We start from the raw sequence: 72,089 nt of genomic DNA, 5'->3' as shown, positions 1-72,089 counted from the left end.
AAAACTCAACCTCATCACAACTATTGCAACAGCGGTAGAGGTGACCAGATCGACTTGAAGTCGCCTATGAGAGCATCCACAATAGGAATAGCCCAGCAATAGCCCAGCCATAGCCTAGCCACAAACTCCTCCTGCCACATCATCAGCCCTAAAAATCCTCTTGTCACATCATCAAGACAAGCAAATAGCCCAGCCATAGCCTAGCAACATCACTCAAAATTATATAAAACAAATAATTAACAATCACACAACATACAGAATTAAATTTACGACACAGATACAAGAAAATTTAATAATACTATTAAAATTAAAAAAAGTACATTAATTAAAAAAAAGTGGTGTGAATGAAAATGACGTGCAATTTTCTTTTCGCTGGGCGATGCGCTCGGCGATCTGGACCCTGCAATGGCGCCGAGCGGATCGGCCAGCGCATCGCCGAGCGCCCGTATATCGCCTAGCGCTAGGCGATTTTCTTTTAGAAAAACCGCTAGGCGGTTGCAATGGTTCGCCGAGCGCACCGCCTAGCGCCGGGGCTTGGCTAGGCGGTGCGCTAGGCGCCATTGTGGATGCTCTGAAGGAGAGTTTTGACACATAAGAGCCAACACAGAGTTGTCCAAGTGGCGTTAAAGCAGCTAAGATGAAGGGGACGGAAAGGCAATTGGGTCTCGACCTTGGCAAGGGTGTCGAGCATAGAACTATGTTGGACACCGTCAAATCCATCTCCGTGTGCGAGGACGAGGCAACGAAAGCCGATCCGCAAAATCTCCTCAACGAATGATTGGGGTTAGGTTGATGGTCTTGAACCACACAACTCTCCAACAATTAGTTTTTTTTTCTTAGTTTTGTTTATATGTTTTTTTTGTGTTATAACTTTTCTAAATTAAGTACTCCCTCTGTCCCATTAGAAATGAAACGTTTTCCTTTTTGGTCATTTCCCATTAAAAATGAAACGTTTCTAAAAATGAAAACACTACTCTCTCCACTTTTTCTCCTCTGTTACTTTACTCTCTCTTCATTAACTCACAAAACAACACTACATAAAATCTCGTACCGAAAAGCAAATGTTGCATATTTAATGGGACGGAGGGAGTATGTTTTTGGAAAAAAATTCAATAATAAAAATAGTGCTGACTAGAAAAATAGGGACACGCGGATTTATGCGGCATAATTGTATGGATTTATTGCAGGTGTTGAGCTGATAAAATGACGTGGCGATAGAAAATGGAGATGGATGAATTTATAGGACGGATTTCTAATAGATAAGGTTTTCAATATTTAAGTATCTACACTATTCTTCAAAAATAACAAAATGAATTATACTCCTTTTTCTTTGTATATAAATTCAAGTAACAAATTTAAAATAAAAGTTAAAAAAATTCAGATCATCGAAAGCAAACCACATTGATGAAAACAAACTATCATCACACATACATATAGATCAGATTTTGATTTTCCCCGTGTGTGTGTAGCAAGTGGGATCTCATTTATCAGATCTACAATCATACAATCCTAGTACAACAGAACATTGTGAATATAAATTTGAGGAATCTGAAACCCTATTGGCGCGGAACCTGGAGGGGATGCTGAGAGAGCCCATTTCCAGCCACGGCTCCTCCTTCACCGCCGGTTTGCTCGCTTGGTACGGCGCGGCTGCGGTGATCCTATCCTTCCTCTTCTCCAGAAACCGAGCTAGCGAATTCTTCCTCGCAATCGGTAAATCTGCAGAAACGAAGCCAAGTAAGTACTCTCACTAATAAAAAATAAATAAATCCATACTTAATTCGGTGAGAGTGTTCACCGGAGCCAAGAGGCGGGAGCTGTGGTTTCTGAATCGGCGAAACGGCGGCGGCTAAATTGATGATCTCCTTGGCCTTCCCCGCCGGAATATCGTTGAGCACAATCACCTGACCGGCGTAAAATATCGTCATCTGTTCTACTTCCTTTTCCGGTTGCGATTGATTGACAGATCCTATTTGAATCAAACAATAAATGATTTTATTGTTACAATATAGGCTAGAGAGAGATAGAAAGGGGGTAAATCTAGCGAAATTGGAAAGAGAATTTACCTTTGGGGGTGAAATTGAGGTCTAGATCGCCGAATCGGCCATTCTCCTTCAAATACTGGCTGAGGAGGTTGCAGGTCTGCGACAAGTTGGACCTGCGGCCGTGAAACTTGGCGGAATCGAGTTTTCCCGACGAAGCCATCTCTGCTACGATCTGAGGAAAATAAAGGTGAGGTGAATGAACGGTGTTGATGTGGTTTGAGATTTGAAGAATGGAAAGTAATTGGGGGAGATGATGGAGGGGGTGACGATGTATATATAGAGAATGGAAAAAAGCATGAGGAAATTGTGAGGTTTATTGGGAATAATTTAATTGAGACAGACGACAGGTAGCAGCACCGCCACAACTAGACCTGTCCACGGTTCATGAACCAGCGGTTTCGGTTCGGAACCGCCGGTTCCGATTTTAGGAAATATGAAACCGGAACCGAACCGTGAGCTGTTTCACAGTTTCGGTTCGAAAACCGTCGGTTTCGGTTCCGAACCGCCGGTTTTCGGACGGTTCGTAGCGGTTTATGTTCGGTTTCGTGGTTTTTTCCTTAATTTTTTTGCCATGTAGTTTGAAATTATAAAATAAATTGGAACAAAGAAATGATAGTTTAAATTGAATTAAGACGAGTAAGGTGAAAATGATATCAAATTTACAATTTACCTAAACAAATTACAATGTGATATAATTTATAAACAAATTACAATGTGATATAATTTACAAACAAATTACAATGTGATATAAATAGGGAGAAATGAGATCCAATTTGAATTTAAAATTATATGTAAATAAATAAATAAATATAAATAAAAGAAATGGTGTTTTGTGCAATCAATTTTGAATAGTTCAGCCATCACCCACCGCCAACCAATCAATTTTGAAGACTCTAACTTATCAATTTTGAAGACTACAAATTCATTAACCAATGTTAATTAGAGTATTATGCTTTATTTAAAGTAATCAATTCTTATAAGTTTTATTAAACAATGTTCAATAAACATTTATTAATAATGATCCATACTCCATGGACACCGTACGTAAAAAACTGTGTTAATTAATAAAATCGGAAATAGTATTATAAAGTTATTACCATAATCAATGGTCCATACTCCATAGACTCCATCTTGTAATCTAGTATATTTTTTTTATTATCTTTTCTCTTATGTTTACCAAATTACCATCCAATTTTACCAAATAGTATTATAAAGTTATTTTTGCTACAAAATTTTGTCTCACATTATTGTTTCCACAGATATTACCAAATCCAAAATGAAAGTTACTTATAAAAGTATAAAACTCAAAAACCGGATCATTCAACAATGTTTTATTTAATGGAGTATAGTTTTAATATAAGGATTAACTATGTTTAAATTAATCATTGCATTGGCGGTTCGAAACTGTGAAACCGCCGGTTAGGTCGCGGTTTCGGTTCAAAAAATTTGGAACCTGAACCGAACCACGGTTCTAAAATTCAAGGTTTCGGTTCGGGATATTTCTCGCAGTTTCAGTTCTGAACCGTAACCGCCGGTTTGGTAAACCTTGGACAGCTCTAACCACAACCTAATCATGATTCCAGCATTATTACGTTTTTGGTGGGTGAAGTCTTCTTTTATTAATTACTAACAAATAAAACGTGCTTAATTAGGTCTTTGACTCTTGGCAATTGGCATTGTGATCGGTAAGGTACAACATGTCTTATCCATTTCTCAAGTTGCCAAAGAAAGAGTGAAATGAAAATAGCTATTCTATCCGATAACTTATGTTTCCATTTTCGTCGATTTGACGGGCCAGTATGTTTTCTTCCGTTACCTCCCTCAGTCGGTCCATCATTTAAAAAACAATTGTGACTCGACGCAGATTTTAAGAAATTGCTTGATTTTGTGATGAAAAAAGTAAAGCGAAAAAGAAAGTGGAATGTGAGATTCAATTTTTATATTAGTTTTTTAAAGAAATGTGTGGGTAAATAGTTAGTGGAATTTGGAGTCCGTATATCAAAAGTAGAAAAAAGTAAATGATTTTTTAACGTGAATAACCTAAAATGATAAAATGATTCTTTAAATCGTGGACAGAAGGAGTATTTAATATTCTCTCTATTCCATTCCAATTTCTTTTGAACATAAAGATTAAACAATAATTGTTAAAATAAGGTATACAATATATATATATAATATATATATATATATATATATATATATATATATATAGGATTGTGATCAATTGAGATTTTTTAGCCTAATTGAGAATTGAGATGCATTATTAGCCACTCATTTTTATTAAATGAGTGGTCCAGAATTTACCACATGGAAAATATTTTTACATTAATTAATTGTGAAAGGGCAGAATGGTAATTTCATCATACATTTTATTTAATAAATATTTTTTTATTTTTTAAAAAAATTAAATTTTTTTTCGATTTTTTATTTTTTTATTATTTTTATTTTTTTGTCAACTACATATACAATTCATGTCAACTACACACATATAATGTCAACTACATATACAATTCATGTCAACTGCACATATATAATGTCAACTACATATATGATTCATATCACCTATACACATATAATGTCAACTATAAGCTGTTGACATTTGATGTGCAGGCTATTGACATTTGATGTGCAGGGCTATTGACATTTGATGTGCAGGCTACACATCGTAGTTGACATCGCGTGAAAATTAAAAAAATTAAAAAAAAAATTTAAAAAATTTTTTAAAAAATTTTAAAAAAATAAAAAATATTTTTTTTAGTTGTTGACATTTTAATACGAGTTGTTGACATTTGATATTCTGGCTATTGAAATGAAATGACGATAATACCCTTAGTTGATATAATCTACTTGTAGTTGACATTTCAAAATGAGTGGCTGAAAATGCATCTCAATTCTCAATTACGCTAAAAAATCTCAACCTAACAAGACCCTATATATATATATATATATATATATAGGGGTGCATTATAATGATAACCCCAATTTCCGTAATAACCCTATAACTAAATCTGGACCACACATTTTTAAAATCACGTGGTCTAGATTCAAAAACTTAGAGTTACTTCATAAAAAAAAGGGCGGATCATTTCGCTCATGATAAAATTTACGTATCCAAATTTCGCTCATTTAATTTCTGAATTTCGCTCATTTTATCATTTTATCAGTCAGTCAAAAGTATCATTTTATCAACTCAGAGTATCATTCTATCCGGCAAAACTATCATTCTATGCAATAAACCTATCATTTTATCATTTTATCAGTCAGTCAAAAGTATCATTTTTATCAACTCAGAGTATCATTCTATCCGGTAAAACTATCATTCTATGCAATAAACCTAACATATATCATTTTATCAGTCAGTCAAAAGTATCATTTTATCAACTCATAGTATCATTCAATCCGGCAAAACTATCATTCTATGCAATAAACCTAATATAATCGGCACAATACATAATATACAAACCTACAAAGCAGTAAACGTATCATTTTATCAACTCAGAGTATCATTTTTATAAGGTTACTGTCATTTTATCCGCTTAGATTATCATTTTATCAGGTAAAAGTATCATTTTATTAAACAAAAATGTCATTTTATACACCAAAAATACCTATCATTCTATCGGCTGAAAGTATCATTCTACCCGGCAAAACTATCATTCTATCGGCTAAAAGTATCATTCTATCAGGCAAAACTATCATTTTATGCAGTAAACCTAACATTTATAAGCTAAAAGTATCATTTTATCAACTCAGAGTATCATTCTATTCGGAAAAACTATCATTTTTATAAGGAATCTGTAATTTTATTCGCTTAGATTATCATTTTATCAGGTAAAAGTATCATTTTATTAAACAAAAATGTCATTTTATACACCAAAAATACCAATCATTCTATCGGCTGAAAGTATCATTCTACCCGGCAAAATTATCATTCTATCGGCTGAAAGTATCATTCTATCCGACAAAACTATCATTTTATGCAGTAAACCTAACATTTATAAGCTAAAAGTATCATTTTATGAACTCAGAGTATCATTCTATCCGGCAAAACTATCATTCTATGCAATAAACCTATCATTTATCAGTCAGTCAAAAGTATCATTTTATCAACTGAGAGTATCATTCTATTCTGCAAAACTATCATTCTATGCAATAAACCTATCATTTTATCAGTCAATCAAAAGTATCATTTTATCAACTCAGAGTATCATTCTATCCGGCAAAACTATCATTCTATGAAATAAACCTATCATTTTATCATTTTATCAATCAGTCAAAAGTATCATTTTACCAACTCAGAGTATCATTCTATCCGGCAAAACTATCATTCTATGCAATAAACCTCTCATTTTATCATTTTATCATTTTACGTGATATTTGGCGAAATTCAGAAATTAAATGAGGGAAATGACAGTTTTACCCCCGCGATTTTTTTATGAAGTAAATCTAAGTTTGAATCTCAAAACTATCATTCTATGCAATAAACCTATCATTTTATCATTTTATCATTTTACGTGATATTTGGCAAAATTCAGAAATTAAATGAGAGAAATGACAGTTTTACCCCGCGTTTTTTTATGAAGTAAATCTAAGTTTGAATCTCAACCGTATGATTAGAAATATGTGTGGTCTAGATTTGGTTATAGGGTTATTACGATATTTAGGGGTTATCATATGATCACGACTCTATATATATATATATATGGTTGCGATCAATTGAGATTTTTTAGCCTAATTGAGAATTGAAATGCATTATCAGCCACTCATTTTTATTAAATGAGTGGTTCAGAATTTGGCACATGGAAAATAGTTTTAGATTAATTAATTATGAAAGGGCATAATGGTAATTTTATGGTACATTTTATTCAATAAATATTTTTTTAATTTTAATTTTTTTCTAAAATTTTAATTTTTAAAATTTTTTTTTGTCATCTACATATGCAATTCATGTCAACTACACACATATAATGTCAACTACACACATATAATGTCAACTAGATATACAATTCATGTCAACTACACACATATAATGTCAACTACATATACAATTCATGTCAACTATACACATATAATGTCAACTATAAGTTGTTGACATTTGATGTGCAGGCTATTCACGATAATACCCCCGAGTTGACATAATCTACCTGCAGTTGACATTTTGAAAATGTTGTGGATGAGTGGCTAAAATGCATCTCAATTCTCAATTAAGCAAAAAAAATCTCAACCTAACAGAACCCTATATATATAGGGGTATATTATTATGAGTTCCGAATTACATTAGATTTAAGTTCCAAGTGACCCTTAAGTGTTAAGTTCAAATGTATTTCCATCCTTAGGATTAACTTGATGGAAGGTTTAGATTTATAATGTACATCCTTCTTCGTGTTACATTATTATGAGTTCCGAATGACATCATAGGGGTATATTTGGAACATCTACTAAATCAGACGGTTTTCAAAATGAAAGCTCTGAATTAAGCGCTAATTAATTTCAACCAACCTGCCACATTCCACTCACTCTCGATTTTTCACTCCAAAGCAGCCCAATCTACACAAAACCTAGTTCCCTGAAAATCACTACACATTCAACCCTAGTCTTCTTGTTATCACTATATTCCTCACTCTTAAATTATCAACGCTGACTCCAGGCGATTCCTTCTCCACTTTTCAATCGACCCTAGCCTTTACAATCGAAGGGGCCACGGCGGCGGCTGTACAATCGACCCAAAACCCTTTAGAGACTTGGCGTAGTCAGAAATTGGACGATTACAGTTTTGAGGTGATAGAGGTGGATTTTTTTTTGCACTGTATTGCATTGATTCGACTAATTTAATACAAAGTTCGAATTTTTGGTTTACATTATTGAGATTAATTGTAGTATTGTGGTGTAAATTATGAATTCCATTGGTAAAGCTTATATTTACTATTTGTATAAGCAAACGTTTGTCTATGAAGATTGATTACATTATTCAGTATAACTGTGGATTGATTGCTTGTTTGTTTGTTTGATTTGTTTTTTTTTTGAATTCTACTGATCTCGGTTATAATGTTGTATTCATTCAGCTCTAACCGATGCAAAAAGGAAAGAACGTGGTCAAAAGAGGGCTACTGTAACATCCCAAAATTTTGTGACTTTTATTAATAAGTTGATTTGGAATTTCAATTATGAAACTTTCTTTTCTATGTGATTAAGTGTTTTGCGTGAAATAAATTTTCATGGTTAATGTGGAATGATGAGCTTGATGTTTTATATTTTCCAATGTGGGGAAATAATTAATAGGATCATGCATTTATATTTTTTTCGAGCCAATTCATTGGAATTTTCGGCCCCTCCACTAAATTTTGGAGGATATTTTATTTGTTTCCTAATTTGCGGAATCCCTTTCTATTCAAATAAATTCCTATGTCTAATTAATTGGGGATGTGAATATTTTTCTCCTACTTTTCTTCCATATCACACCCCCTATGCAATATTTTCCTTGTGAGAATTTAATTAATTTTTGCCTATTTTATGGGAGCCTTTTTCCTATAAATAAATTGCCTAATTTAAATCCTATTCTTTTAATTGGGGATTTAAATAATTTCCTTGTGCAATTCCTTATGGAAATTTTCGGCCCCCACCATTATTTTCATACTTGGAGATTTAATTTATTTTGTTCCCTTGTTTATGAAATATTCACTTTTATTTCCTAAGTTGTGAATATATTCTCTCCAAGTAAATACCAAATAAATTCCTTGCTATTCCTATATGGAATTTTCGAAAATTTCCTCCCCTTCCCACATGCTTATTTTATTCTTTTAATTGTGGGATTTATTTAATTGTATTTTTCCCCACAATTAATTAATTAATTGATTTTAAACCTAACCCTAATCCTATAAAAACACCTAAACTAAACCCTAGCCCCCATTCTCCCTCAATTTTCGTGCCTCCCTCCTCCCTCTCCACATTCTCTCCAAAAAACTTCTTCCACCATTGTTTCTTGCATCCATTGAAGTTTATTTTCAAGAATCTCCGACGAATCACCTCGTTTCTTGGTTCTACCGATTCGTTTTGTCAAAGAAGGTATATTGGCTTCACTTTTCTTCATTCTTTTCATTTGAACCATGTTCTTGAATCCTACATGCATGTAGTGGGTGTAGGAATCGTAGATCGCAAGTTTAATCGGGGGGAAAAGTGAGTTTGCTTGAAAACCTTGATAAATATGCGTTTCAATTGAATTATGTGAAGTTTGATTGGAATCTTTGGTGAATGATGTAAGTTTATGTGCAAACATATTTAAGAGAGTCTTATCAAGCATGATTGTGTGTTATAAGCATGAGAATTGGTGTTTGGATGATTGAGAAGGAAATCATAATTTAGAAATTGTGTATCTCTATTTTTGATGTTCGACCAGTAGCTTCTAATGAGTAATTGACCTATCAAACGGCCGAATTTTGATATGAAAATTTTACTGAGTAAACTTCAAGGTGTTACCTGTGTCTCGTGTTAATTTCAGCCCTTTTTATCGAAAAATGAATTTTTAATAAATATTTGAAGTTGACTGCGCAAATCTACCAGAAACTCGTGTTCTCACCAAGAATGTTTCGTTTTCTGTTTGACTGACCAAATGACCTCCGATTGATGTGATTCTTAAACTATATAAAAATTTGAAGTGTCTTCTGAGTCGTGTTAAATTTTCAGCCTTTTTGGCCATTGGATGAATTTATGGTAAATTTTTCAAATGAACTGCGCAGTGCTGTCAGAAATGGTATGTTCCGACCAGAGAGTTTAATATGTAATATGACTGACTAAATGACGTGATTTCGGTGTGAAATTTTTCATGGATGAACTTGAATGTGTCCTCTGTATTGTGACCATAATTTAGCTTCATATGAGGTCGGGTGAATTTATAGTGATTTTTACAAAACGGTTGCGCAGTTCTGCCAGTTTTCTGCCTTGTTAAAATGACACCTAGTTTCAAGTTTAAAAGTATTATATGATGCATGTATGTCCAAGGAACGTGTTTAAATGTTGAAACACTTGTGATAAGTTGGAATGTGTTACGTGTGTCTTTACACCTTTGTGACGTATGTTGGGTTGGGGAATTTGAGAAAAACGATGAGAGAGAAAACGATAGGACATGCATAGTAAAATGTTGTTGTGGAAGGCTGACTTGTGTTGTCATTGACAAGGGTGTTGTGAACTCGTGAACTCGAGGATCGAGAGTTGGTATAAGTTGGGTTGTGAATTTGCTAAGCGATCGAGGTGGGCTTTCTTTTCAAACCTCTTTATTTTTCCGAAAATATGATGTGGTGTTATAAGGGTGGTTTAAAGTGTTATGTCATGCCGTGATTGTTTTGATGTTGAGATTTTTGCCTGATGCCTAGTTCGTTTGAGCTTGCTCCGTTAGGCTATAGGGCTATGTTGAGATTGTGCTTGATGCCTAGTTTGTGAGTTCGCTCCATTAGGCTATAGGGCTATGATAAACGAATTCGGGTCTGAGTAGGGCCGCAAACCCTATCAGGCTGTGTACACAGAGTGGATCGTGAGCCGTCCTTGCTAGTCGGCCGGTCTCGTGGGCGAATAGTGTGGCCACACTTTCGTCGCACTATGGTAAGATGATGTGATTGATTGATTGATGTGGAAAATGAGGAGATAAATTGTCTGGCCAGACTTGGATTTTTGTGTTCTCGTGATATTTCTTACTATATAAAACTCGAGATCACTGGTATGGATGACATAACTTATTAAAATGTTTTCGGCATGAGCCCATTGAGTACATCAAGTACTCAGCCCTGCATATTATTTTCTTATGTGCAGGTTGAGCAGGATGTTGAGCTAGCCTTATGATGCGTCGTGTCTTCATACATAGGCGTGATCCTTGACTCTCCCTTTGAACCTTATTTCCGCTGCTAGGTTTTTGAATCATGTTTCAATACTTAAATCTTTTCGTACTATGTTGAGCATGTTTTGGTCACGTTAGGTTTTAAACGTTTATTTACATTATTGTCTGAAAATGATGTCTTTCACGTGAGTTAGACTACATGTTTTTCTTAGAAGTTGATTGGGTCTTAAATAACTATTTTTCTCCGCTGCTTCTTTAAAAAAAAATTAAAAAAAATGTTTATCATATGTTGTTTTATTTAATAGCACAGTTATAATTTAAGTTTCTTTAAAACAAAAAGAAAATTTTTCTTCATCATTTAAGTTAATTAAGTTTTCAATAGAAAGCTACCCTTTACATGTTGTATCACGATCGCCGCGTTTGTTGTAACCCTAGTATGGGCGGTCGTGACAGCTACCCTTCAAGACCAATTCAAACATCGGAGATGGTAAGCTTTTTCTCTCTGTTTTTATATTTTTGATAAATTAATCTAATTGAAGTAGATTACTATAATGTAATCTTGAACTTTGAATAATGTAACATATTAAGGCTTATGTTGTCATTTTTTGCATGCTCTATGTTTCATTGTTTACAACTGACTGATACATTATGCAATAGGCAATCGAGAATAATGTATAGCATGTTTGTTAACATTGTTGTCATTCGTACGAGGTCTGGTATGCAAAGTGTTTGTGCTATACGTTACATTATTAAGCCCAATCAGTACATTAAAATAATTCTTAGAGAGTAATGTATGCTAATAAAAGCAATAATGTAAACAAGATGCGTCTTCAGGTTGTTATGTATATACATTATGTAGTTGGTGCTGCAACATTATGCGTTTTTAGCATAATTATATATTAACTACATGTGTGAAATACTGAACTCCGTAGTTGATTTTTAATCATACATATTTTACGTACTTATATATAGGGTCCAAGAGGGAAAGAGTAGGTGATGGTACTGATGATTCCTGGGAAGATTTTATTCATATAGCAACAACTAGACATTAGTTGATAATGTGTTTTATATTATTTTACAGAGACATAACTTCTCTGAAATGCCATTGACATGCAGACAACCAAAACTAGGAGCCATTATCAAACGGGGTGCAACGAATGTCGTGGAAATGCCTTGGAGAAACAATGATAACCAATTACATGACGACTTTTTCTTGATCAGGCACATAGAGACATTCTTTGGATCCAAGGAGAAGGAATGGATCTGTGGCCTGACAGCAAAGGGCACTAAAAGTCTAGAGACAATGAGAAATTGAGAATGAAGGTGAATAGCTCCTTGATTCTGTCTCAGGACAACGTCTTGGCGAAGGTTATCCAAAATTTAGCAACAACATACTAGAAGTGAAGAAGATCAAAGGCAATTTCGAAAACTGGCTCTAGAGTTATGGATTGTAATATGTCTTATGGCTAGAGTTTTGGATTGTAAATCCCTATTTTATTTTTAATGTATGTTTTTGTTACTAAGGTTAAGGACTTGGATTTAGCTAATATAAATTTTGTTTTATCATATTCAGAGTTTATGCGAAACCCTTTATGAATCCACTAATTCTTATTTCAGCCTAGTGATTCAGCTTATAATAATGTAAGGATGCAACTCTAATAATGTAATGATGCAGCTCTAATAATGAAATGATGAAGCACGTATAATGTAATGATACAACACGTATAATGTAACGTATCCGTACTTGTTAAATAATGTAAAGGGTATACACAAAAATTTGCGACTCTTATCTTCATTAATTTTGCAACTCTTTATCTTCAATAATGAAAACTCGTTTTGCCAAATAATCAACAACGTATGTTCATTACACTCCATCTAGAAAAACATAATACGTACTTATTGCAATATGTCTAAAGCAAAAATGATGCTCAATTTAAATAATGAAAATAGTCACAACCCATAATGTACGTTAACTGTGAAGGTAATGTAAAATTAAAAAAAAACAAACAGAATCAACATTTCCTTTTGCCCTTATGCTTCTCTTTTCCTTTCTCCTTGCCTATATCCGGGTCTTTTTCTGGGCATGTTCTTGAATCATGATGAACTATGTAACCACATGTCCTACACTTTCGAAGGGGTCTACTCTCTTACTTTATAGCCTTTTCCCTTTGGGAAATCAAACGACAGTTATGGTCACTAATGTATGCTAATAAAAACACTAATATATGCTAATAAAAACACTAATGTAAACAAGATACGTCTTCATTGTTGTTGTTATATACATTATTCAGTTGGTGCTGCAACATTATGCGCTTTTAGCATAATTATATTTCAATATGTTTGTGAAATACAATACTTTGAAGAAACATTATGCGCTCTCTCTCTCTCTTCCACTAAATTTATCTCACGTTCCATCTCTTTCTCCCCCTATTTTACTTATTTTGCCCCGGTCTCTGTAAAAATGGTAAAAATCTAGCTTGCATCGACCTCATCAATAATAATTTCTACACGTATAAGCTCATTTCTATTAGCCGAATTTCACTCGAAAGAAACAATTTAACCATCGACTTCTTCTTCTTAGGGGCGGCGCCGGCGCGACGGAGGGGGTGACCATGGTGGATTTCTGTCGGAGGCGAAGGGAAATCGGCATGCGGAGAGGGCGACCACCACCTCCTGCCTCCCCTTCATCCGCCACTGCTTGAGATGTTGAAAGACGGCGCAAGAGTTCTTACTGTGATTGTTTCATTTACGGATGGGAGACTAAATCTTGCTAAAAAAAAGAAGCGTGAATCATGGAAACTTACTAACTATCAAATATATCAACACCATCCATACCCTTTTATGATTATTATAATTATTAAATAAAAGACAAATGGCAGCCACACAAACTGTTAGATTAAGAAATTGAATGGATGAGATTTATTTGGATATTTGACATAAAATCAATTATGGACCTGAACACTCCTATATATATATATATATATATATATATATATATAGAAGTGTTGTGCTGAGCGACACTTGTGAGCACATCGTAGGCGACATATGACGTCGCAATATTATCGTTATTTTTTAATTATTTCTCTTAGTAATTACCCTCGTTATTCTCGTTCATCCAACCACGTCTATAACCAATTCTCTCACTCTTCAAGAAACCATTGTAATTGAAGCTTTTGCACCCAACCTTCATTCTTATGTGACTCTTGCCTTTAATTGTCATCACCCTCATCAAATTTCTTCATCCTCAGTCAAATTCCTTCAACCACTCAATGAGATTTTAAACATAGACTAATACTTTCCATAATTTAATGAATTGCAAATCATTCGTGTAACTCCTACGGAATTCCAAATTGGCTTCGCAGTCGAACACTTTAAATGGCTTTATTCAAGTGCAGTTAATGATTCTTGCCAAATGAGTTTCTACGAATCCTACCTAGAATATCATTAAACTAAATAGCTTTTGTAGATCTATATTCAAGAGGGATTTTAATTTTGACAAGAAGTTCTTGCAAAGAAACATGGAATAATAGTTGACACATTTGAACTTGTTTTGAAATCATTTTCTCTTCGAAACCAATATTAGATTTTGCAATTATATCCATGATAGTAGCAACCCCTAATTCAAACTAACCAATATAAATGATGGAGAAAATGTTTATTAGAGTTCTCTAGAAAAAGAAAGTTACAGATAAGAAGAGGATACTGGTAAAGTGGTAGGAATGGATAGTGAAGAAGACAATGAAATTTTATAGGGAGGTTAACCATATCAAAAGGAACAAATATATTAAATTGCTTTAAATTTTATAAAATTGGACGTAAGACGAAAATTGGTGGTAGGATATGACGATAGAAAGATCGAATATTAAGAGAGAGAAAGCTTAATTAAGTGAGAGAAAATTGATGACTAGATTCCACATCACTAGTCGGCTATAGAGCGCTCACACAATGGTTTGCAGCAGATCAGGTCTATATATATATATATATATATATATATATATATATATCGTATCCATCCCTTAGATTTAAGTTTCTTCTTAATCTGGATCGTTAGATTCGATGAATCAAGGGACCAGATGGACTCATGTTTTTTGATCCCGTGTCGCATTATAGGGAGGATTCTGTGCATTATAAGGGTAAACTAGTAAAAATACCAAAATTAAAACCACCAGAAACGGAAGGTGCGAAATTTAAGCGGGTATCGATACACCCTTCCATCTACTCATTCTCTCTCATTCCAAACGTCAAACTTCCTCTCCACTCTTCTGCATTCCGTCTCCCCATCTTCCACAAATCTTCAAACCCTAGCCGCCACTACCGTTGTCGTCGTTTTCACAGCGACAACAAGGTACGGCTGAAAAAAGTGTTCTTGTTGATTAAGTGCACCCGGTAAACGACGGTAGACCCCGACTAGTAGTCGATTTCATTATTCTAAACACGAAAATCAATGTATTTAACATCGACTTGGTTGCGACTTTTCGAAATCAGAAATTGATTGTCGTTTTGGTTAGGGTTTTCTCTTACTCCGAAAAATTGTAAAATTTTTCTGGTTTAAAATGGAGGATTCGGCATTTTGATTTGTTGTTTTTATGACAAATTTAAAATGACAAAAAGACGTCGTCCGTCGCGATCTCAACCAACACAGGCTGCAGGTAACCAATCAATTTGATTGAGTGTATAATTAATTCAGTAGTTCAACATCAATTAGGGATCCATTGCGCATTCATCGACAGATCTGGTAAATGGCTGGATGGGTAATTGTAAAACTGGTTTGTGCATTATTCGATTGCTTTGATACATGATTAAATCTGGGCGTACACATTATCTGTAGTGTGGTTTTACCTTTTTAAGTGCTTGTATACATGGGAGATTAGCTCAGTGAAGTATCAATGTGCGAATTAGTTGATTAAAAATTTACATTATTTATTTTCTAGGATGCATTATTTGTCAAGTATTTGTCATTATTTGTCTGCTTACTGGCCGGTGTGGGAAAATTGGTGAATGGAATATAAATATGTGCATTATGTATCAAATAGTTGTCATTATTTGCAATGTAGTAGGCATTATGAGAATTATTGTGTACATGGGTGAATTGCTGCTCACCACAACTCAAAAGTTTGCTTGTACATTATTTGTTTGAAACTGTACACTATTTATTTGGTACCGTACATTAGTTGTCATTTATTAAGCATTGTTGGGCTCCTTACTGATTGTTGTGGGTGCAATGGTTACAGCAAAATAAATATGTGCATTATTCGATTGACTCTGTACATTTTGTCTGTAGTAGTATATATTATTTACCTGGTATTATGCATTATAAGACTTCATGTGTACATGGTTGAAAGGTTAGTAACCAGAGTTCAAAAATCTGCGTTAGTATTATTCATTTGTGCATTATTGTAATGAATCTGTGCATTCTTTAACCAGCACATATTATGCAGTATTCTGTTTGTAATACTAAAGGTCTGATGTTGTATGTTGACGATTCCACAGCAGAAAAGCAGTTGCGATTGGATATAGACGAAGCTATAGACGACATCATACCCGTGGCACTGGCCTAGAGATTGAGGGAAAGATTGGCCGAGGCTGGGCCAAGTACAACTCCCGAAGAGGGTGATCAGAAGAAACAACGAGGGAGAAAAGTTGGCCATCTGTATTGTCGACGAACCCCGTTGGAGTTTCTCAACTGCCTCAAATCGCTTACCCCAAGGCAGAATGAGGCAGTAAAAGAAATCGGCTTCACATCTATTTTGCATTTTGACATCAAGGAGATCCCAGGTTACCTGGCCTACTGGGTGCTGAACGACCTCAATCTAGCACGATGCCAGATACAGATGACGGGGGGTGAGAGCCTGACGCTCGACGAGGAAGACGTCCATTTGATGTTGGGGTTTCCAAGATGGCCGACACCCATCTCAAGGCCGGTCGACAAACAGAGCAACTTCGCCTTCAATGACATGGTTGCTGACGGGGGGTGAGAGCCTGATAGCACATCATGAGATGTGCTATCAGCAAACAGAGCAAACATAGCACATCTCATGATGGCGGACGTGAACGGTGGGGAAGAGTTCAAGAAGCTCTTTATGTTCCTCCTCGAGAATGCTATAATTGAGACTCCCGCCAACGGCAACTGCAAGCCAAGATTCTTCACTTCATCGACGATGTTGATGAGATAAGGAACATGAATTGGTGCGGTTACATCCTCTCTGTGCTTAAGGCCACTTACCCCAGCTGGAAAAATGGCCAAAGTGTGTCGTTCACTGGGTCAATACATTTCCTGGTGGTAAGTGAATAAAAAACTAAAGTACACGAGTATTTGCATGCATTGCTTAGATTATACAAAATGAAATCATGAGTCCGAAACTTAAAAATTTATTATACATATAGTTGGTTACATTATTGACCCTTTACTGTTGAAGTTAGGTAGATATGCCAATTGTAGAATCTGTTTGGTTATTGTGCCATTTACATTATTGTGGTTAATATCTTGCATTATACCACTATAAATCATGCATTGTGTTTATATTAGTTTACATTACTGACCGGTTACATTTCTGGGTTAATATATTATTAGTGTGCTTATGTGGACCGCGTGGTTCACATCCGGAGGCGAGTCATCCGTGCCTGGCCGACAATAAAGGGTTGGACAGCAGAGACCCTTAGGCAACGGGAGGACGCTGAGCGCGACCAGTTCGGAACCGGGAGGTTAGAGGCCCGGCTAGAGAAGGAGAGGTTTCTGGAGGAAGAGGAGAGAAGAGGGCTCGCATCGGTGACTGGAGGAGAAGCAGCATCTACAAGCACGCATAGAGCGAAGCGGATAAGGGACAAGTTCATTGCTTCAAGCTCGCTGATGGCCCACACAATTTCGACGTGGGTCGATGATTTCATGAGTATACCTGTGGAGCTGCTGGACGATGACTGCTTCCGAGTGGGGAGTCAGATTGGTAAAAAATTGTTGGGAATGAGAGACAGTGATGTGGTGGAAGATAAGGAGATTGTGACCACACTTACATAGGCAAGGGACGACGAAGAGGAATACAGTCAGGATTGGATTGACGAGATGGAGAAGATGATGGCCGCGTATGACAAGAAGAAGACCATCAACACCAGCTTTTCTAGGTCGTCCTTTGTTTTGGACGGATTCGATTGTCCTGACCCGTTTGCTACACAGCAAACACAGCAAACAGAAGAGGCAGGGGTTAGCGGTGGCGGAGGCCTAGCTCCCCAAGTTGATGACAGAGCAAATGTTGCCCCGATTGTTGATCAGGCGGGAGATGAAGAGCATCAAGGAGACATGGCCATGCCCGATCCATTAGGTGATGATATCCATGATATCATCTATACTGATGCTGGTGTTGCCGGACTTGAAGTCTCAACTGAAGTGCAGACTTCAGCCTTTGCAACTGCTACAACATCACACATGACGGCTATCGGTGGAGAGCGGAGCAAAGCTGGTGTATCAGTTAAAACCCTAAACACTTTGGCAGTCACACTTTTGTACATTATAGATTTGTGTTAATTGTTGGTTATATTTTTCAGGAGACTTGAGTCAGTAGTTGAAGCTGGTGATGGTGCTAGTGGGGTAGTTGAAGCTGGTGATGGTGCTAGTGGGATTAGGAAAGCTGGAGGTGGTAAGGGGGCAAGCAGAAAAACCAGGACCGTGAAAGCCACAAAAGAGACAGTAGGGACAGAGGAGAGAGCCAAGGTGTGTACATACTAAATATTCCTTGCATTATAAACTGTTTTTGTTTCATTATTGCAACTACCGTTATCATTACATCACATGTGTGACTGACTTGACTATATAGGGTCAGGCTGAGAAAACAGCATAGCCCATTAAGGAAGGGGTTGCTAAGGGTGGGCAGGGGAAACCGCCTGCCATGGCAAAGGTGGCTGCTTATCTGCAGTATATGTATTTAACTGTACATTTATGTGTGCATTATTTAAGTGAAAGTGTACATTATTTGTTTACTTGTATACATTATTTGTGAAGAATTTTGCATTATATATCTACCTCCTGAGTGATGTTGGTGAAATGGTGAATGGAATTTACCTAAGTGGATTATTTGATTGAATGCGTGCATTATGTAGCTATTTGTTTACATTATTTATAAGGTATTAGGAATAATGTGAAGCCTTATGTGGATGGGTTAAATGGTGAAATCCACAACTCCGAAGTAGCATATTTCATTATGTGACTAAATATATTCATTATTACTCCGGTAGTATACATTTCTTGTAAATAATTAGGCATTATTAGACAAATTGCTGTGTGATGTGGGTTAGATGGTGAATGCAAGATACATATGTGCATTATTTTATGAAATCTGTAAATTATATAACTAGTAGTGTGCATTATTTGTTATGTAATAGTCATTAAAGGACTGCATTTGTACACTGTACTGTTGTAACTGTACATTATTTTTGTGGTCGCATGCATAATGTGGCTTGTGTTTTGTACAAACAGAAAGCTCCACAGGCTAAGGAGAAGGACATTGTGATTGGTGGAGCTGGAAAGGGGGTGAGTGGTAAAGAGATGCCCTTACCTACTGTGGCTGAGCAAAGCAAAGGGAAAGAGAAGGAGATCCAGCTAGAGGAGGCTGGAAATGTGGTATGGGACTGCTAAATTCCTGCAAACATTAAAGTTTTACCATGTACTGATGATGCTTGGTTGTGTTAATAATATCTTCCTTTATTGCAACAGGCCGCAAACCTGGTAACAACCCGAGTGAAGAAAGCCAGTCTGGCTGCAAGGTCTCCTTTCAACGAGAAGGTTGTTAAACTAACAGCCAAGGCCAACAATGTTGACAAGGAGCTGTATTACTGGGTCCTTAGCACAACCGAGAAATATAAGTTAGTCTGGTTAATTTTGCCTTTGTTTTTTGTTGGCACATAGAGTATTTTTGCTTAAATGTTTCATGCTATGCAGGGATTCCGTGGTCTATCAAGACAGCTTCAAGCAAACCGTGCAGGGCGAGTTCCAGACGTTAGCGCCTTTCAAGGCTGTGAGCCCAGCTATCATAGATACATGGAGCTCTTACCTTAACAACATGGAGAAGCTGAAGGCACTGGAGACGGTTTCCAGGCTCTTTTTCTCCACAAGGCCATGTGTGAGTAACCAATGTTACACTCTAATTTTCAAATTGATGTTATAGGTACAAAAACTGAAATGCTTTGCCCGACAAAATTGCAGCAACACACAGTTGTAGACACTCCTGCAGAATGGGATGAACGAAGACAGTTCGATTCTTTTTGGACAATAATGTTCGAGGAAGCGCTTGGCGCGGGATGCTACCAATGGGAGAAATATGATATGGTGAGGGATATTATACTAATGTTTCTGAGATTCAATACTATTGTACACATTATAAGTTAATGTAATATACCCTTCGTTGTGCAGTTCTTCTTCCCAATTTGGGGTGATAGCCATCAATACGTGGTGTGTTTCGATGATGGCTAAATGAATATCATAGACCACAGTTTGGCTGAACCTCACGGATCCTTCAGCGCCAAATATGGCAAGACACCCTCTCTCCTAGTATGTAGTATGTTTACTCAGTTCAGTAGCATTATATTAAACAACATGTACATTGTAAAGAGTTCTTACACACTTTTCATATTTGATGTAGAAAAAATTCATGGCAGATGCACTTACCAAGTGCAAAGTACCCAAAATGACAGGGCAGGTACGAAAATGTAGTACCCATGTGGTGAAAATGCCCTGGAGGAACAACTTTGTAACAATGTAGACGGGGATGTACGTCATGCGCCATATGGAGACGTACTTCGGGGAGAAGGAGAAGGATTGGGAGTGCGGATTGAACGCAAAAGGCACAAAGAGGTTAGAGATGTTCAGAATCAAGTATGCAAAGACACTCCTAACTTGTGCACACAACTCCAGGGGTGGCATCAACCAGTCTCAAGCCACGATGTATTGGAGAGAGAGACCGGCCAAGTTCAACATCGAACAATGGGTCGAACATTATGGGCTGGAGTGATTGCGCGTTTGGGCTGAGGTGAGTGAGGTTAGGGATGTTGATGGGACAATTATTAGCTGGAGTGAGTATTAAAACTATCAGGTTTTTTTATAAGTCATGTTGGAAAGTGGACACAACCAACTTGTGGCTTGGTGTCATGTGAACAGCTTGTTATGTGTGTTTTGCCAACAAAAACATTTTTTGGGTATTACTGTGAGTTGGCGCATCTAATTGTTCTATTTTTAAGAATAATGAAACGTTACACAATAGTAATGTAAAATAGGTATAAAATAATGTAGACAAAGTTAACTTTATTAATCTAATAATGTACAATATACTGTCGGTAATGGACATAAATAAACGAAGCATGATAGTAGTGTGCGTAGCAGTAGTATATTAATAATGTACATTACATTAAGTTTGTGTGCTTATTAATGTAAAACATAAAGGCCAACAATGAACATAATCAATGTCGTAATGCAACGTATAATGTACATAATGTGGCTAATAATGAACGGGCATGGAAAAACTATATACAGTAAGTGCATTGCTGATATCCGATAATGTAAAACTTCATTACATGTAATGCATGAAAACAGATTAATAATGTAAACATTTTATGTACACTACGGTAAGTGCGTTTTAATATTTACGTGAAACTTCAAGGTCAGCAACGTACATAATCAATATCGTAATGCAAAGTATAATGTACATAATGTGGGTAATAATGAACTGCAATGGAACAACTATATAGAATAAGCGATGTGCTATAATCGAATAATGAACAAAAACAGAGTACTAATGCAACAATAATATTTAGTATATGTTGACACTGGGAATACTAAAAATAATAGGTCATCCAATTGAATCGCATAGACTAGTCCGACAAAAAAAAAACAATGATGTTGTATGTATCAAAACTAAGTCAAGCTGACCTCTTGCCCTTCTGCGTCTCTTTCTCCAACGCCATCTCTTTAAGCATTGGACAATTTCTAGAGTCGTGATGGCCAATCTCATCGCACGCTTTACACTGTCTAAGAGGCCTAGTAGCATCCTTTATAGCCTTCTCTCTCTTCGAAATCAGATGGCTCGCTGAGCTGCTAGTGTGGCCCTTGGTCTTCACGACATCCGGAGGATGGACCTCAACTACTTCAGGCCTTACCATACCATAAAAGTCTTCAATCATCCGCCTCTTTTCAGAGGCGGACGTTGATAGAGTACCAGCTTGAATAGAATTGCCAAGTTCTTCGACGCCACCTACGAATGCACGTAGCACTTCAATGTCGGTCTCAAATCGTCTAAGAAACCCATAGAACATCGAAATCGCCTGCTTAGACACCGTTTGCCTATCGTTAACGTTGGACCTGGTAGGCAGAGCATCCTGAAACTCCCCATGTACAACCTTGGCTAAGGGAGTCTTCATCCATTTGCTTTCTCAGTATTTATCTGGGATTTTTTTCACTTCATTGTTCCGGAACAAAAAAAAAGATATGGCTGCACAAATAACCCTGCCTACCAAATAGTTTGCATTCGCACGAGTATGAGTCATCATTCTTATCATGACGGAGAACGTATGAATTGCGCTTGCTGTCCCCAAGCTTGTAGGTGTCAACCATTTATGCAGATGAAAGTCCAAGCATGCGGCATCTGTCATTACCCTCAACAATTTCTTCTTGGATTTTCTTGAACATACTGTCGGTGTACAGCGTGGAAGCATGTTTCTCGAATGGCAGAGTAGTGGCCAGTATGGGCAGGGCAGTGGCATTGTGGTAGCCCAACGTTGTTCTACTGTTCCGTTGGAATTCAAGGGCGTGGTTGAAATTCAAGTAGAATACAGCAATGCTAGCTCGGGGCTTCAGAAAATTTTTGTAGAAGCTATTCTCCGATTCGGATATGGACGTAGTCCTAATAATCGATCCAGAGGAAAATCTCTAAAGTACGCCGGTATCCAGAATTGCCTATACTCGTACAATGTGGTGAACTAGTCAACGTCCTCCGGCCCATGATGTTCCACCAATCTATTCCTCTCCTCTTCAAATTCGTCAAGTTCAAGCAGGTCCGACCACACGCAAGCATTGGATTCCTTCTGGAAATCGTCTTCCCTCAACAACCTGTTCGGTACCTTGGTGGCCAACTTATGCATTATATGCCACATACACCAACGGTGGCGAGTGCCAACTAGAACCTCTTCAATAGCTGATCTCATGCCCAAATCTTGATCTATCACGATCATCATGGGCGCTACACCCATGCATTCAACGAAATGTCTGAACAACCAAGCAAATGCCCATGTTTTCTCGCTGCACACCAATCCGGCAGCGAAGGTTACAGGTCTTCCATGATTATCCTTACCAGTGAAAGGAGTGAAGATCATACAGTACCTACGTATCACATAGAAATGTATCGTCAGCAACGTCAAAATCGAATAATGCAACGTCAGTTGAGTAGTAATGCATCATATATGCGTAATAATGCACCGCGTAATGTACAATTGTATGCATTGTAATGTACAATAGACATAATTGAAGTTATACCTGTTTGTGTTGTACGTGGAGTCAAAAGCTACAATATCACCAAACATGTGGTAATTCCTCTTCATCAAACCGTCACACCAAAATAGAGCAACCAACTGGTTAGAAGCATTAACTTCGTAGTGATATGTGAACGCCTCAGACATTTTCTTCTTCTTAGCCATATCATCCAACACCATTTGCACATCAAATCATGTGTGTATGCTTTGATGTCTCGAGAAGCATTCCTGATATCCCCGACAGTGTAACCAACAAGGTCAAACCCACCGAGAATTTCCTTCAACACTTTAAATGTAAGTGTGGGCCCTATATTAGCCTTGGAATAGTCAAGAATGAATTTCTGATGTACATTATCCAACTTTCGATTGATTGACATAAATTGCTGATGCTCTGACTCAACCATATGATGGTTATGAGCCTCGTTGAACTCCTGGATAATATAACCTGGTAATCCTCATTCGAAGAAAAACTTTACCGATATACTCTCTTTACAACCACAACGCTTGGATAACCGTCTGCGCTTGATAGAGAAACCAGACCGTGCATTCAATTGGTCATCTTCGTCCGACTTCCTATTGCCTTCCCTATTGCGTACAACGTAATACCAGGTTGTGACATCGTCCACCTTCCTCATCCCTTGTTTGCGCGTATCAAAACCAACAGCGCGGGCATATACATCGTAAAAAGTGAAAGCGAAATCTAGGGATTGGAATTTCTGACCGATGACAGTCTTCAACTCAGGAGAACAGTCAGGTACAACCACCACTGTACAGAAACGAAAATAAAAAAGGCTCAGCAAACATGTACATTACAGGTCATGTTTCGACCATTACTGAACCTAAGACAACCATTATTTCGTATAATATGTACATTATGTCAATCAGTCAAAACTAGTCCATAACCGCGCTTATATCAAAACACTCGTTTAATAATTGATACTCGTGGTATATAAGTGATGATTTTATTAATGAGTACATACTACACCCTAGCCCCTAGGATTGCTAAACCCTTAGGGAAAACAAGAAACGTACATGTTTCTTGTTAAACTGGCAAACACAGCACAACAGGCAAACACAACACAACTTAAATTAAACTGGTCATAATAAATGTACATTACAGATCACAAATGATGCATTACAAAACCTAAACTAACCATTATACTATATAATATGTACATTATGTGTATCAGTTATAAAATACTGCCTAGCCGCTATGATTGTGCAACCCTACATGAATGACTGTAGCTCGTGTACTTCGACAACGTTTTTAAGACTTAGAACATACTGCACCCTAGCCTCAGGGATTGCTAAACCCTTTGGTAAAACAAGAAACGTGCGATGAACAATCAAACACGGCCACACTAAAATTAAACAGGTCAGTGAAATTATACATTATAGATCAGAAATCATGCATCACATAACCCGAACATACAAACACGACACAACTTAAATTAAACTGGTCATGATAAATGTACATTACAGATCACAAATGATGCATTATAGAACCTAAACTAACCATTATACTATATACTATGTACATTATGTGTATCAGTTACAAAATACTACCTAGCCGCTATGATTGTGCAACCCTAGATGAATGACTGCAGCTCGTGTACTTCGACAACATTTTTAAGACTTAGAACATAATACACCCTAGCCTGACGGATTGCTAAACCCTTTGGTAAAACAAGAAACACGCGACGAACATTCAAACACGGCCACACTTACATTAAACAGGTCAGTGAAAATATACATTATAGATCACAAATCATGCATTACATAACTTAAAACAACCATTACATACTAGAATATGTACATTACGTGTATCAATTAAGAACTACTAACTAGCCGATATGCTTTGTAAACCCTCGTTGAATAACTGAAACCTGTTTACTTAGACGCCTGTTTTAAAACTTATTACATACTACACCCTAGCCTCCGGGATAGCGAAGCCCTTTGGTAAAACAAGAAACGTGCGACCAACAATCAAACATGGCCTCACTTAAATTACACTGGTCAGTTAAAATACATTATAGATCAAATATCATGCATTATATAAATTAAAACAACCATTACATACTAGAATATGTACATTACATTTATCAATTAAGATAAAGTACGTTGCCGCTATGCTCCCTAAACCCTAGATAAATGACTGAAACTCGTGGACTTGGACGACATTTTTAATTTGTACATAGTAAACCCTAGCCGCGATGATTGCTAACCAATTGGCGTCAACGAGAACGGTGTGTCGAGCAGTGAAACTAAAGGAATAATATATTACTCGTGACTTTGGTTTACAAAACACAACATCACATACGTTAGACTAATCCAAGTAATCTGAATTTCTGTGAACAACTAGGAGTACAAATTGTTGCAACGAAAAAAATATGTACCTTCTTCCATTGTTCAGTAAATCAAAAGCAACGACGACGCGCTCCAACAAATCGGCGATGTAAGCAACAAATAAACAAACGGTTTTCTTCAATAAACAAAAGCAGCGGTGAACTTCAGCCGTAATGATATCAATGGAGTATAGACGCATACATTTTTGGGAGAGAAGACAGATTGAACGTGATCTCAATTAAGAATAACCGCTGAGATTTTGGAAGAGAAAATCATGAGAGTTACTGTCACGACCGCCCATACCAGGGGTATCACAAACGCGGCGATCGTGACCGACATGCATGGACAACAGTTTAAAAGAACAACTTAAGACTTAAAGAAGAAAAACAACTTAGTGTAAAGAAGTTTAAGGTCATTTTTTTTAAAAGACGTAAAGAAACATACTTTTATAAAGGGCACCGGAAAAATTTGACTTAAGAAATACAACTATATATATAAAAAAAACTAAGGTAAAACGAACATTTAACTTAAATCTCGGAAAACACCATTTTCAGAAAGACAACATAAACACTCGTTTAAACCTAACACCGCCATACATGTTCAAACACAACACAAAAAGATTAAGGTCTTAAGACATAATTTAAAACATAGCAGCGGATAAATAAGGTTCAGGGAGAGTCAAGGATCACGCCTATGTATGACGACACAACGTATCCTAGGGTCTTTAGCCAGCTCAACATCCACCGCAACATCCCGCTCAACCTGCACATAAGAAAAAGAATATGCAGGGCTGAGTACTTGTTGTACTCAATGGGCTCATGCCGAAAACATTTTAATAAGTTATGTCATCCATACCAGTGATCTCGAGTTTTATATAGTAAGAAATATCACGAGAACACAAAAAATCCAAGTCTGGCCAGACAATTTATCTCCTCATTTTCCACATCAATCAATCAATCACATCCTCTTACCATAGTGCGACGAAAGTGTGGCCACACTATTCGCCCACGAGACCGGCCGACTAGCAAGGACGGCTCACGATCCCCTCTGTGTACACAGCCTGATAGGGTTTGCGGCCCTACTCAGACCCGAATTCGTTTATCATAGCCTTATAGCCTAATGGAGCGAACTCACAAACTAGGCATCAAGCACAATCTCAACATAGGCCTATAGCTTAACGGAGCAAGCTCAAACGAACTAGGCATCAGGCAAAAATCTCAACATCAAAACAATCATGGCATGACATAACACTTTAATCCACCCTTATAACACCACATCATATTTTCGGAAAAATAAAGAGGTTTGAAAAGAAAGCCCACCTCGATCGCTTAGCAAATTCACAACCCAACTTATAGCAACTCACGATCCTCGAGTTCACGAGTACACAACACCCTTGTCAATGACAACACAAGTCAGCCTTCCACATCAACATTTTACTATGCATGTCCTATCGTTTTCTCTCTCATCGTTTTCTCACATTCCCCAACCCAACATACGTCAAAAGGGTGTAAAGACACACGTAACACATTCCAACTTATCACAAGTGATTTCAACATTTAAACACGTTCCTTGGACATACATGCATCATATAATACTTTGAAACTTGAAACTAGGTGTCATTTTAACAAGGCAGAAAACTGGCAGAACTGCGCGACCGTTTTGTAAAAATCACTATAAATTCACCCGACCTCATATGAAGCTAAATTTTGGTCACAATACAGAGGGCACATTCAAGTTCATCCATGAAGATTTTCACACCGAAATCACATCATTTAGTCAGTCATATCACATATTAAACTCTCTGGTCGGAACATACAATTTCTGACAGCACTGCGCAGTTCATTTGAAAAATTTACCATAAATTCATCCAATGCCCAAAAAGGTTGAAAATTTAACACGACTCAGAAGACACTGCATATTTTCATCTAGTTCAAGAATCACATCAATCGGAGGTCATTTGGTCAGTCAAACAGAAAACGAAACATTCATGGCGAGAACACGAGTTTCTGGCAGATTTGCGCAGTCAACTTCAAAAATTTATTAAATATTCATTTTTTGATAAAAAGGGCTGAAATTCACACGAGACATAGGTAACACCTTGAAGTTTACTCAGTAAAATTTCCATATCAAAATTCGGCTGTTTGACAGGTCAATTACTCATCAGAAGCTACTGGTCGAACATCACAGATAACAGATACACAATTTCTAAATTAGGGTTTCCTTCTCAATCATCCAAACACCAATTCTCATGCTTATTATAACACACAATCATGCTTGATAAGACTCTCTTAATCATGTTTGCACATAAACTTACATCATTCACCAAAAATTCCAATCAAACTTCACACAATTCAATTGAAACGCATATTTATCAAAGTTTTCAAGCAAACTCACTTTTCCCCCCGATTAAACTTGCGATCTACGATTCCTACACCCACTACATGCATGTAGGATTTAAGAACATGGTTCAAATGAAAAGAATGAGGAAAAGTGAAGCCAATATACCTTCTTTGACAAAACGAATCGGTAGAACCAAGAAACGAGGTGATTTGTCGGAGATTCTTGAAAATAAACTTCAATAGATGCAAGAAACAATGGTGGAAGAAGTTTTTTGGAGAGAGTGTGGAGAGGGAGGAGGGAGGCACGAAAATTGAGGGAGAATGGGGGCTAGGGTTTAGTTTAGGTGTTTTTATAGGATTAGGGTTAGGTTTAAAATCAATTAATTAATTAATTGTGGGAAAAAATACAATTAAATAAATTCCACAATTAAAAGAATAAAATAAGCATGTGGGAAGGGGAGGAAATTTTCGAAAATTCCATGTAGGAATAGCAAGGAATTTATTTGGTATTTAATTGGAGAGAATATATTCATAAACAAGGGAACAAAATAAATTAAATCTCCAAGTATGAATATAATGGTGGGGGCCTAAAATTTCCATAAGGAATTGCACAAGGAAATTATTTAAATCCCCAATTAAAAGAATAGGATTTAAATTAGGCAATTTATTTATAGGAAAAAGGCTCCCATAAAATAGGCAACAATTAATTAAATTCCCACAAGGAAAATATTGCATAGGGGGCGTGTGATATGCAAGAAAAGTAAGAGAAAAATATTCACATCCCCAATGAATTAGACATAGGAATTTATTTGAATAAAAAGGGATTCCACAAATTAGGAAACAAATAAAATATCCTCCAAAATTTAGTGGAGGGGCCGAAAATTGCTAACCAAGGAATGTCCCAACTCTCTATTTATTTTAGGTGAAGAAATAAATTATAACAGGATTTAATTGGATTAGATTCAAAGGAAGAGAGTCAATAAAGCACCAATTAAATCAAATGAAAATAATTCTTTCTCCTATAGGAGATTTTCGAAAACTCCCAAGGAAAATAAAAATGGAGTTCGAATTCCATGTAGTACCATTTAGGGGTCATTTGGTTTGGATTTAATTTGGATAAGTATCCCAACACAATTAATTAAATCCAAGAAATGAAATACTATCTCAATAATTAGGAAGGGCCGAAAATTCCAATGAATTGGCTCGAAAAAATATAAATGCATGATCCTATTAATTATTTCCCCACATTGGAAAATATAAAACATCAAGCTCATCATTCCACATTAACCACGAAAATTTATTTCACGCAAAACACTTAATCACATAGAAACGAAAGTTTCATAATTCCAAGAATCCAAAATTCGAATAACATATAAGAAGAGTCACAAAAAAAAAATTGGGATGTTACAGTTACCATAACAAACACATTTGCATATACCAAATTTAGCCTTTTCGAATTTTTAATGGCTTTAATTTAAATTCAGTTGGCATTATTTGGGGTCGTTAGATCTTCAGATTCAATGGACGAGATTGAAAAGAATAATAGAACAAAAGATAGAAAAATGATATGAATACATCCATATATATATATATATATAGGGGAGCGTTATTCTCCTATTCATCCCTTAGATCCTTTATTCTTCTTAATATGGGCCGTTAGATCTCATTCATCAACGGTCCAGATGATCTGCATTATTACACTATAATGGTGCATTATTAGTCGGTGTGCATTATTCATCTGAAAATCTGCATTATTACACAATAATGGTGCATTATTAGTCGGTGTGCATTATTCAACTGAAAATCTGCATTATTAAATGACATGTGGCACCAATCTAACCATCGGATGACAAAATCGTGGGTCTGAGATTAAAAAGAATAAAGAACAAAAGATACAAAAAGGAAATGAATACATCCCTTATATATATATATATATAGGATTTTGATCCAAACAAGAATCCATTTAAACAAAGAAATACAGGCCAATTTTCAGCCGTAGGATTAGGCGAGATAATCTTGAGATTAAAAGATCTAATGGCCCATTTAATTCCCTAAATATTATTATTTTATTCACTAAATATTCATTAAGGTTAATAAAGTCATTAGCTATTTCTCTATTGTTATGCCATCTCCTATAATCTTGCCTACATTTATTTCGGCCAACAAATCACACGCATGAGTTAACAGTTTATTTTCCTCAACTTCTTCTTCTTCCTATCTTCATCTTCTTCAACCGATCTACCATCAAACTTCCATCATACTTTTTTCCATGAAGATTTATTATTTGTGATTTAATATTCGTCGATGTCGTGTTCCAGATTAATCCGTTCCATTCTCAATTTTATATATCATCGTCGTTAGCAGATTCCAACTCCAATCGTGTTCCAGATTAATCAGTTCCATTTCCAATTCTGTATCATCGTCATTAAGTTGTTGGCATACAAAACAGTAGTTTTATGGCATGACTTGAATATTGGATTATTATGACCCAATATACCCACATATTTTCATGACTCAAAACGTCGTTTAGCATGACCCAAAAGCATAACTATTGTTTTTAGTTATTGTGTTTGCATTCTTCTGTCTTGCTAGCTTTTTTAATATGTTTAAAACATGATTACAATCGCGTATTTGGTTTTTTAATATGTTCAGAACACGAGAATATTCTTCGGTCGTACTTCCAATAAGTTTGTTTCATGCAAACATTTCGATCAAATTGTATGAGGCATGCTGGTACTGAGTAGTTTTACGTCATGCCTCGAATGTTGGTATATTATGACACAAATTAACCTAACAATTCTATAACTCAAATATTGATTTATTGTGACCCAATGTATCGAGTAATATTCATCGCATGGGCTATCGTCTACAAAAAACAAGAGGAAAGCATTCAAAAGTCATTGACCCTCTCTTTCACCCATGTAGACTTCAAGGTGTCTAAGCAAATAAACCCTGTTGTCATCAACATTGTCTGTCGTTGTCCAACTCATTTTCAACCTCTGAATAGGTGCGTTGATCACTGATTTGCATTGATTGTGACAACCAATCATTGTTAAATACTTACAAAAGAACGTCCTCTGCAAAACATGGGTTGCAAATATTAGTACGACCAAACAATACATTAACAATAACCAAAAACATCAACTATGCTATTGGGTCATACTAATAATATATTTTAGTCATGGAAACATATGGTTAAATTGGGTCATAATAAGCTGGAACTAGGTTATACGACCAAAGTATACGCTACCAATAACCAAAAACATTAGATATATTTTTGGGTCATACTAAACGGGGATTTCAGTCATAGAAACATTTGGTTAAATTGGGGCATAATAAGCTGGCACTGGGTCATACGACCGACGAATACACTAATAATAACCAAAATCGTCAACTACGATTTTTGGGTCATACTAAACGAAAACTTGAGCCATTGAAGAGGTTTGACCTTTTGCTTATGGAACAAAAAACCACAATTAAATACCAAAGTTCCAAAATCGAAACAAAACTACATGCATCCAAATCCCAGAAAATGAAATCGACATACATTTCGGTGCTTTAGGGATCCGCAAAATCTTCTTCTTCACGTTCGTTCTCTGATACACTACGTGCCGAACAACCAATTAAAGTGACAATTTTGCCTGATTTAGTCAAATTTAAGTCAAGCGTTGAACAAAATCTTACTAACTTTTTCCGTCATGACTAGCAGATCCACATGCTCGAGTGTCCACCATTGTTGAAGTAGGCTTTTGGTTCACCGTCTTCCAAAATCGTGGAGGATTCGATTTTCTGGTGGAGACAACGATTTTGTGGAGGAGACGACGGTTTTGAGGTGGAGACGCTTTGATTTGGAGAAGGGTTTTTGTTGATTTGGAGAAGGGTTTTTGTTGATTTGGTGGTAGAAGTAGGTTTTGGTTCCCCTTCTCCGTCGATTTTCTGGAGTAGGAATAGGGTTTTTGAGGAGGCGACATTTTTGTGGAGGAGAAGACGAATCTGTGGAGGAGACGACGATTTTGAGGGGCCGAGACGATTTTTTGTTGAATGATTTTTTTGTTGATTTGGTGGTAGAAGAAGAAGATTTGAGGGAGATTGGAGAGTTTTTGTTGAAAGAGAGTGAAATAGAATGGAACGTGTGCAGTAATTACTCCCAATCCCAATTAATCAGGGCCTAAAAACGGAACGACAGTTATTAATATTTTTGTTTCCTAAATTACCCCTAACATGACATAGATCGGCCTTATTATGACCCATATAAAACGAGGAGTCACTCCAGATCTTAGCCATTAATCTCCAGATCTGACGGTCTAGATATGGTCTGTATTTCTATACTTAAGGACTGATTTTGGTAGAGGAAGACCCTATATATATATATATATATATATATATATATAGGGATGTATTCATCTCCTTTTTCCTTCTTGATCTCAGCCGTTGATTTCCTACATCCTATGGCCTAAATTAGTGGTTTTAATCATTAAATTTAATTATTTTAAAAACCAAAAAGGGCAAATTTGGTAATGAATACAATCGTTGGTTATGGCAACTCCCTAAATTTACTCCGTTGAAGATCTTCACGGTTATTGCTTCTGTTCTCACGCTCCAGACGTGATTCTCTCTCTACTCCCTCTCTGCAATTGAATTCATGTTCTTCCTCTCCCTACGCTCCACACGCTCCGACAACCAACAAAGAGAGAGAGGATTCAATTAATCAAGGATGATGAGGTGCTCTTGCGACTACTGGTACATCTTCCTCGTCGCCGCCGTGACGTTCATCTACATCCAGGTTTAACCCTAGACGTGATTCTCTCCCTACTCCCTGTCTACAATTTTTCCTTCGTCGCTCAGTCACACGTTGCCGGCGTTCTCCATTGACGCCTCCTCAGTATTACAATCTTGTGTTGTCGGCGTTGTAGCGATCGTTGTTCGCTCAATAATGGAATAAGGTAATTCAGTGTTGTCTTCCTTTGTTTATGTATCAGTTGGTTGCGTTAATACCAATTCACATCAGTCCGAGTATTCGCTCGTTGTAAAGCAAGTAATTCGTGTATTGTGTTGTCGTGTTTAAACCAATACGAATAATGCACCAAATGGAAATGACTAATGCATGTTATTGACTATATAATGCACAATATGTGAAATGCAATGTATACGAATAAGATGTGCCATGTTTCGATGATATTGGCACACGTTTCTTATTTCCCCTAAGGGTTTAATAAATGTAGGGGCTAGGGTATAGTACGTACACATTAAGATGCGCCGTGTTTCGATGTTTGGCACACGTTTCTTGTTTCCCCTAAGGGTTTAATAAGTGTAGGGGCTAGGGTATAGTATAGTACGTACACGTTAATAACAACGTATAAATGCACCTAATGTTAACGACTAATGCATATTATTTAGTGTATAATGAACAACATGTGAACTGCGATGTATACAAATAAGATGTGACGTGTTTCGTAAAGCAAGTAATTCATTTATTGTGTTGTCGTGTTAAAGCCAATACAAATAATGCACCAAATTTTAACGACTAATGCATGTTGTTGACTATATAATGCTCAATATGTGAACTACAATGTATACGAATAAGATGTGTCGTGTTTCGATGTTTGGCACACGTTTCTTGTTTCTCCTAAGGGTTTAATAAGTGTAGGGGCTAGGGTATAGTACGTACACATTAAGATGTGTCGTGTTTCGATATTTGGCACACGTTTCTTGTTTCCCCTAAAGGTTTAATAAGTGTAGGAGCTAGGGTATAGTATAGTACGTACACATTAATAACAACATATAAACCGATACGAATAATGCACCGAATGTGAACGACTAATGCATATTATTGACTATATAATGAACAATATGTGAACTGCGATGTATACGAATAAGATGTGCCGTGTTTCGATGACATTGGCACACGTTTGTTGTTTCCCCTAAGGGTTTAATAAGTCTAGGGGCTAGGGTATAGTACGTACACATTAAGATGTGTCGTGTTTCGATGTTTGGCACACGTTTTTTGTTTCCCCCAAGGGTTTAATAAGTGTAGGAGCTAGGTTATAGTACTTACACATTAATAACAACATATAGTTCGGTACGTATAATGCACCGAATGGTAACTATTAATGCATATTATTGACTATATAATGCACAATAAGTGAACTGCAATGTATACGAATAAGATGTGCCTTGTTTCGATGTTTGGCACACGTTCTTATCTCCCCTAAGGGTTTAATAAGCCTAGGGGCTAGGGTATAGTAAGTACACAATAAAAACAACGTTTAAAAATAGCATGTGTTTGAGTTATACATAATTAACGTATTACGTAATGTACATATTATAAAAGTTGTTGTTAGGTGCATTAAGTGTCAGAACATGATTAGTTTTCGCTAATTGATTTTTTGTTCTGGTATTTAAATTTTGATGTATCAGTTCATTGCCTGCAGCCTGCTTATTATAACCTCGGTGTCGTCTATTCCGAAATGATGCAATATGACACAACCCTTGATTGCTACGAGAAAGCTGCAATAGAGCGACCTATGTATGCTGAAGCATATTGCACCATGGGTGTTATCTACAAAAATCGTGGGGATCTGGAGTCAGCAATTGCCTATGTATGACACGGCCCTTCCTTTGTTTATGTATGACGCAGCTCTTCCTTTGTTTATTAAGTTGCGAAAAAGTATGAATAAGATTTGACTAATGGATATATTTGACTATATAATGGATATATTTGACTATATAATGATCAAAATCTGAACTGCAATGCATACAAATAAGATTTACCGTATTTTGTTGTTTGGCACACGGTTCTTGTTTCCCCCAAGGGTTTAATAAGATTAGGGGCTAGGTTATAGTACGTACACATTAATTACAAATTGTAAAACAATTCGAATAATGCACCTAATTGAAGCGAGTAATGCATATTATTGACTTTATAATGCAAATTATGTGAACTGCAATGCATACGAATAAAATGTACCGTAATACGATGTTTGACACACGGTTCTTGTTTCCCCCAGGGTTTAATAAGACTAGGGGATAGGGTATAGTACGTACATATATCAACTTCTTGTGTGTTGCACTAGGTCATGTTTTTGTTTTTGTTATTGGAACTTTATATCTATCATAATGCAATGTTTGGTTTTTATTTAAAGAAGTCAACTTTGTTTCAGGTGTGTTCTGATGAATTATTTTGTTTGTTCCAATTTTTTTTTCTAGGTCATAATGCAACGTTTTAGTAAAATAATGCACAAAAATGTCTATTGCAGAATTGATATCCGATTTTAATATTCCATGGACCCCTGAATTCTGGCGAAACGGTTAAATTAAAAAATTCACTTATTGGAATAGATAATGCAGCCCGTTGATATGTCTTATTCAATACAAAATTTTAATTAATGATAATTTCTTGGTAAATAATGCAACGTTTTAATCAAATAATGCACTAATTTATCTAACGTTGAATTTATATCCAGTTGAAATAAACCATGCACCCCTGAATTCTGTTGCAACGCTTATATCCACTTTAAATTTACCATGCATACTTCTTATAATGCATAATTAACTGTAAATAATGACGATATAATTACACATAAAGCTCAGACTTTGCATATACACAATTATTATCGTAACAAACACTATATTGCAAATAATGACAGTCGATAAAGGAGTAATGCACAGATTGTAAAACACAATGCACAATCTTTAATGCTGAATACAGACAATTTACGCAGTCTCAAAAGCATTAGCTAATATCCAAACGCACTTATTATGTTGCGAAAAAGTACAGTTTTAAATTGAAACATCTATCCGCATATCAGTTTACCCATTAACCAAGATCTCATTATAGCTGAACCAAGACTCACTCCAAACCATAATTCTCGTCAACTGGAATAGCATCGTCAACTGCATCGTCAATGTCTGATCTTAGCCGCTTCTCTGATATGGAACAAACAAAGTAATACATCAAAACAGTATCAATAAATCAAAATACATAATGGTGCTAGCTTTTTACAGATTAATGCATATATCATATGAAATAATGCATAACACAACCTCATAATGCATTAAAAATTACTCATAATGCATTGTCTAAACACAAAAATGCACATGTGTTACACAGAAAATGTATTAAACAATATAAATAATACCACTCATATAATGCACACAATACTAAAAAAATGCACTATTACTGATTCACAATGCAATACCCGCACAATATAATAAAAAATTCATACTAACTGGGCAGCTATTACAACATACCCAATACCCTTACTAATGCATAATTTAGTAAACATAATGCATAAATTATGTTCCATAGTGCACAGTCTATACTAAAAAATGCACATATGTACTCATTCCTGAGTTTAGTCACTAAAACACACAACACCCTACATATTGCATAATTTACTGCACATAATGAATACCACTCATATAATGCACAATATACTCCAACAAATGTACTACTACAGATTCTCAATGCAGTACCCACACAAATTAATAAACATATTTCATCCTGACTGAGTAAATATTAGTACACACCCAATGCGCTTATTAATGCATAATTTAGTAAACATAATGCATAAATCATGTTCAATAATGCACAGTACAAACTAAAAAAATGCACATATGTACTATTTACTTATTGTAGTCACTAAAACACACAACACCATACATATTGCATACTTTTCTGCACATAATGACGGTGTCTGTATAGACATAATGCACTAATCAAACCATATAATATATAAAAGTAAACTTCAATGATTTACGTAAACAGTACACGCAATACTCATAAATTGCATCATATACTGCAGGTTATGTCAATAAATTTCTATATAATGCATTACATATACAAAATAATGCAAGAATACTTACCAATAATATAGTACAACCAACGAATAATGCATCAGAACTAGGGAAACAATTATGTAACCTTCAGTATGTGTTCGTTGACTCTTGAAGGGTCTGTTTCTCTTCGTCATTGATGCTCTCTAATACACACCAACGAAATTTGTTAAATTCCTTCATCCAAATCGACAAAAAACGTAGATATAACTCAATAATCAACCAAATCGTCATTACTGGACAGAATCGACATCACACTGAACACAAAATCGATAATTTCCAGAAACATCTACAAAATCCGTATGGTTTCAATTGGAAATATAGAACATATACCAAATACAACTCAACAATAAACTAAAAATAATGGACAGAACCCTAGATCAAAAGTTTACAATTTCATTTTTTGCGGAAAAAAATTGACCCAAAATATTAAATAATGGACAGTACCCTAAATTAAATGCCCCAAAACGAGTCAAGGAGTGTAGATTTGGGTAATATTTTACCACCGGTGGACTTTAATCGCCGGAATCTTGGATCGCTGCTGTCAATTCTTCACCCTCGATGAATGGCTAGGGTTTTAGAGAGTGGAGGGAGTGGGTAGAGTGGAATAGGTTGAGAGAGTAATGAATGAGAGAGGTTGAAGAGATGGATACGTTCAAAACCCTGAAAATTCGCAATTGTCAAAAATATGCCACTTCGAATTTCTCCCATTCACTATATTGCCCCCATAATGCATAAGGTTAGGTTCTATAATGCAACGCGGACTGAGAATTTCAGCATCAATGTGGTCCATTGATTCATAGGATCTAATGGTTAATATTAAGAAGAGAAAAGGATCTAACGGCTGATAAGGCTAATTTCATGCATCGGTCTAGGGGTTCATTTCATGAAATTACTGGGTCTAACGCATTGAATTAAGTCAGGTATGTGAAGTTTTTCGCCAGATCCAGGAAAAGAAGAGGACGCTTGCATGGTCCTAGGAAACTGGCGAAAGGGTGAACAATTGGAAGAAAATTGCTAGACAGAGGAAGCCTCGGAGTTGAAGGGTAGAATAGGGATTTCTACGAAAACTCTAGAAGGCTATGTCCGCATCTATAAAAGGGAGAAGCATGCAGGCTGGAGGGACCTTCTCGGGTGGAGGCCTCACTAACAGCCCCTTGCTCGATTCACCTTTCCACACACTTGACTCCAAATTCGCGAGAGATTCCAGTTAGCACTTGGCTGGGGTTCACGTTTTAGCTTTCCAAGAGTGGTTCGAGGGTTGTAACACCGTCCTAGTTCAAGGGCGAAGAAACAATTTACAATTTACACCGTCCTTGTTTGCAGATTGTTCTTGATTGATTGAATTTGGCGGTGATCGGAGCAGATCTGTTAGAATCGGAGTTATGGAGTTGATTTAGTTGATTGTTGAGTTTGGATTGCTTGGATCCGGAGTGGATTAAGCGTCCGACGTGATTCTGAGCAGGAGTGTTTAAATTTCATGCCTAGCTTACGTGTTTTCATTTCATTCCGCCTAGTTTACGTAGATCTGGTTTATTTCCGATTCGTAGCAAGTTTCCGGCATCCCAATTTCTATATTCTGTTCGAATCTGGGAGTATGCTCTATTTTCTGCATTTGCGTTTCTGAATCTGTTAGGAACTTTGCATGCGAAGCTAGCTGGAGCTGATCTGTTATCTGCAGCTTTTTACCGTACCTGCTATATTTGGAATCATGTTCCCCGCTGTTTTATTCTTTCTGCCTAGTCTCAATCAGTTACTTATTTGCTCAGTCAAGGAAGTGATTGTGTCTTTCGGATTTGATGTCTGATTCCAGTAAGTTTTCTGTGTCCTAGGTCTAGCGTTTACATTTCTTGCCTAGATCTAGTGTTAGTTAAAATCTCAACCCCTTTGCGTGGCAGCAGCCGTTTGTTTCCATAGTCTCTTAGCACTACCCTGCGAATCCATCTCTGTGGGATCGACCCCACTTCCCTATACTAATTCATAGTATTCGGGTTGAGGGATTTATTTTTGAAGGGGAGTCGAGTGTGTCCAACGACAAAAACACTGTAGTTCTCTTGAGTTCCTGGACCCAGTGATCCAGTGGATTTAAGGAGCGTTGTGTCTGGACCGAGCCTTGCATTAATTCTCATATGTGCACACTTGCTTACTCCTGAGTCTAGTCATTCGACATTAGAGTCGAGAGGCAGGCCCAAACAAAAAACTTCAAATGGCGCCGTTGCCGGGGATGGATGGCGTGCTTAGTGTTAGTGTTCAGAGTCTGTGGTGTAAATAGTTTTGATTTGTTTTCTTTCTCTTTTGTTTGCAGTTTATGAGCAGAGGCTCAAGGTCTACCTACTGGAGCAACTCATCTGGGTGGAAACACGGTCAGTTTGATTGGCAAGTTAAGGATACAGTCTCTACTGTGACCACCAGATCAGGGTTCACCACGGGAGGCCCGTTTCCGAGTGAATTTACTAGCGACGAATCCTGGACGTCATCAGGACGCGAAGATCCAGAATCACCACCCGAATCAGAAACAGAGTCAGAAACAGGGGAAGAAGAGGAAGTAGTCATGGCGCAGGTGGTAGACCCAGATCCAGAAATCGGCTCTCTCACTGCCCATTTAGATGGAGAACCAGCTCAAGCTATAGTGATGAATCCACGCCAGAGGACTATCGAGATCAAGACAAACGTACTCGGCATCTTGCCGACGTTCTCTGGGCGTAGAAATGAGTGTCCGTATGAGTTCTTAAATGAATTCAGTAAGTTATGTGGTATTCAGAAGAGGCCGAATGATGCAACAGAGGAGGATTATTGCCTACGAGCGATTCCGTTTACCTTGAAGGGGGAAGCTAATACGTGGCTATTGAGGTTGCCTCCGGATTCTATCCGCACGTGGAGGGACTTCAAGTTAGAATTCTTAGATTATTTCTTCCCATCCAATAAGACGAATGCACTTAAGAAAGAAATACTAGAGTGTAAGCAAGATTACGATGAATCGTTGAGTCAGTATTGGTCGAGATTTAAGGGGTTGTTGGATGCATGCCCGAATCACCGAATGATAGAGGCAGAGACCTACTCTCTGTTTTACGAAGGAGCAACTCTCGAGTCAAAGGACTTAATGAACTCCTCGAGTGGGGGAAATTTCACAAGAAAAAGGGGAAGTGAGGCAAGAGATATCCTAGGGAAGTTGATTGACGCTAAGAAGGCGTACGATAACCCTAGGAATGCAGTGAAAAGAGGATCGGTGCATGCTGTGAGAGAACAAGAAGATGACAAAGTCGAAGCAAGGATTGATAGGCTCGAGAAGGCTCTTTTGAACGCGATTGAAAAGACGATTCCACTGGCTTCACAAGGGAAGGAGAAATCTCCTGGTCCAGGAGATAATCAAATGCAACAATATTACGGGACCCAGGAAGGAGATTATCAGGCCCAGGTCAATGCAATGGGAAGTTGGAATCCCGATGGGAGCTGGAATCCAGGGAGACAGAGAGATGCGCCTTGGAGAAACCATCCAAATTTCAGATGGACTGACAATGAACAGAATCAGCTGGCACCACAACAAAGTCAGCAGTTTGCACCTCAGCCCGAAAGACAAGGTAACTGGTCAGGAAGGAATCAAGAAGGGCAGGGCAACTGGATCAATCGTAACCAAGGAGACCACCCAAACTGGGGAAACAGAAATCAGAGCAATCAGGGGAACTCTTATGTACCACCACACCAAAGGAATTTTCAGAACAATTACCAGGGCCAAGGAAATCAATACAATAACTCTTCAGCCGGTCAAGGAAACGCTCGTCAGAATCAAGTGAGTGGACCAACTCTGAGTATAGGGCCAGGGCCCAGTCAGCCCCCGAAACCACCAAAAAGTATCGATGATATGGTGCACGACTTCGTCAGTTCTCAGCAACATATGCAAAACAACCTGCAATCGAACAATGACGTAGTGCACAAGCTTCAAGACGCTCAGCAAGAACAGAAAGCAGCCATGGATATGTTGGCTAAGCAATTGTCCCAAATAGCCACTTCTTTGAGTGACATGCGGGGAAACGAAGGAAAAATTCCGGCCTCAGTAAGGCCACCTGATAGAGCTAATATAAGTCAGATTACCTTGAGGTCCGGGAAAGGATATGAGGGACCGGTGGTGAGAACAAAGGAGGGGACAGATCCTAAGGAAGGCAAGAAGAAAGAGGATACAACCCCCAGACCCGGACACTTGGAGGGAGGAAGTCCCTTGGTCAAGGATGATCTTGAGGAAAAAGATTTGGAGAAACAATTGCCTAGACCGACCGAACCATTCTTCCTCGACCCAGAGCCGGAGTTGGAAGATGAGGTAGTGGGAAAAGAAACTGGAGAGTTATCAGCTGAAAGTTCTACCGGAGCAGGGAAGCGACTGAAACCTTTTCCAAGTCGGGGGGAAGCCAAGAAACAGAAGGAAGAACCGGTAGACTTCATGGACATTTTTGGGAAGTTGGAAATCAATCTGCCATTTTTACAGGCCCTGAAGATGCCAGTCTTTAGCAAGTTCATCAAGGAATTTATAGCTGGGAAGGCTAGGCCCAGTGGGAAAATTCTGATAGGCGAGAATGTCTCCGCAGTAATTCAGAAGAGGAAGATGCCTTCAAAATGCAATGACCCAGGTATGTTCACCTTACCCATCTCTATTGGTGACGTGAAAATCGAGCATGCTATGTGTGATTTAGGTGCGTCGATAAACGTGTTACCACTTTCCATATACAAGAAGTTAGTTGGGGTAGGCATGGTAGATACGAAAGTTGTGATTCAATTGGCGGATAGGTCATGCATCTGTCCTGAAGGGGTGCTTGAGAATGTGATAGTCAGGGTACATGACTTCTTGTACCCTGCTGATTTCCATGTGATTAACATGAGTGATAATGAGTCTGCTGAGTCGGGCGGAGTACTTTTAGGGAGACCTTTCCTACGTACCGCTAAAACTATCATTGATGTTTTTGATGGAACAATTTGCCTTGATTATAATGGGGAGAAATATACATTCAGTATAGATGAGGCAATGAAGAAACCTCTTGACGTTGAAAACCTGCAGGCTATAGATGTTATTAACCCTTTGGTCCAGGAACACCTTGAGACGGAATTAATGCAGGAACAGATTGAGAACTCCGAGATGAGTCATGCCATTGATAGAGAGGTAGCCAGTTGGTGTCAAGCAATGAACACAAGTGAGTTATCTGATGAGGAGTTAGCTGAAGCAATTCTGGAATTCTGTGCAAATCCGGAACTAGTTAGGTCAAGAAAGACACCGTATGTGGCGAGTGTGGAAGGTTCTGCTGGGTCGAGGAAGGGAATGACTACGGAAGAAACAGAGAAAAATCCCCTGCCCCAGGAAAAAGATGTTCCCAAGAAAGAGCTGAAAACACTTCCACCAGGCCTAAAGTATGCTTATATAGAGGAGAACGAAACTTTCCCTGTTATTATCAACAGCAGCTTGACCGAAGGACAAGAAGAGGAACTGCTGAAGGTAATCCGAAGAAACAAGAAGGCTATTGGGTGGACACTCTCTGACCTGGTAGGAATTAGTCCAGATTTGTGCATGCATCACATCCGTTTGGAGGAAGGAGCAAAAGCCTGCAGAGATCCTCAACGCAAATTGAATCCTAACATGAGGGAGGAAGTGCTGAAGGAAGTATTGAAACTACTCTCCCTAGGAATCATTTATTCCATACCAGACAGTGAATGGGTGAGTCCAGTCCATATGGTACCCAAGAAGTCAGGAATACAGGTGGTCAAGAACGACAAGAATGAATTGGTGCCCACCAGACTAGTTAAATGAAGCGACCAAGAAAGACCATTTCCCTCTACCTTTTATTGACCAGATGCTGGAAAGGCTGGCGGGCAAGCAATATTTCTGTTTCCTAGACGGGTATAGTGGGTATTTTCAAATCTATGTGGATCCCGAGGACCAGGAGAAGACAACTTTCACGTGTCCTTTCGGCACATATGCTTACAGGAGGATGCCGTTTGGCCTGTGCAATGCGCCAGGCACTTTTCAGCGGTGTATGATGAGTATCTTCTCGGATCTTTTGGAGGACTGCATCGAGATTTTATGGACGACTTCACTGTGTACGGGAATTCATTTGACTCATGTTTGGCTAGTTTGGATAGAGTATTGAGAAGGTGCCAGGAAAAACATTTGGTTTTGAACTTCGAGAAATGCCACTTTATGGTCCCTGAGGGAATTGTCCTAGGGCACGTAGTCTCGGAAAAAGGTATACAGGTAGACCAGGCAAAGATTGAGGTGATATCAAAACTGCCTTACCCGACGAACCAGAAGGAGGTAAGAGGATTCCTAGGGCACGCAGGATTTTATAGAAGATTCATAAATGATTTTGCGAAGATTGCTCAGCCACTCACTCATTTGCTGCACAATGATGTTGAGTTTGTTTTCAATGAGGAGTGCATAAAGGCTTTTCAACTACTGAAAGATAGACTAGTATCGGCTCCCATTATCCGAACACCCGATTGGAGTTTGCCATTTGAAATAATGTGCGACGCGAGTGACTATGCAGTAGGGGCGGTGCTAGGTCAAAGAGTTGACGGAAAAAGTTACGTAATTTTCTATGCATCAAAAACGCTCAACCAGGCCCAGAAAAACTATGACACCACGGAGAAGAAAATGTTGGCAGTTGTGTACTCTTTTGAAAAATTCCGACCATATTTGCTTGGGTCGAGGGTGATAGTCTTCATTGATCACGCTGCAATAAAGTACTTGCTGGCGAAGAAAGAATCCAAGCCGAGATTAATCCGTTGGGTGTTGCTTTTGCAAGAATTCGATTGGGAAGTTAGAGATAAAAAGGGAACTGAAAATAAAGTAGCCGATCATCTGAGCAGGATATTTCAAGGGGAGACCGAGGAAGCAATACCGGACGCATTCCCTGAGGAACATTTGTACTACGTGAAAAAAATTCCTCGACCTATCAGCTGGGCGGAGGTTATGGAGTTAACAGGTCCAGGGGATGTCGAAAAAGGGAAATGCCATCAAAACGCTGAGCCATGGTTCGCAGACCTGGCGAATTACTTAGTCACTGGAGAAGTACTATTTCTGGGATGACCCGGGCCCAGAAGATGAAATTGAAGAGCGAAGCCAAGTACTATTTCTGGGATGACCCGTACTTGTGGCGAATGGGAGCCGACCAAGTAATCCAGAGGTGTATCCCGGAGTGGGAACAGAGGGATGTGCTGAATCATTGCCATGCCCTAGCTTGTGAGGGTCACTTTGGGCCTAAGAAGACCGCAAGGAAGGTGTTAGACAGTGGTTTTTACTGGCCTACATTGCATAGGGATGCGTTCGAGTTTTGTCAGAATTGTGAGAGGTGTCAACAGACCGGGGGAATATCTAGGAGGGATGAGATGCCGCAAGTTCCAGTGATTGTGTGTGAGATCTTCGATGTTTGGGGGATGGACTTCATGGGTCCATTTCCATCTTCATACGGGAACACTTACATACTTGTGGCAGTGGATTATGTGTCAAAGTGGATAGAGGCAAAAGCAACCACCTCGTGTGAAGCTAAGGAGGTAGCAAAGTTTCTTAGAGCTAACATTTTCAACAGGTACGGAGTGCCCAGGGCTATAATATCTGACAATGGGACGCACTTCCGCAACCGGACTATTGAAGCTCTGATGAGAAAATATGGTGTCCACCACAGACTGTCTACACCTTATCATCCTCAATCCAACGGCCAGGCGGAAATATCCAACAGAGAAATAAAGGCGATACTGGAAAAGACGGTTAATCCGTCCAGGAAAGACTGGAGTAAGAGGCTTGGAGACGCACTATGGGCTTACCGGACGGCATACAAGACGCCTATTGGGATGTCACCATATAGGCTTGTGTTCGGCAAAATGTGTCACTTGCCCGTGGGAGTAGAACACCGAGCATATTGGGCGGTCAAGGAGATAAACATGAGACCCGAATCCTGCGAGGAAGAGAGGAAATTGCAGCTGCAGGAGTTGGAGGAGCTAAGGCTGGAGTCATATGAATCGGCGATGTGGTACAAAGAGAAAACGATACTCTGGCATGACAAGAACCTCCGGGTCAAGGAATTGCAAGTCGGGCAGAAGGTTCTTCTATTCCAATCCCGGCTCAAGCTAATGCCTGGTAAGTTAAAGTCCAAATGGATTGGGCCATACACTGTTGTGAGTCTGCGTGCAAATGGAGCTGTAGAAATCCAGGGAAGTTCTTCAAACTCTACTCCTTTTCTTGTTAACGGTCATAGGGTAAAGGTATTTAGGGATAGCTCGGAGATGTGTGTAGTGGACGAAATGCCACTACGCGCACTCCATGATTTCGCCTAATAGATCTGGGAAGTGAGTGTTCTTAGAAATTTCCTAGGTCCAGCATCCAAGAAGTTTTAGCATGACCTGACCTAGGGAATCTTGAGAACACTTGAACATAAATTGTAAATATTCAATCGCTTTTTTTAAATCAAGAAAAACCCAAACAAATCAGAAAAAAAATAATCTTCCAAAAATATTTTCGAAATACCAGACTCCTGAAGGAATGTTTTTGATACTGTCATACCCTAGACCCGGGGAGTCTGGCGTTTCAATTTTTAGTTTAATGTTTTTTTTTCTAAGTGTGATTTTGCAGAAGTAATTCACAAGGGTAAGGAGTTGTGGAGTAAAAATTTTGGAGGGAGTTGGCACCGGTTCGGATTTCAAAAGGCACTTTATGGGGAGGCGTACGGTCGCAAGCGTCATTACCTGCAACCGCCTGCCAAAACGTCCTCTCTCATGCCTACACTAAAATCGTTTTGCTTTTTTTTATTTCTCGTTACCTATTCTCTCTCCAATATTCACAAACACAAAAATCCCCAATTTCCTCTCCCCTTTTACTCTCTCTAACCCTAATTTGCTAATTCTGCCCCAAATTCTTTACAAAAATTCCCCAAAACAACATCCATGGAAAACAAACAAGGAACCGGAAGCACCTCATGGTCCGCCGACTCTGGGGCGGCGGCGTTTATGGCCGAGCTATTCCAGAAATTTCGGGGTGCGGAGAAGGCGATGGAGGCATTCGCCATGTTTGCAACCGCAATGGGTAAATCCGTACAAGCTGCTCCGTCTTCTAGTGTACCACAACCAGAGACCATCTCAGAACCCGTCGCCGAACCTGAAACCGTTCAAGAAGCCATCGCCATTCCGGAACCCACTGCCGTACCAGAGGAGACAGTTGCTCCGGAGACCACCACACAACCGGAGGACATTCAAGAATCCACGACCCCTAGCCCGGAACCAACCACCGCAGGGAATCGTGAAGACGACTCAGATTTGGTCATAGGGTTGGAATTGTTGGCTATGTGCGAACCAAGATTAGACTCTGCAACTGAGGGGGAAACCCCTGTTTTGGAAGAATTTGTGGGTGGGGAAGCCCCTATAGTTGGTGAAGGTGGGGGCGACGAGGCCCTAAATTCTGAACAAAATGTGGAGGGGGATACCCCTGAGAAACCGGTGGGTGCTGAGGCCCACGTCGGAGAAGGATTTGAGGGGGTAGAGACCCCTGTTTACATCTCGGGGGCAACCCCATTGTTGTCCAAGGAGGGAGAAGCCCTCAATTCTGAAATTAGCCTGGAACCCGCTGACGCCGGGGTGAAGATGATTGTGGATCTGACCGAGATCCCAGAGGAGACCGACTCGCCGATCAACCCCAGAGATGCTAGGAGGCGGGCTCGCCGGAGCCTCATTGATGAGATTGATGAAACTGTGGAGCCGACGGAGGAAGAATTGCTGAGTCCAGAGACCGCAGCTTCTGAACAGGTGAACTCTCCCAGACCTGGCAGGGGGGAGAGTGATGAGGAGAAACGTCGCCAAGCGGCTGAGAAGAAAAGGAAGGGGAAACAAATTGCTCCTTCTTCGACCAAGAAGGCGAGAGGGAACTCTACTGAATCCACACTTCCGCCGGCAGCTAAGGTGCCATATGCCGCAGAAACCGAGAGCCCTTCTGAGTCCAGCAACTTGGAAGAGGAACAAGAAGAGGAATTCAACTTTGAGCCAACCGAAGTGTGGATAACAAACAGCTTGCTAGATGAAATGAGGACGTTTGACGACCCAAAGCGCACGGCCATTTATAAGGAGAAGAGTACTGAGGGGAAGGTCGCTAAGTCCGGAAAGATGTATAGCTCATCGGAGCTCAAAACGATTGCTTGCTACGATGAATTCCGGACTTATATCGATGCAATAGGCTTCGATTGGTTGCTCAAGCACAGTACTACCGAGGTTCCGATTGACCTGGCCAGAGAATTCTTTTCCACCTTCCGATTTAAGTCCACTACCGATTTGGATGCCGACTCCATTCATTTCAGACTTTTCAGTGAGGAACATACGATGAGCATCCGGGAATGGACCTTGCGGATGGGTTGCAGACGCGAACGGAGGACGATGAAGGCCTGTGGAGCGAGAGGATGATTGGTCCCCCGAAAATGACGCCGGGATTCAAAGCGCAAAGCGCATGGGAGTTCTTAACTCACCCGAGGGTGGGTCAGTTTAAAACAAGCTTTTCGAAGGCACACCACATCGAAAATAGGGTCCTGAGGTTTGCCCAGACTTTTATTAGTTACAATTTAATGGGCACAGCCAACAACGCTCTGACTACCGCCGATCTGTACTTCACATGGTGCATGGCTACGGGGGTAAGAGTTCACTTGGGCTACTGGATAGCCCAAGCCTGCCATCAAGTGACTGCAAATCCTTCCCGGTACCTATACACGTGCCACTTGCTCGGAGCTTATCTGCAGAGGAATGTGATCATGAAGATCCATAAGGCATGCCGAGAGGTAAAGACGTGTTCGCCCCCTGAGGTTTTTAACATGGATTATTTTTTCAATAAAGGGTTGTTGATCGCACGCGGAAGGGAAGTATGCTTTTACGAGGTTGGGCAGTCAGAGACTCAGGTGAAACAGGAATCCGATGTGGTGGAAGTGAAGAATACTACTGGTTTGGAAGCAGGAGCCATGATAGAAGTAGAGGAAGTGCGAAAGGAGGTTGGTTGGATGAGGTCAGAAATGAAGATGGTTCGGACTGAAATTGTGTCCCTGCGGGGTAAAGGGAATGATAGTAGTGAGGCTGAGAAAGTGAGGAAGGAAGTCGTCGGAGTACGAACGGAGATGGAAGAAATAAGAGTAGAAGTTCGGAAGGTTAGGGAGGAAATGGTGGCCCTCAAGGGGCGCATGTCTGATCTTGTGGCGACATCGACCAGATGTACTGAAAAGATGACGGAAGGTGTTGAGTTGATGATGGCAATGACAAAGTGGCTTAGAGCAAGGTTCCCAGAGACACCGAAGGAACTTCCGAAGCCTAGCGGCGATTCTACAACGCCAGGTCAAGGAAGTCTGACTGCGCAGAAGCCACCGCATGCCCCGAGGCCCCAGACTACTCCATCTCCCTCTCGGCCCGTGATATTGAAGACAGCCATACCCCGCCCGACAGAAGAACGACAAGAGAAGCCGGAGTTGCCAGCCAGAAAGAAAGCTAAGGTGACCCACCAGACAGCGCCACCAAAGTCTGGCCCTCGCGGGGGCCAGACCCCGAATTGAACCCCCCACGGAGCCAAGTAACCCTTATTTTTTTTATTTTATTTTCGGTTTTGTTTGTGTTCTTATATGTCAGCATGCTCTGTAATTGTACATATGTGTTGCCTTTCTTACACTTAGCCCAACTTTTGGTCTAAGTGTGAGAAGGGGGTGTTTTGTTTTTTTTTGCATGCCTTAGTTTGTTTGTTGCGCCTTCTCCCACTTAGCCCGATGCTCGGTCTAAGTGTGAGAAGTTTTGCTTTGTATTTGTGTTTGTTGTTGTTTGCTTTATCAGTCTGCTGTTAGTACTTCCCTTTTCCCCCTTCACTACGATGGCTTGGGGACAAGCTTGAGTGAAGCGGGAGGGGGGGGGAGTAAGTATCGTTTTTGTGTCTTAGGATGTGTGCTTCGCATGAGCTAGCTAGATAATAAGGCAAGATCCCCTTAGTAAGAGTGATTGAAGAGAGAAAGCAGATCAACTTTGACACTTTCTTCCTTAATAAGCCGAATGCGATCTGAATGAAGTTAGGACGATGGAAAACGCCTTAGATAACCTAGCTGTACAGCCCTACTATAAAGAGAGTTATAAGCCTAAACACTTTTAGAGCTAACATGAAACAATGGGCTATCACTTGATGCTTAGGAAGTAGAGTATGAAGGAGAAAAAAAAATGGGTTAAGGAGGAATAAGCTGGACGAAGTCCAGAAACCGGAGGTATAAGCTGGACGAAGTCCAGGGGAAAGGGGTTGTAATACAGAAAAAATGAAAAAAAAAAATCGTAGCCTGGCCCAGGGAAATTCATAGGAAAGGAGGAAGAATAGGGAGAAAACTCTCATAACCCGACGCATCAGTGGTATAACTCTAACTTTGGAGCGTTTTTTATCCTAACATCCCTGGTGAGGAATGAGTGATCGAGCGAACCTAACAGATGGGAAATCAATAGGCTATCTTGACTAACTGATAGATCGTTTAGGCAGACGAAGGAAGAGGGAAGATTTGAAGACTGTAATCGATCAGATTGAACTTAAACTTGTGGGGATAGTAGCTTAAAAATTCGAAACTAGTTCATGCTTGTTTGTTTTGTTGTGTTTCTGTTCTTTGTGTTATTTTCTTTTCTAAGTCCGTAGTTGCTTAGGTCTAGGAGTTTGTTTTGTTTTCATTTTTTTTAAAAGTTTTACTTGGTAACCATGCATTGAAATTCGCCTTATTCCTATTTTCTTGTCTTTCATACTTGAGGACAAGCATGGTTTAAGTGTGAGCAGTTTGATAAGGCTAATTTCATGCATCGGTCTAGGGGTTCATTTCATGAAATTACTGGGTCTAACGCATTGAATTAAGTCAGGTATGTGAAGTTTTTCGCCAGATCCAGGAAAAGAAGAGGACGCTTGCATGGTCCTAGGAAACTGGCGAAAGGGTGAACAATTGGAAGAAAATTGCTAGACGGAGGAAGCCTCGGAGTTGAAGGGTAGAATAGGGATTTCTACGAAAACTCTAGAAGGCTATGTCCGCATCTATAAAAGGGAGAAGCATGCAGGCTGGAGGGACCTTCTCGGGTGGAGGCCTCACTAACAGCCCCTTGCTCGATTCACCTTTCCACACACTTGACTCTAAATTCGCGAGAGATTCCAGTTAGCACTTGGCTGGGGTTCACGTTTTAGCTTTCCAAGAGTGGTTCGAGGGTTGTAACACCGTCCTAGTTCAAGGGCGAAGAAACAATTTACATTTCCGTTGCTATTTACACTGATTCCGCCGAGCTTCACTGTTCGAAGCTCGGTTTTCTTTTGTTAACCAATATTTCCTGTTTTATTCCGGATTTTTACTTTCGCTTATGTCTATTGTGTTCATTTCTGGTTTGCTGGTTGAGTTCGCTTGATTTCGAGTTGGATTGTCGGAGTTGTTTATTTTTTTTTGCAGTTGGTTTCTGATTATTTCCTGATATTTTTCGTTTGGATCTGAAGAATGGTTCTGTTTTTGGATGAATCGGAGGTTGGGTTTTGCTGGAGTTTGTGACTTGTTTGCAGATTGTTCTTGATTGATTGAATTTGGCGGTGATCGGAGCAGATCTGTTAGAATCGGAGTTATGGAGTTGATTTAGTTGATTGTTGAGTTTGGATTGCTTGGATCCGGAGTGGATTAAGTGTCCGACGTGATTCTGAGCAGGAGTGTTTAAATTTCATGCCTAGCTTACGTGTTTTCATTTCATTCCGCCTAGTTTACGTAGATCTGGTTTATTTCCGATTCGTAGCAAGTTTCCGGCATCCCAATTTCTATATTCTGTTCGAATCTGGGAGTATGCTCTGTTTTCTGCATTTGCGTTTCTGAATCTGTTAGGAACTTTGCATGCGAAGCTAGCTGGAGCTGATCTGTTATCTGCAGCTTTTTACCGTACCTGCTATATTTGGAATCATGTTCCCCGCTGTTTTATTCTTTCTGCCTAGTCTCAATCAGTTAGTTATTTGCTCAGTCAAGGAAGTGATTGTGTCTTTCGGATTTGATGTCTGATTCCAGTAAGTTTTCTGTGTCCTAGGTCTAGCGTTTACATTTCTTGCCTAGATCTAGTGTTAGTTAAAATCTCAACCCCTTTGCGTGGCAGCAGCCGTTTGTTTCCATAGTCTCTTAGCACTACCCTGCGAATCCATCTCTGTGGGATCGACCCCACTTCCCTATACTAATTCATAGTATTCGGGTTGAGGGATTTATTTTTGAAGGGGAGTCGAGTGTGTCCAACGACAAAAACACTGTAGTTCTATTGAGTTCCTGGACCCAGTGATCCAGTGGATTTAAGGAGCGTTGTGTCTGGACCGAGCCTTGTATTAATTCTCATATGTGCACACTTGCTTACTCCTGAGTCTAGTCATTCGACATTAGAGTCGAGAGGCAGGCCCAAACAAATAACTTCAACGGTGGCGGGTGAAATAGTCCTCGTTGCTGTTGCGCTGCTTGAAAAACTGGGTCAAGATCATGGCGTTGCCTTTACTACTCGTGCTGTTTACGAATCTAACTTGCCTTGCCCATTTGGTTTACCTTCTTCTGTTCTTGCTCACTCACTGTTGCTGTAGTCTCTGTAGAGAGAGATCTTTGGATTGTGTAGACTATAGTAGTAACTTTTTTTGTTTCTAGTTGCGCCCGACACTCACTCAATACACGAAAGCAACGTGTTACATGAATTTGAATTTGTATTAGTATTAGTATTAGTATTAGTATTATTGAATTATGTTGAGTTCTTTCCTCGTACTTATACATTTTTAACATCTACACTTGTAATTAGCTTGATTTTGTTACTCCATCCACACAGATATTCATGTAGTTTTATTCTGTATCAGTAAGTTTTCTATTTTATGATCTGAAATCCATTCTTGATTAACAATAATACAATTATGTTATAACCATGTTTTTACTTCACTAATGTTAACAAAATACATCACTATAGCAAAAAATCAAAGAAACATCACTATAACCGTGTTTTTACTTCACTGTTGTTAACAAAACACATCACTCTTATTATGATTTTACTTCACTCTTGTTCACAAAACACGTCACTCTTATTATGATTTTACTTCACTCTTGTTCACAAAACACATCACTCTTATTATGATTTTACTTCACTCTTGTTCACAAAACACGTCACTCATACTCTTGTTCACAAAACACGTCACTCTTATTATGATTTTACTTCACTCTTGTTCACAAAACACGTCACTCTTCTCTTGTTCACAAAACACGTCACTCTTATTATGATTTTACTTCACTCTTGTTCACAAAACACGTCACTCTTATTATGAATTTACTTCACTCTTGTTCACGAAACACGTCACTCTTGTTATGATTTTACTTCACTCTTGTTCACAAAACACGTCACTCTTGTTATGATTTTACTTCACTCTTGTTCACAAAACACATCACTCTTATTATGATTTTACTTCACTCTTGTTCACAAAACACGTCACTCTTATTATGATTTTACTTCACTCTTGTTCACAAAACACGTCACTCTTATTATGATTTTACTTCACTCTTGTTCACAAAACACGTCACTCTTATTATGATTTTATTTCACTCTTGTTCACAAAACACGTCACTCTTATTATGATATTACTTCACTCTTGTTCACAAAACACGTCACTCTTATTATGATTTTACTTCACTCTTGTTCACAAAACACGTCACTCTTATTATGATATTACTTCACTCTTGTTCACAAAACACATCACTCTTATTATGAACTTACTTCACTCTTGTTCACAAAACACGTCACTCTTATTATGATTTTGCTTCACTCTTGTTCACAAAACACATCACTCTTATTATGATTTTGCTTCACTCTTGTTCACAAAACACATCACTCTTAGCATTATTTTACTTCACTCTTAGCATGATTTATAACACATCACAATTACTTTAGCAACGTCATTAGTTATTCAGCTTCTTATTTGTAAATAGTTACTAATGTTAACCAATTTTTTCCCATTTCAATAAAAATAAATTGACCAACAATAACGCATACAATACATCAAAATATAAATACAATATAGATGGGTTCCTTTATTATCTTATAAAATGTTCAAGCCAATAAAATGACGAACAACAAAGCAACTATATGAAACCGATTCAAAATTATAAATAATTATAAAAACACCTACACTCATTAATATACAAAATTCATGCATACATAAACCTCTCCACACTCACACACACACACACACACACAAAACTTCGAGAGAGACGAAATGGCTGAAACCGCCGCGGCGGCGACGCGCTTCCCCTCAATTAGAAATGCGACCTTTCCAGCTCGAACCGCCACTCAATCGCGGCGGATCTCGACGGAACGCTCCTGATCTCCTGCTCCTCCTTCCCTTACTTCATGCTCATGGCGATCGAGGTCGACAGCCTCCTCCGCGGCCTCATCCTCCTACTCGCCTTCCCGCTCATCGCCGTCGCCTTCGTCTCCAGATCCGACACGCCTTCGTTCAGCTCCACCACGCCCAACAGCGTGCTCCCCTCCATCTCCATGTTTGTAATTTTGTCTGTGAAGTGACAATTATACCCCCGCCTTGTTATTGTGGAGTAAATTTGTGATTGAGAGAACTAATATCTCATTAAATTCGAAAATTAATACTAGCCCTTGATTTTTTTGATCTTGTGGCTATTATTTGTTCTCTAGTTATTTGGTTAAGATGTGTTTGCCATAGATCACTACCCTATATATATATATATATAAAGGTGTGATCAAATATAAACTCTCTATAATACAACTATACAAACTGATGTCAACGGAGTGTACAAATTCTGTCAACGGGGGCTTATGTCAATAGGGGCTGATGTCAACGGAGTGTACAAATTATGTCAACAGGGGGGCTGATGTCAACGGAGTGCACAAATTCTGTCAACAGGGGCTGATGTCAACAGGGTGTACAAATTATGTCAACGGGGGTGTACAAATTCTGATTGTTCGATGTCAACGGAGTGTACAGAGTTGTAGGAAATGTTGACATTAGAAAAATCTCTTATATTAACCACTGATTAATTGTATTAAGTGAGTAGGATTAAAGTTTATATAGTTTGTATTATATAGGGTTTGTAGTTTATCACACCCCTATAAGTGAACAATGTCGAACCAATTTTAAAGACCGAACTAGAGACCAAATTAGGGCCCTTCATTTTTTTGATCTTGTTGTTAGGATTAAATTGCAATTAACTTAATATTTTATTCAATAAACACTTGTTGAGGGGTATTTTAGGAAATCAATTCTTAACCTACATAACGTGATTCTCTTTGAATTTTCACGCAATTTTCTTCAATTCTCTCGCAATTCACGATCTGCTCTGTGTCGATCTTCTTCAATCTGCCATTCACGATCTGGATGGATCTTCTTCATTCCACGTTCAATTCAATTTCGCAATATTCACGTTCAATTCACGCTGCAGTGTTGCATTCGTTTCGGGCTCATCAAAAGTTACTGGACCTTAATTCACAAATTCTGCTTCAATTTCTCAATATTCTGACTCTCATGGAGAATATCGATAGATTGGGATCTACTTCAACAAATTCTGCGGTTGAAGACAGATTAGGATCTACATCAACAGGATCTACATCGATCAATGATGGATCGATTATGAATGATCTTAGATATCCAGGAGGCTCTCTTTTTGATACGGATTCAGATTCGGATTCAGAGCCAGAATCAAATAATACCGCAGTTGAAGGTTGATGACTTTTTCTAATTGAGCAATGTGTTATCTTCGTTTTTTTTCATGTTTGTAGTGTAAAAAGATCATTAATGAATTAAATGTCAAAAAATGAGCTTAAAACTACGTTGGAACGTTGGAAAGTCGATCCATGTGCTTAAAAATAATGAAGTAAAATAAATATTTTTTCATGTTTGTAGTGTATATGCGATCTGTACTCATAGTGAACTAAATTTTATTTATCCTGAAGTAATAACAAGTTAAAATGAACTTCTGTTCTTGGTGAATATTAAATGCTGATATTATTGTAGTGTATATGCGATCTGTACTCATAATGAACTAAATTGTTGTTACTATGAAGTAATAAATAGTAAAACTGAACTTTTGTTCTTGTTTGAATGAATATGTTTTGTTTTGTTTAAATTTTCCACTAACAGTAGTTTGTATGTTTTATAACAAGTGTCATACTTACCTGATTGTCCATCCCAGCTAAAGCCTTACATTGGACATATTTTTCTTAGACTTGATGATGCTACTGAGTTCTGTAATAAGTATGCACGACATGTTAGGTTTGACACTCTTAAACATGAATCCAAAAAGAAGGGGGATCATGTCACATGGTTGTATGTTGTGTGCAGTAGAGAAGGTCAGAGGAAAATGAAAATGCAAGGGCATGAGTCAAAACGTAGACGTTCTTCTAGGAAGTGTTTTTGCAAGGCTAAAATTGCTTTTAAGTTTTGTAAAGGAATTAGTTATGTTGTCAATCAATTTGATGAAATACATAATCATGATATGGTGGAGTTACGCCATAAGCGATTCATGAGGCTGAATCGCAACATTGACCTATTGCATCAGAAATTTATTCTAGATTGTGCAAGTGCAAACATAGGCCCTACACTGACTTTTAAGTTGTTGAATGAGGTTCTTGGTGGGCTGGATTATGTTGGTTGCACGGTTGTAGAAGTTAGAAACTATAGGCACGACTTGAGAGCATATACTAGTGGGGCAGATGCACAAATGGTACTTAATGAGATGAGCCGGAAGAAAGAGAATTGTCCAGCATTCACCTATGATTTTGAGGTGAACTCTAAGGATATGCTCACTCGTCTTTTCTGGTGTGACCCCATTGCTAAGAAGAATTTCCATCTCTACGGTGATATAGTATCGTTTGACACAACCTATTCAACTAATAGGTACAAACAATATGTTGTTTATAATGATATGATTATTGATGTGATCAACTTGCATATGCATGAAACATTTACCGAATTAATGCAATAACTCAACAGAATGTACTAGTAATAGTCAATAATGAATTAATAGTCCCCTGGAATGATGTGAGTGCAGAAGTATTTAGAAGTCTTACTAGGAGAGTAAAACTCTTAATGTCTGAAGTATTATACCTTAAAGAATGAACTATTTATAACATCCTTTTTGATGAATTGATGTAATACAAGTACTGCATGATATTTGCACCATTCACAGGAAAAGACAACCATGGGAGACCTGTAGCATTTGGTGCAGACTTATTATCTAAAGAAAATGCTGATTCCTTCACATGGTTGTTTGAACGTTTTGTCAAATGTATGGGTTCTGCACCAAAATTGATCATTACTGATCAGAAGGTTGCTGTGGAAAGAGTCCTTGTTGATACAAGACATCGATGGTGCATGTGGCACATCATGTTCAAGGTTGTGGAAAATTTACCAAAGAATCTACTTGGCAATGCAGACTTGAAAAAGGATTTAAACAATTGTGTGTGGTATGAGTTGATAGAGCCTGAAGAATTTGATGAAGAATAGAATAAAGTAATGGAAAAATATGGGCTTAAGGACAATGAGTGGTTTTCCTCGATGTTTGCCTCACGAAAATTTTGGGTATGTATCCTTCTTTGGAAACATATTTTCTATACGCTGAAGTATTTCTGTCATTATTCTGAAGTATATTTGTTAACTAAAGAACTGCAGGTGCCTGTATTCTTTAGGGATTTTCCAATGAGTTCACTAATAAAGACCACATCAATATCTGAATCTCAGAATATATTCTTCAAGAGGTACTCCAAGTCTCGTTCTAATCTTGTTGAATTTCTTATGAATTACAACAATGCATTGGATGGCCAAAGGAGCAACAACAATAGGCTAGAATACTTGGATTTTAACACAATTCCAACTTTGAAAACAAATTCAGCCCTCGAGAAGCATGCTTCGACAATATATAGTGATAGTGGTTTCAAACTAATTCAAAGTGAGATTGAGGAAGCAGTTGACAATGTGACTATGGTGACAGTGTCAAACATTGGTGAGAATGAGATTTATGTAGTCAACGACAAGTTCTCGAAGAACTGGACTGTGTCATACTCCACATCTTTTGATTCATATGCATGTAGTTGTAAGATGTTTGGGAGGATTGGGCTTGTATGCAGTCACATTTTTTGGGTCTTGAGAAACAAAAAAATTAAATTAATCCCTAATGAGTTACATGGAGGACGCTGGTTGAAGTCTAAATTTGTCAAGGCTGTTTATTGTGGGTTTGATGATGATATTGAAACATTTATTGTTGTGGATGAGACGAAGCAGGAGTATAGGGATATGCATGGAGATTTTTATGATATTGCACGGCTTATTGAAGGAGATGGTGATAAAATTCGAGCATTTAGACAAATTATGGCTGAAGGGAGAAAATAAGTACTTGGTGAGGGAAATGTGTTGTCAATTAGTGAAAAAAGATTAATGATTGAGAATTTTTATGGATCACATGTCCCTAGTCAAATAGATGTTCATCCGCCAGATGTCGTCAAAACCAAAGGTTGTGGTCGGCGTCTTTCTCGGCTTGAGAAGGAAATGAGAGAGATGTCCAAGCCTGGTCGGAAATGTGGAAAATGCGGCGAGGTTGGTCGGCATGATTCAAGAAATTGTGAAAAGATACAGGAGGAGAATAACAAGAAAAATAGGAGAAACCAATGTTGAAGCTGGTTGTTTTATTACTTCATTCGAATATTTATGTTCTTCATTTTATTACTTTTGTACTTCAGTCTTGTAGTTTCTTACTTCATTTACATTTTGAATTTGAATTTGTTAAAACTTTTTGCGAGCATAAAGAGAATAGACTGAAGTGTTGTTATAATGGCTTATTTATTATAATGTTTTCTCAGTGTTACTTTGATATATTTTCCATTTGTCATTCACTTATCAATAATCAATAGATCTCAAAAATGAACTAAGATCTCTGAAATGAACTAAATATGGTACCCAATGCATCATTACAGGCTAATATTGAACAACATATAAAGAGGAAAATCCGATGTTGAGGCTAAATATCAGGATTTGGATAATTTACTTCAGTCGGATAATTATGTTCTTCATCCCCTTACTTCTGTACTTCAATCATGTTGTTTCTTACTTTATTTACATTTTGAATTTGAATTTGTTTAGACTTTTTCTAAGCTTAAATAGAATAAACAAGATATATTGTAGGAATAGATTATTAATCTAACTTTATATGAAATATTTTCCATTTGTCAATAGATCATTGAAATGAACTAAGATTTCTGAAATGAACTAAATCTGTTACCCAATGCAGTAGTATAGTCTAATAATGAACAACATTAAAACGCGTGGTACTTTATTCAATGCTCATAACAGATGTATGTCGAATACAAAATTTGATCTGCTAAAATGATCATTTCTTCTTTAAATATGCCGCAATCATTTTCTCAACATCAATTTCAATGTGTTTGCTTTCCTCTTCGTAATACGCTCCTGTAACAATTTTGTTGTTGAAGCTTTCATGGCTATTTTCGGCTAACATTAGCGCCGAACAATATTTAGCCCTCTAGCTCTGAAGGACACCTGAACTTGATTTCTTCAAGCCACAATTCCAGCAACCTTCTCGCTCACCCTTGTACGTTTCCATATGCCGCATTAGAAATACTCCACAATCTTCAACGTTATCAACTGTCCTCCATGGCATTTTCAATCTCTGCATTTTGGAGTTGGATACTATCTTACAATATGCGTGGAGACCATTCTTGGTGAGGAAGTGACAAAAGTATGATCTCTACGTGTACAAAACAAATACATGTCATTTATAGTTGTGTGCATTCGTATGTATGTGTTATAAAATTCAAACATAAGAGAAGAATACGAACCAATGTTTCTGGAATGTGACCATAATTTATTGTGAGGTTATTGTCATCCCCGTTTGTAAAATTGTCTATTACAGCAATAGCATTTCTCTTGAAGCAAAAACAAACAGCATAATAATGCTGATTTGCACATATGGGGAACAACACCTATTGAATGAAATAAAAAGCAACATGAATGAAGTAATAGAGTATACAAATGAAGTACTATGAACAATCTGAAAATTGAAGTAACAGGTGATAGGGCCTATTTCATGCATCGATTTATGGGTGAAATACATGCTACTTGATCGGTTTATCGCGCAAAACAAGTGTTAAATGTGCAGAATTACCACTTGACCAAGGCTTCAAGGCTGACCTGATCAAGCAAGTACAAAGGCGATAAAAGGCTCAGAATCGGGGGAGTTGATCAAGGGGAGCGATCAAGCAGTTAGGAGGGGACCACGGGCTTCTGGAAGAAGAGCACGTGAGGAAATGAGCTGGATACAACGCACCATTCTGTTATCAAGGACGACGTTCTAGAAGGGAACACGTGCTGGAATATGAGACGCAAGGACGAAGCTGAGTCACGAATTTGTTACCAAAAAACGTCGACATTCTAGAAGAACAGCACGTAGCAATCAATGAGTCGCTCATTCTCAGAATGAGTGAATATTCCCTGACAAGATCGTTATCCAGCTGGAGGCCGAATCGAGCTTATAAATAGAGGGTGTGCCACCACAAGAAAAAGAAGAGACACTTTACTTTCCGCCTAGTTTAGTTTAGCATAGTTATCTAGTGTAGTCCAGCTCTCTAGCTTAGTTTAGTTTAATTCTCTAGCTTAGTTAGATAGTTTAGTTAGAAGGGCGACCAAAGGGAGCGCTGCAGAATACTCATTTCTGTTAGCGTGACTTAAGTTTCCCGCTGAGATTCTTCTCAGTTTACCGCTTTCTTAGATTCCAAGTGTTAGCTTATTTTAATTTCACGCTGTAATCAGTTTTTAGTTTAATCAAGTTATTTTCGCTTTAAATCCGCGCATTTACTTTTCTGTTGTTTCCTACAATTCACTTGACCCAGTAGTTAGAATTCCGTTGATCAAGCTAGTTAGTTTAAATTTTGTCTAGATTAAAACAGTAGTTAAAACTCCCAAATTAAAGCGTGGCAGCAGCCAACCCCCCCGTTCACTACTCACACACTCGACACACCAACTTCCATGTGGGGTCAACCCCGAACTTCCCGTTTTACTGTTAAAGTTGTGCAAAATTGGGAGTTATAAATTACTTTGGCAAGGCGGAAAGGGCGAGAGCTAGAGTGCATTGATTAAGTGGCAACGACATTTGCTAACTGATCCAATCGGTTATCACTCCCTATAACTTGATCCGCATTCTATTCGCATTTTCGATCTCTTTCCTAGTCCCTCCAAAATGGCGCCGTTGCCAGGGAAGCATGGTGTTACTTTATGTTTGTGCGTAGTGCGTAGTGCGTAGGTGTATATAATTTTGTTTCTCATTTTTTGTTTTTGCTGTTGATGAGAAGGTACCACCAAGGCGATTACTGGAATCATCCCTTGATATACAGAAGAACTAACACTCAGTGGAGAGTCTAGGAAGCCGATGTTGTCATCACTCGTCGCAGAGCCGCATTAGAAGCAGCAACAGCCACCGAGCAGAAAACACAACCACCACCACCAGAACAAACGGAAGCAGAGATGGCCGTTGTCATCGACGACTCGGGGATCGGTTCTCTACATGCTCATGATGAGAGAGAGCCCACGCATGCCATCACCTCTACTCCTGGGATGTGGACCATTGCCATCAAATCAGGAGTACTGGCCGTCTTGTCCCACTTCTATGGCCCTTAAAAGGAATGTTCGTATGCTTTTCTGGACGAATTCTGCCGGTACTGTGTTATTCAGCCCGTGCCAGCTGGGTCCACATCCGAAGATTACAGACTCAAAGCTATTCCTTTTGTCTTAAAGGGGAATGTGGGTGTCTGGCTGTCAAGGTTGCCGGAAGGATCCATCAGAACGTGGGCTGAGTTTCGCATGATATTCCTCGATCGTTTCTTTCCAACATCAAAAACAAGTGCCCTAAAAAGGGAAATTACAGAAGCCAGACAGGAATACGACGAGCCCCTCGTCCAGTACTGGGATAGGTTCCAAGGGCTGCTTCAAGCATGCCCTAACCACAAATTAGGAGAGAAGGAAATCTACTCGATTTTCTATGGCGGACTCACGGTGGATAGCAAAAACGACCTCAACCTCGCAGCACAAGGGGATTTCTCAAAAACCCTTTTTAGCCAAGCTAAGAATATTTTGGAGAGGCTGATTGAGGCTAAGCGGTCGTATGAAACCTCTCGAGGGCAGTACAGGAGAGGAGCAGTGCACGCAGCAGAGGCGCGCAACGATGAAAAGCTGGAGACTCGATTCGAGCAGATGGAGAAGAAACTGCTGGAAGCAGTAGAAAAAACGAGACCACCGCCACCACCTGCACCAAAGGAGACACAGTACGTACCGCAGTCGCTACCTCCAGAAGAACATCATTACTATTACTGTGAATTTCCCCCTGAGGTAGAGAAAGTGAACGCAGTAGGCAACTGGAACACAAATGGCAACTGGATCCAGGGGAAGCAGAGAGATGATCCGTGGAGGGACCACCCCAACTTTAGATGGACTGATCAGAATCAAAGCCAGCCATAACTAACCGCAACTCAACAAGTACAACCCTTCGACGGGCAGTCCAACTGGCCAGCCCGAATCTTGGATAGACCAAACACAGGAGGAAATAGAATGTATGGAGGTCAGGCAGGATGGCCAAGTGGACCTCAAGGGTATGGTCAAGTGGAGGACAACCTAACTGGTCAAGCCGACAACAAGAAGGAGAATGGGGGTACCAACACCAAGCTCCTTAGTATGGCAACCAGGGTAGGCAACCAAGTAATCAAATGGTGAGTTATGTCCCGTAGTACCACAGAGGAACCAGCAATCCCAAGGGAACCTACAGTACTACCAAAGAAATCAACAAAACCATCTGTCCCAGAACCAACCAGAGCAATATGGATCTTCCGGTTTCTACCAGCAAGGCCATGGAGGAGGCCGATTTAATCAGAGAAATAACAGGCAGCAAAATGAAGTTCCAGGGGATATGATGGTTCCACATCAGCCTCATGATGCTGTGCAGGAAATACAGGAAGCCCAGAAGGAACAGAGAGCCGCATTAGAAATGCTTACAAAGTAGTTATCTCAGGTCGCCATGTCACTAGGCGAGCTGAGAGGTAATGATGGAAAGATTCCGGCTACAGTGCAACCTCCAGCAGGGCGAGAGAATGTTAACACAGTCTCTCTGAAATCAGAAGGAGTTTATCAGAGCTCAACTGCAAGTTTTCCAGCATCCAGGGCAAGTCTTAGTAAAAACCTTGAATCCAGCGCCCCTGATCAAGTCACAGCGAAAGAAGAGTCTAACCATATGTGAACATGGTGCTGAAAAGAGAAGGAGGGTCGAAGCAGAGGAAGTAACCGGTGAGATCCAACCTGATGATCTTCCCTCAAAGAGAACTGACCCAGGAGTATTTACGCTCCCAATTTCTATCAGAAACATTCAAATGAAGCACGCAATGTACCACCTAGGGGCTTCCATCAATATTATGCCGTATTCTATATACAAGAAGCTGGAGAACGCTAAGCTCGTCCAAACCAATATGGAAATACAGCTAGCAGACGGGTCCTGCATCTACCCGAGGGAGTTCTGGAAGATGAAATCGTCAGGGTGAACAGATTCATGTATCCCGCTGACTTCTTTGTTATAAAAATGACGGAACCAGGAGCGGAGGAGTCTATTGGAATCCTTTTGGGAAGACCTTTCCTATCCACCGCTAACACAGTCATTGACGTCGGCCATGGGACAATTAATCTGGAGTTTAAAGGAGAGCGACTTACAGTCGGCATTAATGCAGATGCAAGAGAGCCACAGGACAGAGAGAGCATACAAACCCTAAACGCTATCATCCCTCGAAAAAGGAGTATCCAAAAAGGGAATCCCTCAAAGAGCCACCGTCTGGTTCCGCTGAAGGTGAACAGCTGAAGAGAGAGGCAGCAGAATGGTATGATACGACAATGGCTGAAGCAATGGATGACCAAGCCATTGGAAGGGCAATTATGGAGTTTTGCCAGCCGTCACAACCAGCTGAGGCAAGAGAGATTACTCAGCCAAGAAGCGTCGAGAAACCACCTGACCAAGCCGCTCCATTAAAAGAAATGCTGAAGAAGGATCCCTCGTTTACAAGGCAACTATTTTCCGTACCAGCATCACCGATGGCATTCCAGGACCTGTCCAGTCAGACAGATCACAAGACAGTCAAACCACGATTGCAGAGAAAGGAAGAATTACTCTTCCAACATCAATCCCAGCTAGATTAACTCCTAAGTTTCCCCTGAGTCCAGCATTAACATTAATGATTGATGGTGGAATATCCTGCCAGTAGTGTAATATAATCATATGGTTCATTCAGTGAGACATTTACTTCATCATAACTTAATATTACTTCATCCAGAATGAATAAGAGGCAAGTACAGCTTCTTACCTTGTCCAAATCTTGGACAGGCATGAACTGCACAGCATCAAAGATGTAGTTTCCGGGATATATATCCCTTGTCGGTGTAGTATCAACCTGTATATAATAAACAACAATACAAACAAAACCCAATGAACAAGTAATCTTCATTTTAAAAACCCAAAATGGAGAAAGTCAGTTGGTTACAAAAACCATATAATACAACAAAAAAGTTTAGTTCATCCCAAATACAACAAAAACCACTAATGTGTTTTATAAATTACAACCCAATAACAAATCACTCCAACCACAACATCACGATGCATCCCATCGTCAACTTACGTTTCTTTCATGAAACTCAAATCCTAGATCAAAGGAAGGCCCTTCTGTTTGCCATTTCTTCCTTTGTTCTACTACCCTCATCACCTTCTCTACAGCAGCAATGAACTTTGGATTGTCGAGATCATCTTCTTCCATTGCTTGAGACATTGATTGGACATCATTCGCCTCTTCTTCTGGCTCCATCTAATGTACCCCCATCATCTTCATTGAGCATTTGGCTGCAACTTTAGAGCAACCATCATTCTTTAGATCGTCTGCCCCATCTTCGAGCTCCTTCATCAGCTCCCCTAGGACGTTAGCAGCCTTTCCCATAAGGTTGACAACAGTACTTCTACGTTGGGATGTCAGAGAGATATCTTTGGTCTTTGCCCTAGAGGAGGACACAGTATTCTCCTTGGCAGGTTCTTTAGACTTGTGGGTCAAAGATGGGCTCCTCAATGCCTCTTCCAAATGGCCCAGGCTCAAGCTCCAATTTCTCACGTTCATGGATTAACGTGCTTGTCCAGCCTTTTATGGTTGGGAATGTTCGGGTAACAGGCCTCGATCGAAGCACAATCCTATCCACATAGCATGGCTACAAAATGAAAGCTATCATTAGTAAAGTTCATATTTAAAATATATTTATTCAAGGTTAATAAATTATTGAATTTAAAACTTACCACAAGAAATGAAATTGGGCCAGTGAATGGTTTGTCCTTGTTTCGAGCCCAAGTCTTATGGGCATCGAGTAGGCTGTCAATGACATACCCACACCAGTTATATTCCTTGACATTATCAATGTCATGGATAACATCTTCAATCTGCGTGTGCAAGTACCCATCTCCCGAAGGATTGATTAAGATTGTATCAACCAAAATCAGGAATATTTTCCTGAACTTCTCCCCTCCACAGATATCACTTAACATCATATCTGTAAGCATCTTTGCACCCATGTTAGACCTCTTTCGACCAACAGATTCAGCAAACTCGTTTATGAATTTGTTTTTCTTTTGATGTCCATTATCCTCTAACCTCAAACCACCATTTGGCAACCCCAAGGTAGCCCGCACATCATCATGCCCAATGTGTAGTATACCGCGTTGGTATACTACACTGCATGTATCTTGATCAAAATGATCAAGAATCTCAAATGCGAGCTTCGCTGGGATATAGTTTAACTTGAAATGCAAAAGGCTGCCAAACCCTATATCCTCTACAGCATCTCTCTGATCAACATTAAGCGATTCAATCGCTTCAACAAATTTCCTTGGTCCTCTCTTAAGACAGAGAACTCTCTGGGCAGAAGGTTTACTGGCATCACCTTTAGCATTATTATGGGCAAACTTTTTAGCTTTCCCTTGTTCTTTTCTAGCATCATTCCCTTGTACCCCACTAGGTAAAGATCTTTTTGTTTCCCTCATTCTCATTTTTGCCCGGCTTTCATCATTACCACCAGTTGTTTGATTCAAATTCATCATTTCTGAAAAAAAGAGGACTATTTTAGTCAATTAATGAAATGACATGTTGTATTAAATCAAACCATAATGGCAGTTTTGGAATTTAACCTTGCAGTTCATTAATTGGGGTAATGGTTTTCTGCATAGCCTCCAATTTCTTGTCGGCTGCATCAACATCATCATCATCAACAACAAAAAATACAATTAATACAAGTTAACTACATTCTGTTATCATCATCAATATTTTAGGACAAAAATAACAGAATATTTGGGGTATTTAGTTGCATCCAATATCAATAGAGATGAACCTTTGGCTATATAAAACATACAACACATTAAAAATTAGACAACGATCAAGGTCTAAGCACAGTAACTAGGTTATATGCAAACAGGTTATTTCCATTACTTCATCTTAACAATTTACTACTTCATTAAAAAAAATGTAGTTCATTTAAATGTGCAAACAGCGCAGCAGTTAAGTTTATCCTAAAACACTAAACCCATACAACACAGTAAATAGGTAGTTCATAATTAGAGTCTGTTACTTCATTATCATGGTTTATTACTTCATTTTATCAATTTACTACTTCATAGGTTTTCACAGTAGGGCATGAAACTTCATTACTATATATTTACATACTAGTTAACTTCACATTTTAGTTGTGTGCATAGTTATATCCATTTATATGAGCTACAGTTATAGATACTACATTTCAGAACTACTTGTATTCTTCCTAGTTGAAGAGGAAGTTTTACCTATACATAACAAACACATAATTAATATACAACATATCATCCACAATTATAGATAGTTCACTTGGAATACTATGTTACTTCATTATTAAGTGTTATTACTTCATTTTTAGAGTCTGTTACTTCAGTATAATGTTTTATTACTTCATTTCAGTCATAAACCTTACTGTTTAAACAGAGCATTTATATTACTTCATCATCAAAATTTATTACTTTATCTTTTCAATTTACTACTTCATTGAAAAGAATATGTAGTTCATTTGTATGTGCAAACAACACAGAAGTCAAGTTCAATCCTAATACCCTAAACCCACACAACACAGTAAATAGGTAGTTCATAATTAGAGTCTGTTACTTCATTATCATGTTTCATTACTTCATTTGACAAATTTATATTACTTCAATATCGTAACTTATTACTTTATCTTAACAATTTACTACTTCATTAAAAAGAATATGTAGTTCATTTAAATGTGCAAACAGCGCAGCAGTTAAGTTTAATCCTAAAACACTAAACCCATTCACCACAGTAAATAGGTAGTCCATAATTAGAGTATGTTACTTCATTATCATGTTTTATTACTTCATTTTATCAATTTACTACTTCATAGGTTTTCACAGTAGGGCATGAAACTTCATTACTATATATTTACATACTAGTTAACTTCACATTGTAGTTGTGTGCACAGTTATATGCATTAATATAAGCTACCGTTATAGATACTACATTTCAGAACTACTTGCATTCTTCCTAGTTGGAGAGAAAGTTTTACCTATACATCACAAACACAGAATTAATATACAACATATCATCCACAATTATAGATAGTTCACTTGGAATACTATGTTACTTCATTATTAAGTGTTATTACTTCATTTTTAGAGTATATTACTTCAGTATAATGTTTTATTACTTCATTTCAGTCATAAACACTACTGTTTAAACAGAGCATTTATATTACTTCATCATCAAAATTTATTACTTCATCTTATCAATTTACTACTTCATTGAAAAGAATATGTAGTTCATTTGTATGGGCAAACAACACAGAAGTCAAGTTCAATCCTAATACCCTAAACCCACACAACACAGTAAATAGGTAGTTCATAATTAGAGTCTGTTACTTCATTATCGTGTTTTATTACTTCATTTGACAAATTTATATTACTTCAATATCATAACTTATTACTTCATCTTAATAATTTACTACTTCATTAAAAAGAATATGTAGTTCATTTAAATGTGCAAACAGCGCACCAGTTAAGTTTAATCCTAAAACACTAAACCCATACAACACAGTAAATAGGTAGTTCATAATTAGAGTCTGTTACTTCATTATCATGTTTCATTACTTCATTTGACAAATTTATATTACTTCAATATCGTAACTTATTACTTTATCTTAACAATTTACTACTTCATTAAAAAGAATATGTAGTTCATTTAAATGTGCAAACAGCGCAGCAGTTAAGTTTAATCCTAAAACACTAAACCCATACACCACAGTAAATAGGTAGTTCATAATTAGAGTATGTTACTTCATTATCATGTTTTATTACTTCATTTTATCAATTTACTACTTCATAGGTTTTCACAGTAGGGCATGAAACTTCATTACTATATATTTACATACTAGTTAACTTCACATTTTAGTTGTGTGCACAGTTATATGCATTTATATAAGCTACCGTTATAGATACTACATTTCAGAACTACTTGCATTCTTCCTAGTTGGAGAGAAAGTTTTACCTATACATAACAAACACAGAATTAATATACAACATATCATCCACAATTATAGATAGTTCACTTGGAATACTATGTTACTTCATTATTAAGTGTTATTACTTCATTTTTAGAGTATATTACTTCAGTATAATGTTTTATTACTTCATTTCAGTCATAAACACTACTGTTTAAACAGAGCATTTATATTACTTCATAATCAAAATTTATTACTTCATCTTATCAATTTACTACTTCATTGAAAAGAATATGTAGTTCATTTGTATGTGCAAACAACAGAGAGTCAAGTTCAATCCTAATACCCTAAACCCACACAACACAGTAAATAGGTAGTTCATAATTAGAGTCTGTTACTTCATTATCGTGTTTTATTACTTCATTTGACAAATTTATATTACTTCAATATCATAACTTATTACTTCATCTTAACAATTTACTACTTCATTAAAAAGAATATGTAGTTCATTTAAATGTGCAAACAGCGCACCAGTTAAGTTTAATCCTAAAACACTAAACCCATACAACACAGTAAATAGGTAGTTCATAATTAGAGTATGTTACTTCGTTATCATGTTTTATTACTTCATTTTATCAATTTACTACTTCATAGGTTTTCACAATAGGGCATGAAACTTCATTACTATATATTTACATACTAGTTAACTTCACATTTTAGATGTGTGCACAGTTATATGCATTTATATAAGCTACAGTTATAGATACTATATTTCAGAACTACTTGCATTCTTCCTAGTTGGAGAGGAAGTTTTACCTATACATAACAAACACATAATTAATATACAACATATCATCCACAATTATAGATAGTTCACTTGGAATACTATGTTACTTCATTATTAAGTGTTATTACCTCATTTTTATAGTCTGTTACTTCAGTATAATGTTTTATTACTTCATTTCAGTCATAAACCCTACTGTTTAAACAGAGCATTTATATTACTTCATCATCATAATTTATTACTTCATCTTATCAATTTACTACTTCATTGAAAAGAATATGTAGTTCATTTGTATGTGCAAACAACACAGAAGTCAAGTTCAATCCTAATACCCTAAACCCACACAACACAGTAAATAGGTAGTTCATAATTAGAGTCTGTTACTTCATTATCGTGTTTTATTACTTCATTTGACAAATTTATATTACTTCAATATCATAACTTATTACTTCATCTTAACAATTTACTACTTCATTAAAAAGAATATGTAGTTCATTTAAATGTGCAAACAGCGCACCAGTTAAGTTTAATCCTAAAACACTAAACCCATACAACACAGTAAATAGGTAGTTCATAATTAGAGTATGTTACTTCATTATCATGTTTTCTTACTTCATTTTATCAGTTTACTACTTCATAGGTTTTCACAGTAGGGCATGAAACTTCATTACTATATATTTACATACTAGTTAACTTCACATTTTAGATGTGTGCACAGTTATATGCATTTATATAAGCTACAGTTATAGATACTATATTTCAGAACTACTTGCATTCTTCCTAGTTGGAGAGGAAGTTTTACCTATACATAACAAACACATAATTAATATACAACATATCATCCACAATTATAAATAGTTCACTTGGAATACTATGTTACTTCATTATTAAGTGTTATTACTTCATTTTTATAGTATGTTACTTCAGTATAATGTTTTATTACTTCATTTCAGTCATAAACCCTACTGTTTAAACAGAGCATTTATATTACTTCATCATCATAATTTATTACTTCATCTTATCAATTTACTACTTCATTGAAAAGAATATGTAGTTCATTTGTATGTGCAAACAACACAGAAGTCAAGTTCAATCCTAATACCCTAAACACAGACAACACAGTAAATAGGTAGTTCATAATTAGAGTCTGTTACTTCATTATCATGTTTTAATACTTCATTTTACAAATTTATATTACTTCAATATCATAACTTATTACTCCATGTTAACAATTTACTGCTTCATTAAAAAGAATATGTAGTTCATTTAAATGTGCAAACAGCGCAGCAATTAAGTTTAATCCTAAAACACTAAACCCATACAACACAGTAAATAGGTAGTTCATAATTAGAGTATGTTACTTCATTATCATGTTTTCTTACTTCATTTTATCAGTTTACTACTTCATAGGTTTTCACAGTAGGGCATGAAACTTCATTACTATATATTTACATACTAGTTAACTTCACATTTTAGATGTGTGCACAGTTATATGCATTTATATAAGCTACAGTTATAGATACTATATTTCAGAACTACTTGCATTCTTCCTAGTTAGAGAGGAAGTTTTACCTATACATAACAAACACATAATTAATATACAACATATCATCCACAATTATAAATAGTTCACTTGGAATACTATGTTACTTCATTATTAAGTGTTATTACTTCATTTTTATAGTATGTTACTTCAGTATAATGTTTTATTACTTCATTTCAGTCATAAACCCTACTGTTTAAACAGAGCATTTATATTACTTCATCATCATAATTTATTACTTCATCTTATCAATTTACTACTTCATTGAAAAGAATATATAGTTCATTTGTATGTGCAAACAACACAGAAGTCAAGTTCAATCCTAATACCCTAAACACAGACAACACAGTAAATAGGTAGTTCATAATTAGAGTCTGTTACTTCATTATCATGTTTTATTACTTCATTTTACAAATTTATATTACTTCAATATCATAACTTATTACTCCATGTTAACAATTTACTGCTTCATTAAAAAGAATATGTAGTTCATTTAAATGTGCAAACAGCGCAGCAATTAAGTTTAATCCTAAAACACTAAACCCATACAACACAGTAAATAGGTAGTTCATAATTAGAGTATGTTACTTCGTTATCATGTTTTATTACTTCATTTTATCAATTTACTACTTCATAGGTTTTCACAATAGGGCATGAAACTTCATTACTATATATTTACATACTAGTTAACTTCACATTTTAGATGTGTGCACAGTTATATGCATTTATATAAGCTACAGTTATAGATACTATATTCAGAACTACTTGCATTCTTCCTAGTTGGAGAGGAAGTTTTACCTATACATAACAACACATAATTAATATACAACATATCATCCACAATTATAGATAGTTCACTTGGAATACTATGTTACTTCATTATTAAGTGTTATTACCTCATTTTTATAGTCTGTTACTTCAGTATAATGTTTTATTACTTCATTTCAGTCATAAACCCTACTGTTTAAACAGAGCATTTATATTACTTCATCATCATAATTTATTACTTCATCTTATCAATTTACTACTTCATTGAAAAGAATATGTAGTTCATTTGTATGTGCAAACAACACAGAAGTCAAGTTCAATCCTAATACCCTAAACCCACACAACACAGTAAATAGGTAGTTCATAATTAGAGTCTGTTACTTCATTATCGTGTTTTATTACTTCATTTGACAAATTTATATTACTTCAATATCATAACTTATTACTTCATCTTAACAATTTACTACTTCATTAAAAAGAATATGTAGTTCATTTAAATGTGCAAACAGCGCACCAGTTAAGTTTAATCCTAAAACACTAAACCCATACAACACAGTAAATAGGTAGTTCATAATTAGAGTATGTTACTTCATTATCATGTTTTCTTACTTCATTTTATCAGTTTACTACTTCATAGGTTTTCACAGTAGGGCATGAAACTTCATTACTATATATTTACATACTAGTTAACTTCACATTTTAGATGTGTGCACAGTTATATGCATTTATATAAGCTACAGTTATAGATACTATATTTCAGAACTACTTGCATTCTTCCTAGTTGGAGAGGAAGTTTTACCTATACATAACAAACACATAATTAATATACAACATATCATCCACAATTATAAATAGTTCACTTGGAATACTATGTTACTTCATTATTAAGTGTTATTACTTCATTTTTATAGTATGTTACTTCAGTATAATGTTTTATTACTTCATTTCAGTCATAAACCCTACTGTTTAAACAGAGCATTTATATTACTTCATCATCATAATTTATTACTTCATCTTATCAATTTACTACTTCATTGAAAAGAATATGTAGTTCATTTGTATGTGCAAACAACACAGAAGTCAAGTTCAATCCTAATACCCTAAACACAGACAACACAGTAAATAGGTAGTTCATAATTAGAGTCTGTTTACTTCATTATCATGTTTTAATACTTCATTTTACAAATTTATATTACTTCAATATCATAACTTATTACTCCATGTTAACAATTTACTGCTTCATTAAAAAGAATATGTAGTTCATTTAAATGTGCAAACAGCGCAGCAATTAAGTTTAATCCTAAAACACTAAACCCATACAACACAGTAAATAGGTAGTTCATAATTAGAGTATGTTACTTCATTATCATGTTTTCTTACTTCATTTTATCAGTTTACTACTTCATAGGTTTTCACAGTAGGGCATGAAACTTCATTACTATATATTTACATACTAGTTAACTTCACATTTTAGATGTGTGCACAGTTATA

The 72,089-nt window shown here is 37.7% G+C and overlaps 3 protein-coding genes and 3 long non-coding RNA genes across 7 annotated transcripts; 3 read left to right on the top strand and 3 right to left on the bottom strand.

Annotated features, from left to right (window-relative positions):
- Nucleotides 1-1,294: 1,294 nt before the first annotated feature.
- On the bottom strand, nt 1,295-2,311 carry LOC121781068 (protein TIFY 10A-like). The gene is made up of 3 exons (XM_042178751.1): nt 2,067-2,311; nt 1,799-1,969; nt 1,295-1,719 (listed from the first exon to the last, which is right to left on the bottom strand). Exons 1-3 carry the CDS (start codon nt 2,203-2,205, stop codon nt 1,481-1,483), a joined length of 549 nt encoding a protein of 182 aa, XP_042034685.1. The 5' UTR covers nt 2,206-2,311; the 3' UTR covers nt 1,295-1,480.
- A 6,774-nt stretch (nt 2,312-9,085) lies between these two features.
- On the top strand, nt 9,086-11,041 carry LOC121781309. Of its 2 annotated transcripts, none has more exons than XR_006046177.1 (2): nt 9,086-9,107; nt 10,845-11,041. It is a non-coding gene; the product is annotated as an uncharacterized LOC121781309 (long non-coding RNA). The 2 variants fall into 2 exon arrangements; XR_006046176.1 differs by lacking the exon at nt 9,086-9,107 and adding an exon at nt 10,271-10,289.
- A 12,139-nt stretch (nt 11,042-23,180) lies between these two features.
- LOC121782076 lies at nt 23,181-25,987 on the bottom strand. Its single transcript, XR_006046244.1, has 3 exons — nt 25,770-25,987; nt 23,378-24,139; nt 23,181-23,224 (listed from the first exon to the last, which is right to left on the bottom strand). It is a non-coding gene; the product is annotated as an uncharacterized LOC121782076 (long non-coding RNA).
- Nucleotides 25,988-30,855: 4,868 nt separating this feature from the next.
- LOC121781835 lies at nt 30,856-31,764 on the bottom strand. The gene is made up of 2 exons (XR_006046192.1): nt 31,606-31,764; nt 30,856-31,135 (listed from the first exon to the last, which is right to left on the bottom strand). It is a non-coding gene; the product is annotated as an uncharacterized LOC121781835 (long non-coding RNA).
- A 21,518-nt stretch (nt 31,765-53,282) lies between these two features.
- On the top strand, nt 53,283-56,403 carry LOC121781530 (protein FAR1-RELATED SEQUENCE 5-like). Its single transcript, XM_042179259.1, has 4 exons — nt 53,283-53,425; nt 54,441-54,619; nt 55,062-55,754; nt 56,087-56,403. Exons 1-4 carry the CDS (start codon nt 53,283-53,285, stop codon nt 56,401-56,403), a joined length of 1,332 nt encoding a protein of 443 aa, XP_042035193.1.
- A 9-nt stretch (nt 56,404-56,412) lies between these two features.
- Nucleotides 56,413-57,285, top strand: LOC121781529 (protein FAR1-RELATED SEQUENCE 9-like). The gene is made up of 2 exons (XM_042179258.1): nt 56,413-56,478; nt 56,569-57,285. The coding sequence occupies exons 1-2, from the start codon at nt 56,413-56,415 to the stop codon at nt 57,283-57,285; spliced, it is 783 nt and encodes a 260-aa protein (XP_042035192.1).
- The last annotated feature ends 14,804 nt before the right edge of the window (nt 57,286-72,089 follow it).

This window comes from Salvia splendens, chromosome 20, assembly GCF_004379255.2.
Source record: "Salvia splendens isolate huo1 chromosome 20, SspV2, whole genome shotgun sequence".
Classification (NCBI taxonomy): domain Eukaryota; kingdom Viridiplantae; phylum Streptophyta; class Magnoliopsida; order Lamiales; family Lamiaceae; genus Salvia; species Salvia splendens.
Note: the sequence above shows the minus strand (reverse complement) of the source record. Positions and strands in the feature narration are given on the sequence as shown.

What these genes read in the sequence shown, in the direction of transcription:
- LOC121781068 (XM_042178751.1), bottom strand. Translation starts at nt 2,205, where the DNA reads ATGGCTTCGTCGGGAAAACTCGATTCCGCCAAGTTTCACGGCCGCAGG. An exon ending in CCTCAATTTCACCCCCAAAG is followed by an intron (nt 1,970 to 2,066) that starts GTAAATTCTCTT and finishes TGATTCAAATAG; the next exon opens with GATCTGTCAATCAATCGCAA. An exon ending in GCTCCCGCCTCTTGGCTCCG is followed by an intron (nt 1,720 to 1,798) that starts GTGAACACTCTC and finishes TCGTTTCTGCAG; the next exon opens with ATTTACCGATTGCGAGGAAG.
- LOC121781530 (XM_042179259.1), top strand. Translation starts at nt 53,283, where the DNA reads ATGGCGATCGAGGTCGACAGCCTCCTCCGCGGCCTCATCCTCCTACTC. An exon ending in AAATAATACCGCAGTTGAAG is followed by an intron (nt 54,620 to 55,061) that starts GTTGATGACTTT and finishes TTTTATAACAAG; the next exon opens with TGTCATACTTACCTGATTGT. An exon ending in GAAGAATTTCCATCTCTACG is followed by an intron (nt 55,755 to 56,086) that starts GTGATATAGTAT and finishes CACCATTCACAG; the next exon opens with GAAAAGACAACCATGGGAGA.
- LOC121781529 (XM_042179258.1), top strand. Translation starts at nt 56,413, where the DNA reads ATGGAAAAATATGGGCTTAAGGACAATGAGTGGTTTTCCTCGATGTTT. An exon ending in TTGCCTCACGAAAATTTTGG is followed by an intron (nt 56,479 to 56,568) that starts GTATGTATCCTT and finishes AAAGAACTGCAG; the next exon opens with GTGCCTGTATTCTTTAGGGA.